Source organism: Camellia sinensis, chromosome 4 (assembly GCF_055761805.1).
Source record: "Camellia sinensis isolate YWXY chromosome 4, ASM5576180v1, whole genome shotgun sequence".
Taxonomy (NCBI): Eukaryota; Viridiplantae; Streptophyta; class Magnoliopsida; order Ericales; family Theaceae; genus Camellia; species Camellia sinensis.
The window spans coordinates 171,428,275-171,497,677 of NC_138964.1; the positions used below are offsets into that span (position 1 = coordinate 171,428,275).

The window sequence follows — 69,403 nt, forward strand, 5'->3', positions numbered from 1 at the left end:
GAGACTCACTGTCACATCATTAGTGATAACTTTAATTAGAGCTCCCACTCATTTTCCTTTTTCCACTGCACAGGATACGTTTCATAGAATTTCTCGTAACTTAGAGAAGGCCCACCCATGTCTGTATTATGTGCAGGTGCATTTTTCCATTATGAATTTTCCGTCGTCGCCTCCCATATCCCCAACTCAGTTCTCTCTGAAATAAACAAAAAATGAGTGGGAAAGGAGAGTTGGTGGTGGTGGAGGTGAGGAAGACAGAAGTGGTGGCGGCAGCGTTGCCGATGCATGTGCATTTGCTACCACTTTCCAACCATGACTTGCTCTTGCCTCCTGTCGACGTCGCTGTATTCTTTTGTTATAAGAATCCAACCACCACCACCACAAGACTCATTGGAAAAGAAGGGGGCTTAATGTTGTTCACATTTGCCTCCATGATCGGTGTTTTGAAGAAGGCCATGTCTCAAGCTTTAGTTTCTTACTATCCATTTGCTGGGGAGGTTGTACACAACACTGTGGGTGAACCTCAGCTTCTCTGCAACAACCGTGGAGTGGACTTCATTGAAGCTTTTGCCCACGTAGAGCTTCAAGGTCTCAATTTCTACAACCCTGATTACAGCATTGAAGGTAAGTTGGTGCCTAAGAAGAAGCAAGGGGTGCTCTCGGTTCAGGTATTGTATTACATAAGTATAATAGTTTTTAAAATTTAAAATAATTATAAATTTATATTTTTAATGAAAATCGTTCATTACGTATGTAGAACGGAAAGAATCTCTTTCCTTCTGCTTTCATCTTGTGGGCCCCAATCCATTCTTCTTTTGCAACATATTGACCAAAAGGCACACTTAACCCGTTACCTATATGGCCTACTATCTATTTTAAGTAGCATTAGATTTTTTTTTTATCTATAATTTTGCATAGAAAATCAATCTATAATTTAAATTTATTTTATAGGGAAATTTAGCTATAAACCCCCTTTACCTTCCTTTCATTGTTAAAAGGACTGAGAAAAAAATTATATTTTCTAAACCCCCTCATAATTATAAAATTTTGCATAAAGGACAAAATTTATTATTTAAATATTTTATTAGACTATTATACCCTCAACTAAATTTCCTCACCTTCTCCACTCTTTTTTCCTTCTCTCTTCCATTCCTAGGGTTTGAATTGGATTCGTTTGAAGCTCTCGTGATTTCAACCAAAACTGTGAATATACCTAAATCACTCTCAGTTGCAGAGAATTTTCTTTGAATGGCGCATAGGTTTCGCAATGGAAGAGATCGTCGGAGATGATCAGAGAAAGCTTCGATGACGTCGATGTATCGCCTTCCAATTCTCATGAAGTTCATGTTCTTGCCGTTGATGATAGCCTCGTCGATAAAAAATTCAAATTGTGAAAGAGTATAGAGACGAATCGTGCGACTGTTCAAAATTTTCATATTTGAACACAGCTCTTCAGATTTTTCATATATATATATATATGTGTGTGTGTGTGTGTGTGTGTGAGGGAGGGAGAGATTTTTCATTTGGATAGTGTTGTTAAGTTCTTAAATTGATCTATTGATGAGTTGTTACTATGTTCTCTCAACTTTTTGTTGTAAAATTGTTTTTGATTTTGATAAATTTTTGTGTCGTGAGTGAGCAATATGGATTGTGTATATGTAATAGATAACAGAGAAGCCAAAGAGGTGATACGAAAGAGGCAAGTAACTGTGAAGAAACAGAAGAACGGTGGCTGTGAATGATCTAATTTCATTTGATAGAACCAGAGTAAAATTTTACTCTGGTTCTATTGCTCTGTTTTTTTCATTTGACAGAACCAGAGTAAAATTTTACTTTTATACAGAGTAAAATTTTACTTTTAGTTTCAGAGTGTAAAATTTTACTCTTATTCAGAGTAAAATTTTACTTTTATATAGAGTAAAATTTTACTTTTAGTTTCAGAGTGTAAAATTTTACTCTTATTCAGAGTAAAATTTTACTTTAGTTTCAGAGTATAAAATTTTACTTTTATACAGAGTAAAATTTTACTCTGAAATACATAGTGAAGATGGCTTAATAGGAGAGCTGATAGATATGAGGGTAATTGTAGACGTCCCCGAACGCCCCGAGAGGGATGAGTCCCGTTCTGTTCATTTGGGGTTCACTACAGTTCAGACTCTCAAATTGTCACGGTTCTAAATCTGAACCAAAGAGTCCAAATCTGGCAAATCGTTTTGAGAAAACAGATTTTGAAAGAAGTGCCAAACATGGACTGCTTTGCCAGATACAGAGTCACCACCTAAATATTTTATTTTGGGAAAATTTAGGAAACCCTGACTCGTTTGCCTAAGGCCACGTGTCCGTCATCACCAAAGTTGCCTCGGCTCGGGAACTTGGGTACGATTGGGGAAGGTCACTTCGTGAGCACCCCCGCTCGCCCGATCAAAGATCGGCCTCTACTAACCAGGATATCTATTTTTGAAAACATTATGCGTTCTTATTCCGGTTATTAGCCTAGACTTACTATGTGATGCGCACAGCATACAAGTATAGACTGGATCGTCTGAATTGGAACAAAACGTTTCATGTTTATTTTTTTAGGTGGTTTGATGGTGCTACCCGCAAGTAGGCTAAGACGTGGATTTGCCACCCTCGGGTGGGCTTAGAAAAAACATGATTTTGCCACTATCTAGTGGGCTTAAAACACACATTTGATGAATTGTTCCAATTCAAATAACCCAACCTTCACCCACAGGCATTCAGGTAGTTATATCACATAAGCATATAGCCTCATGGTAAGCATGCTATTCATGGCAGTCACTCACACGCATGCAAGTATGCTAAAGCATAAAACTTATCGAGTACTCCAAGCCAAAACAGAAGCTAATTAGAAATCCATGCATGATCCTAATTATACAGAAATGCCTAATGCAACACATGCGAAAATGCAACTATAGCAGGCTCGGCTATTCTAAACATGGCATATGAAATGCTACAGCTAACATGTATTCAACTTGGAATTAAAAATACAATGCAGTTAGTATGATGCGCCGAGCCCGGTGCATGCAAAATAGATGAATGAATGCAAACATGCTATCATATTGTATGTTAATCAAAACATGCCCTAATCTAACCATCATAAGCGGGTAAATAAAAGGGAGAAAGACGTGGGGTTGGAAGACATCCATCACACACACGCACACTTATTACAATATTACCCTCGCGTAGAGGGTCCGAATAAATAATATACAGTCCCAAATAATTACAGTCCAAATATATACAAAACCCTAATTAATTAACAAATTAAATTAGGAAAGCAATAAATTGGCATGCAAGCCAGGGACTGTCTCAAATCTGCTCCGCATGATGAATGATGCATGCTCGGGATGCCTTGTGCGGAGAATCCCTCGCGATGCCTCGGTTTGCCTCTGTTTGCAATTGTTCTTGGAATGCGTGCCAAGCTCTGGAAGGCTGTCGATTTCTGATTTACTGCAACAGAGAGCAACAAAGGGGCATGGCAAAGTATTTTCACATATGTATGCATGACTACTCTTCAGGGAGTGTAGTCCTCGATCCTCGTGCCACCAATCACGCATATCGATGCATGATGGCCGAGGAGTCGAATTGCACAACTCAATATGAAATGAATGCACATATAAACACAACAAGACCTAAACTCCATCATGGATAATCCGGAGTGTCGGTGACTGGGAATTGAGACACGTTCCGTCACTCGAAGTACGAAACGTCCCTCGTTTCCCGTGCTCAGGCTAACTCCTATCCCAAGCACAATGCAATATGCATGACATGCATGAATGCAACTAATATACAACCTAGCATGCACAATGCTATGAGATGGCATACACAATGCGTGATGTAGCAAGGCATACGCAATGCTCTAACATACAACCTAGCATACGCAATGTTAAAAAATGAAATGGCATACTCAATGCACAATGGACTTACACCAACATGAGTGGACCTCAGCCACACTCACATTAGTATCCATGAGATGAAAAATGAGACACTCAAAATGCGTGCACATATGCACGCAAACCGAGAACCGAACCCAAGGCATAGCATGCAACACTAACAAGGCATGGCAAGGCATGAAACATGGTATGAAAACATGCAAATTTTAGTGCTGAAATATGATGCAAAACAGCCCCGAAACATGGAAACATGGCACCCGATGCATGGAATGAACCCGAAACACAAAACTAGGCACATGCATTGGCCTATAGCTATGCAAAAAATGCATTATTTGATCATGAAGTATGAAGACAGAAGTAAGAAAGTCCCAAAATATGCATATTTCCAGTTTATAACAAGTCCCAAAAATGAATGAAAATAGGGCTAATCTATCATGCAAGAAAAGGCCTAAAATAGAGATTAAACACAAAGGGATAGAAGTTGGCCCCCAAAAAAATAAGAGCCTTTCAAAAAAGTTTAAGAGGGGCTGAAAATAATGCACTTTACAGTTTATGACCGAGCCCAAAACAGTGCACAAGTAAGCTTAAAACACTATGCAAGAAATAGGCCTAAAAGAATGTTTAAACACAAAGAGTAAAAAGGGAGCCTCAAACAGAAAAAGACCCTTGATCAAACATGAAGAGGAGGTAAAAATATGACTATTTTCAGTTTGGGTCGGAGCCCAAAAATACAACCACAAGGGGCTAACAAAACATGCAAAAAAAAGGCCAAAAGAGGGATAAAGAGGCTAGTGACAAAAGGAAGCCTCAAACAGTGAAGAGCCCTTCAACAATTTTGAAGAAGGGATCAAAATAAGCCACTTTATAGTTTATAACCAAGCTCGAAAAAATTTAAAAATGAGCCTAAAATACTATGCAAGAAAGAGGCATACAAGAGAGGTAAAGAAGTAAGTGTAAAAAGGAAGCCTCAAACAGGGAGAGGCTCTTAAACAAACATGAAAAGGAGCTCAAAATAATGCTATTTCCAGTTAGGGTCGGAGCCCAAATATGCAAGCAAGAGGAGCTAATATATTGAGCAAAAATAGGGCCAAAGAGAGGGATAGAAAACTTACCCTTGAAGATCAATGCTTCAACAACTCTTGGCTTGAGAAAAGGTGCTCCTTGCCTCTAAAAAACAGCTCCAAGTTGTTGGAATGGATGGTGGTGGGGTGTATACCAAAAACCGGGGCAAACAGAGGTGGTTAAGCAGTCCCGAACCGAGGCACACGGCCGTCGGCTCCGAAAAAAAACCGGAAACCGGGCTCCAAGCGGGAAAAATGGCCTACGACCACAAAACGTAACCTACGGCCACTGAGAGATGATCTACGAGACCTCTCCCTCCCTTCGGGAAGAGAAAACAGAGAAAACGGAGCTTGGTTCGCAAACCGAGGCAAGACACGAAAAAGCCCGGAAGTCCGGAGGCAAGGCTCGCAGCCGAGACTCTGAAACTTCTGAACGAGCACAATATGCACCATCACCGAGCACTCAATCGGTGACGTTTGAGTCTTAAGGTCGGTCAAAAATGGGGTGTCTACAGTTGCCCCTCTTTGACAGAACTCGAAAGTCACACGTGACGGGAGTGAATGTCAAAGCCCAGAGACGACCCATTTTTGACAAGGCCGAAGACTTAGACAAACAGGCAAGATAACAAAGATGTGCCCGCAGGCATGCCCGCAGGCAGGGGGCAAGATGCAAAATGATATGCAGGAAGATTTTGATAATTGGACTTATACGCTACGCGAAGCTGGTTTGAAAATTGGACTTATACGCTACGCGAAGCCGGTTTGATAATTGGACTTATACGCTACGCGAAGCCGGTTTGAAAATTGAGAATTCATGCAATGCACTGTAATGTAGTGGCTAAAATGCAATGTAATAGCTAAGAGGTAAAGGTACCTTACAGGGGCAATTGGCAATGACTTACCTCATGCTGTTGGGGATCTTTCGCTTCTCCTTGGTTGAACCGCAGGTACTACTTTTCTCCCTGACTATGGTCGCAGTTTTCCCTATTCTCCAACAGGGTGACAGACTAGGTTGGTTCAGTATCCAGAATTGAGGCGCATACACATGCTATCTCAATCTATGGGGCTGCCATACAGATTTCAAGCCGAGGATATACCCCTGGGTATTTAAACCAGACTTTAGTCTCGAAAATCCCGAACCTTTGCGTTCTAGGCATGAGCCATTCGAACTCTAGTTTCCATTGTCTCAGTTGGTCTCCTAGGAACTCACTACTAACACAGGCAGGTGGCTATACCAGACCATCAAAAGTCGTTCGGGCATGACAAACACCAAAGGAATTGCACCTTTAGAGGATTTAAGGTCTCCTAGACCGGGGAGTGCACAAGACAGTGCGAATAAAGATGCAGGATTTAAGGTCTCTTTAGACCGGAGGATTTAAGGTCTTCTGGACCAGGTGAGTGCACAAGACAGTGCGAGCTAAAGGTGCACAAAACAGTGCGAGTAGAGTGAATGCACAAAACAGTGCGATGCTGAAGGTGAGGTGCGCAAGATAGCGCGATAAAATGCATGCACAATGCAAGTAATGGTCACGGCGCAAGATAGCATGATGCAATACACTAACAAGTGCAGGTGAGGTGCGCAAGATAGCACGAATGGTACAACGCACAAAATAGTGTGATACGCTAAGCAGCGCGAGTGATTAGAAATGCACAAAACAGTGCGATACGCTAAACAACGCGAGTGATTTGAAATGCACAAGACAGTGCGATACGCTAAACAGCGCGAGTGATTTGAAATGCACAAAACCGTGCGATACGCTAAACAGCATGAGTGATTTGAAATGCACAAGACAGTGCGATACGCTAAACTGCGCGAGTGATTTGAAATGCGCAAAATAGTGTGATACGCTAAACAGTGCGAGTGATTTGAAATGCACAAGACAGTGTGATACGCTAAACCGCGCGAGTGATTTGAAATGCACAAAACAGTGCGATACACTAAACAGCGCGAGTGATTTGAAATGCACAAAACAGTGCGATACGCTAAACAGCGCGAGTGATTTGAAATGTACAAAACAGTGCAATACGCTAAACAGCGCGAGTGATTTGAAATGCACAAAACAGTGCGATTGAGATACAACCACAAGATGCACAAGACAATGCAAGTGAGACACAAAGTGTAAGTGCACAAGACAGTGCGAGTGAGATAAAATGCACAAGAAAGTGCGATAAAATGCATCTTCTATGCAAGTACGGGGGCATTTTCCATGCAAAAGATACAGGCATTTTCTATGCAAGTGTGGAAGCATATTCTATGCAATATTGAAAGCAAGCATATTCTATGCATGAAACAAGCAAAGCATATTCTATGCGGAATCGAAAACAAGCATATTCTATGCATGAATCATAACGATGCGCGGCATGCATGCACCAATAGTGTATATGAAAGTTCACATTCTATGCAGTAGAGGAGCATCAAATATGTACTCTGGTGCCTCTGATTTACCTCTTAGAGGACTTTGCAACACACTCAGCTCAAAAAGGGCACACCCTGTTTATATTGGCGAGAGATAACATCTGCTGCTGCTTTAATTGCCATTCTGACTTGAAGCATGCTTAAGCTTGGAGTAGAGGCACACTCATTCTTCGGAGCCCTGACAAGGCCTGAAGAGGTACATATGGAATGCAATCTTAGAATTTTCTGAAGGTGAAACACACTCAGATGCTCAAAATTTTCCCTCTTTTCTTTTGCTTTGTAGTCCGGAACTTATATAGCTTCAGATAGGTCCTTGTTTTACCGTTCACACTTATCGGGGGTGGACCCTGCAGTTTTATGAAAGAACAAATCTTGTTTTGCATAAATGTGGAGAATGGCACAGCACTCTGAGCACAAGATGATTTTTTTGAAATTGAGAAATGAGTTCTCGACCGAGTATTGAGCCTACAACTGAACACAGCGAAAAAGACTCAATAATGGAAAACAAAAGGTAAACAACCTAAACACATCGAGACACACTCGGACTGACTCAAAGCAAGAATCGAGACAAAACAAAAGACACAACACTCAGACGTGTTACAAAGACGAGAGACCTCTTGGTGCATGAGGAGCCAGTTTCTCCGGGTATTATTTCCCACCCTTTTCTTATTTGTGATTCTCAAATCGTTTTGAGAAAACAGATTTTGAAAGAAGTGCCAAACATGGACTGCTTTGCCAGATACAGAGTCGCCACCTAAATGTTTTATTTTGGGAAAATTTAGGAAACCCTGACTCGTTTGCCTAAGGCCACGTGTCCATCATCACCAAAGTTGCCTCGGCTCGGGAACTTGGGTACGATTGGAGAAGGTCACTTCGTGAGCACCCCCGCTCGCCCGATCAAAGATCGGACTCTACTAACCATGATATCTATTTTTGAAAACATTATGCGTTCTTATTCCGGTTATTATCCTAGACTTACTATGAGATGCGCACAACATACAAGTATAGACTGGATCGTCTGAATTGGAGCAAAACATTTCATGTTTATTTTTTTTAGTGGTTTGATGGTGCTACCCCCAAGTAGGCTAAGACGTGGATTTACCACCCTCGGGTGGGCTTAGAAAAAACATGATTTTGCCACTATCTAGTGGGCTTAAAACACACATTTGATGAATTGTTCCAATTCAAATAACCCAACCTTCACCCACAGGCATTCAGGCAGTTATATTACATAAGCATATAGCCTCATGGTAAGCATGCTATTCATGGCAGTCACTCACACGCATGCAAGGATGCTAAAGCATAAAACTTATCGAGTACTCCAAGCCAAAATAGAAGCTAATTAGAAATCCATGCATGATCCTAATTATACAGAAATGCCTAATGCAACACATGCGAAAATGCAACTATAGCAGGCTCGGCTATTCTAAACATGGCATATGAAATGCTACAGCTAACATGTATTCAACTTGGAATTAAAAATACAATGCAGTTAGTATGATGCGCCGAGCCCAGTGCATGCAAAACAGATGAATGAATGCAAACATGCTATCATACTGTATGCTAATTAAAACATGCCCTAATCTAACCATCATAAGTGGGTAAATAAAAGGGAGAAAGACGTAGGGTTGGAAGACATACATCACACACACGCACACTTATTATAATATTGCCCTCGCGCAGAGGGTCCGAATAAATAATATACAGTCCCAAATAATTACAGTCTAAATATATACAAAACCCTAATTAATTAACAAATTAAATTAGGAAAGCAATAAATTGGCATGCAAGCCAAGGACTGTCTCAAATCTGCTCCGGATGATGAATGATGCATGCTCGGGTTGCCTTGTGTGGAGAATCCCTCGCAATGCCCCGGTTTGCCTTTGTTTGCAATTGTTCTTGGAATGCGTGCCAAGCTCCGGAAGGCTGCCGATTTCTGATTTACTGCAACAGAGAGCAACAAAGGGGCATGGCAAAGTATTTTCACATATGTATGCATGACTACTCTTCGGGGAGTGTAGTCCTCGATCCTCGTGCCACCAATCACGCATATCGATGCATGATGGCCGAGGAGTCGAATTGCACAACTCAATATGAAATGAATGCACATATAAACACAACAAGACCTAAACACCATCATGGATAATCCAGAGTGTCGGTGACTGGGAATTAAGACACGTTCCGTCACTCGAAGTACGAAACGTCCCTCATTTCCTGTGCTCGGGCTAACTCCTATCCCAAGCACAATGCAATATGCATGACATGCATGAATGCAACTAATATACAACCTAGCATGCACAATGCTATGAGATGGCATACACAATGCACGATGTAGCAAGGCATACGCAATGCTCTAACATACAACCTAGCATACGCAATGCTAAAAAATGAAATGGCATACTCAATGCACAATGGACTTACACCAACATGAGTGGACCTCAGCCACACTCACATTAGTAGCCATGAGATGAAAAATGAGACACTCGAAATGCGTGCACACATGCACGCAAACCGAGGACCGAACCCAAGGCATAGCATGCAACACAAACAAGGCATGGCAAGGCATGAAACATGGTATGCAAACATGCAAATTTCAGTGCTGAAATATGATGCAAAACAGCCCCGAAACATGGAAACATGGCACCCGATGCGTGGAATGAACCCGAAACACAAAACTAGGCATATGCATTGGCCTATAGCTATACAAAAAATGAATTATTTGATCATTAAGTATGAAGAAAGAAGCAAGACAGTCCCAAAACATGCATATTTCCAGTTTATAGCAAGTCCCAAAAACGAATGCAAATAGGGCTAATCTATCATATAAGAAAAGGCCTAAAATAGAGATTAAACACAAAGGGACAGAAGCTGGCCCCAAACAAAGAAGAGCCCTTTAACAAAGTTGAAGAGGGTCTCAAAATAATGCACTTTATAGTTTATGACCGAGCCCAAAACAGTGCACAAGTAAGCTTAAAAGACTATGCAAGAAATAGGCCTAAAAGAAGGTTTAAACACAAAGTGTAAAAATGGAGCCTCAAACAGCAAAAGACCCTTGATCAAACATGAAGAGGGGTCAAAATATGACTATTTTCAGTTCGGTTCGGAGCCCAAAAATACAAGCACAAGGGGCTAACAAAACATGCAAAAATAAGGCCAAAAGAGGGATAAAGAGGCAAGTGACAAACAAAAGTCTCAAACAGTGAAGAGCCCTTCAACAATGTTGAAGAAGGGCTCAAAATAAGCCACTTTTCAGTTTATAACCAAGCTCAAAACAATTTAAAAATGAGCCTAAAATACTATGCAAGAAAGAGGCATACAAGAGAGGTAAAGAAGCAAGTGTAAAAAGGAAGCCTCAAACAGGGAGAGGCCCTTAAACAAACATGAAAAGGAGCTCAAAATAATGCTATTTTTAGTTAGGGTCAGAGCCCAAATATGCAAGCAAGAGGAGCTAATATATTGAGCAAAAATAGGGCCAAAGAGAGGGATAGAAGACTTACCCTTGAAGACCAATGCTTCAACAACTCTTGGCTTGAGAAAAGGTGCTCCTTGCCTCTGGAAAATCAGCTCCAAGTTTTGGAAAGGATGGTGGGGAGGTGGTGCTATGTGGTGGTGTAGAAAGGGGCCAAAAAAAACAAAAGGGTTTTGATGCTTGGAATATAGAGAGAGAGAAATTAAATGTAGGAGGCTTAAACAAAAATTTTTTCTAACCCAAAATGCAGCTGAAGCTGCTGGTTTTATAGAGGGAGGAATGGAGGAAAAGGGGGGAAAAATGGGGGGGAAAATCAATTCAAATTTACCTCCAAAAATAGGTCTAAAAGAGAGATAAAGAGGCAAGTGATAGCTGCTGGCCTCAAACCGAAGAGAGCCTTTCAACAAAGTTGAAGAGGGGCTCAAAACAAGACACTTTACATTTTACATCAAGCCACGAAACAGCTCACAAATAAGACTCAAATACCATGCAAAAATAGGCCTAAAAGAGAATTAAAGAGGCAAGTGATAGTAGGAAACCTCAAACAGCAAAAGGTCCTTAATCAAACATGAAAAGGAGCTCAAAATATGACTATTTACAGTTTGGGTCGGAGCCCAAAAATGCTTGCAAGCAAGGCTTAGATATAAAGCAAGATAGGAACAAAAAAGAGGGAAAAGAAGCTTACCCTTGAAGACCAATGGACCAGCAGCTCTTGGTCTGAGAAATGGTGCTCCTAAGCTCTAAAAAATAGCTCCAAGTTGTTGGAATGGATGGTGGTGGGGTGTATACCAAAAACTGGGGCAAACAGAGGTGGTTAAGCGGTCCCGAACCGGGGCACACGGCCGTCGGCTCCGAAAAAAAACAGGAAACCGGGCTCCAAACGGGAAAAATGGCCTACGACCACGAAATGTAGCCTACGGCCACTGAGAGATGATCTACGAGACCTCTCCCTCCTTTCGGGAAGAGAAAACAGAGAAAACAGAGCCTGGTTCGCAAACCGAGGCAAGACACGAAAGAGCCCGGAAGTCTGGAGGCAAGGCTCACAGCCGAAACTCTGAAACTTCTGAACGAGCACAATATGCACCATCACCGAGCACTCAATCAGTGACGTCTAAGTCTTAAGGTCGGTCAAAAATGGGGTGTCTACAGTAATATAATAAAAGAAACAAGTTTTAAAATATCAGGGGGTTTTGAAAGTACTTATATAATTCTTGTCCTTTTGAAAGACAAATTGGATAGTGAAGGGGCTATCACCAAATCCCCCTATTTTATATGTGGAACTTACATTATATCAATTCAATTTTTACTACACAATTCAATTTTGAATAAAATTAATTTTTTGTAAATTAGTAAAATTATTAATTTTTAAATTTAAACCAAGATTCATCCCTTTATATATTCCGTGGAAATCAAACTATACATAACTAAACTATGTAACCAACATATGAAAACTCATGACTAGTGAATTTAAACTACAAAACAAAGCATAGAATAGAAAGCAAATCAAAGTTTAAGGCCTCGTTTGGCAAGTAGTTGTTTTAACTTAAAAGTTAAAAAGTTACTGAAAAAATTAAAAAACCTATAACATATATCAAAAAATCAAAGATTCTCTTTTCTCTTTACTTTTTGCACATTTTTTCGTAAAAAGTCAAAAAATACCCCAAACGTACTAGTTTTTTACCTCATATTTTAGCCAAAAAACTAAAAAAATTACTAAAATAACATGTTCCTAAACGAGGCCTAAATATCCTATAAGATTTCCTCACCTTATCCATACAATTTAGTAAATCAGCTTCACTGTTTCTGAATCAAGAGTCAATGTTGTTGGAATAAACTGCAAGGAAATTAACATGTATTCCTCAATCTCTTTCTATATCATCATGGAGACACATTAATAAACTGACCCAACCTAGTGCCATTTAAACAAAAGAGCATAAATTTGCTTCCTTATCTCAATTTCATCTTTTCTTTTTCGTCTCTTTTTCCATCTGAAATGAATTCTTCTAAATAAGTGAAGCATTCGTGCCACACAAGTGACATTTGGATAAAGGTATATATTGAATGTGTGTTCGTCATGTATTTGGATATTCACCCAACAAGCTTGTTGTACAATTCGAGATTTTCGTAGAGTTATGCATAAAATTCCCATATTATACATGAAATGTTTAATGTGATCTTGTAAACCCCATTTTATCTTGTAAAATTAAAGAATAATAATAAGAAATATAAATCACCTTTGTTTGGCTCTAATTTCTAAATTCAATGTTTTGAAAATTGAATTTTTTTTTCTTTTGTTTTTAGTGAATTTTTTTTAATATTTTAAGTAACACTTTTTTTAATACCTTTTAGATATACCTAACCTAGATCAACCTAAAAGGTAAAACATTATAAAAAAAATCAATAAATACACAACAATACGAAAATATATTAAATTGTCATTTTTTTAAATATATTTTTGGTATTTAGTGAATTCTTAAATTTTTTTTACAAATATTATACTTTTTAATAGTATTTATATTAAATGTATCTAAAAAATTAAAAAAAAAATTGTTTAAAATATTTAAAAAATTAACTAAAAATTAAATAACACAAAAAATAAAAATAAAAAATTCAATTTTAAAAAAATTGAATTAAGAAAATTTAAACCAAACAAGGTGAATATTTTTATTTATTTATTATTTTCTTAGAATTGGTAAAAATAAGGTGTCAACACACACTTTGATATCATAAATTGAATTTTAAAATTTTTTAATTTTAATAGTCTGTACTAATACTGTGTTTATAAAGAAAATCTATATCTAGTTTACTATCAAATGGATCCGAATTTGAGTAAAATTTGTATTACAAATATATTTCAATACTACGCACATATTAGTGAGTTTAAAGTTAAAATTCTATTTTCTTAATATTTTTAATAAAATTAGAGCTGTCGAACTTGGATTTTCACTTTTAGTAGTTATTTGGGAAAAATCTAAATTTTTAATAGCGAAGATTGAAATATTATTTAATTTTATTGCTTTTCTCAGACTCTTGAAAGATTTGCTCAAAGAAAAAAATGCCCTTCAAGAAGAGTACACATCAGTGGAATATTTTCCCAAAGTATATATAATAAAAATTATAAAGATATTTCCTAACATGTTCAATAAAAGTACACATTACAAATTTTTAATTAAACTATAAAATGGCATTAAAAATGTTAATGTCAATATAATGAAGCTAACTCTTTGACAAAACACTAATCTAATATATGAATGGATTTTTTTATTAGATTTTTTTATCAGTAAATAAAATATAATAGATTCACATTAATAAATATGTGGGACTTATACATTTATCTCTACTGAAAAACAATTTAACAAAAATAATGAAAAAAAAATTGTTGAGTTAAATCAACGTTTGTGTCAAATTTTCTTATTTTCGTATCCCAATTTATTTTTAATTATTAAATTATATGTAAATTCAACAATGATTCATCCCACTAAAAACATCACCACTAATATCACTAATGCATTAAAAAAGTAAAAAAAAAAAAATACAACTCCAAGACCAAAACATCACATCATTAATGGCGGGACCCACTGCCACCTAATTAGTGGGAGCACTAATTAGTGCTCCCAAGCATTTTTCATGTAAATTTTGATACATGATGAATGATTATGAGTATACTTGAAAAAGAAAATAGAAAATTTTGAAACGTACAATCCCGTAGCTATATGGAGGGTCCTATCTTAACTTTCTATTTTTATATTGACCTGCTCAAATAAGTGAGGCAGATTATGCTGTTTGGCTCCGTGGGTCTGTTACGGATAGATCATGATGATTAGAATTATTTATTTTGTTGAGCGTTTTCTTTATTTCATTCAATAAAAAAATTAAATCGATCTAATAATCATAACTTATTCAATTTATAGCGTTTATCGGCAAAAAAATGAATGGTTTATTTTTAACGCGATAAATTGAATAAATTATGATCACTGAATCGAGTTAATTTTTTTGTGTGGATGAAATATACGAAATGTCCAACAAAATGAATAATTTATATTATCAAAACGGGACCTGTGCTGAGCTGCATAGGCCTCTTCCTCCATAAATAAAAGGGAAATTTTCAATGCAAGGTAAGTTTTAAAAAATAATTACAAATAAGTGGTAAACTTTATGGATATTAATAATTAAAATTATAAATTTTTTTAGGAATTTGTAATAATTCTCTGAAATTAACATTGAATAAATAAAAAGCCAAATTTTACTTTACCCCTGTATGATTTAACCCATGTGTGAATTACCCGCTTCACATTTGGAAATAACCACATAGCACCGTTGTGGTTTGTGAATTGAAATGCATTGTTAAACATTTCATCTAATTTAACAGAAGTATGAAATACATCAAGGGGTTAGATGGTCATTTTCAAATTTCAAGTGATAAATCACATTGAATAAAGAACAACGGTTATAGTACATTTTGTCTCCCAAACAAAAGATGAAAATATTCGTAATTCACAAACTCATGTTATTTATATACAGAGGTATTTTAATTTTTTTTATTAAATGATTATGGGCTTAACTGTGCATTTCAATTCACAAGCCACAAGAGGCCATGTAGTTTCCAAATAAAAAGGGTGTAATCCGCACATGAGCCAAACCATAAGAGATAAAGTAAAATTTGTCCTAAATAAAATCTAAAGAAAATAACAGATCAGGAGAAAAAAAGTTTCAAAAATAAATTATAAATTAATGAAAATTTTCATCGGTATCAATAATAAAAATCTTAATTTTGTCATGTATTTGTAATATTTTTTTTATTGAAAAAAAAAACAAAAATCAAAAATTAAGAATTCAAAATTGAATATTGAATATTGAATTTTGTAAATCAACAATTAGTTTAATAAATTATTTAATATGTACACACACACACACAAAATTAAATAAATAAAAATTTATTAGCTTCCAATTTTTCTCATTCCCGTAGTATATGCTCCAGTAATAATGCTAAAAAAGTTCCGAAAAATTATAAATCAGTTGAAAGACAAAAAAAAAATTTGCAAAATCATAAAAAAAATTATCACTTCAATTCCAATTTCCCCAAAAAATACACACAACAATCAGTTACAAAACATTCATAAGAGATGAATCCCATCATGAGACCAATACACTCAGAATGTTTTGTCATTGGTTTTCTGCCCAAACTGTAGGACAATCTTCACTGTATTTAAAAGGATTTAATTCTGTTGTGTACAAAACAACAACAAGAATAAAAGAAATAGAGAAAAGGAGAGAATTTGTTTGATTACAAAAATCAAACTCGAAATAAAAATAAATAAATAAAAACAGATTTTATTTTATTACAAAAATAAAATTAAAATCTGATTTAAATAAATAAAAACAACACTGAAAATAAATTAAATAACTTACTTGATTTAATTTCTTTGAATTATTTTCTGATCAAGTCCAGTGTTTGACACTGTGTCCTTAATACAGATTCGTCCTCTCCACGGTGCTTTCAGAATTCAGACGTCTATCTCCCAGGATGAAATGATCTACCACAAACAATAGCAGCACTACTAATTGTTTGCCTTACGAACACACTAAGTGTTTACACTCTTTCTTTCGGAAATAAAATGCAGCAAGATGAAGAATAGAATTAACAGAGGTGAAATACGAAATTTCTGAATATATAAACATCAAATGAGGGTGGTCCTATTTATAGATGTGAAGGTGGCTCTTGGATTTGAATTAAACAGGTATGTGGCTCTTGGTTTTGAATTGAACAGGTATGATACCTGTTGGGTTTTGAATTCAAACAGATTCAACAATTCAAACAGATAGCAATTATGGGAAGGGCCCTGTTTGGGTGTGCATTAATTCCAAAACAGTTTATTTCTGTTTGAAACTGGGAAGGGCCCTGCGCGTGTGGTGATTTTTGGGTCCAATGGGTCTAGCCCATTTTACCCATAACCTCTCCCTTTAAAACACTTGGGTACCCCTTGGGGCACACCCCAAGTATCTCACCCTAAGCCTTATAAACCCTTTCAAAACCTCCCACCAAAACAATGTGGGACAAGCCAATTTACAACCTTAAGGAATTTCCACCAAAACTCCATTTCCATGGAGCACACTTTGGCTTCAATTTCCCATTCACTCGGTAATGGTTTTGAGCAACCAAATATACCACGTGAATCACAACGCGGCATAGAACGCGTTACCACTTTGACCCGAGTAAATCGACACTCGGGGCCCACCTAAAAAATAGACCGACCTTAGGAAAAAATTCTGGTTTTATCCATAATTTTATAACCATTTCCAATAATCCCCCACATGAATGGAATTTGATGACAACGGAAATGCAACAATATGCAGACTTTAACGAAAGAGTATAAGTCGAAAATATCTTGCATCAAGATAGGTAGTTTTCGGCCTTGAACCTTCCCTAGTGATAACCTATCGGACTTACTGGCTAACCAATGGACGCGATGCCTTGAATTGTTCAGCCGTTTGTGTAAGCCAAGACAACAGATTTCACACAAAATATCTTCTAACACATCGTGGTTCTCACTGTTGTGTTCATTTTGGCCTTGAACGCACCTGGTTTTCATAAGTGTTTCTAGAGAATTTAGCCTCTTCATTCTCATAGAACCGGCCCCAGTTCAACACTCATATAGGTGATTCTTATTGTGAGTATCTCTTTATACTCGTCTTGATTTTATGCCTTAATCAAGATATAAGTAATCATTAAAAGCAAAGCTTATCCTTATACCCCTGCAGACAACATATGTTGTAGATATCACTCTCACCATAGGAATGGGTAGGAATTTTAATCCCTTGGTGATTTCTGGTGAGCCATACATAACTTAGTTGTCCCTTTGAACTTAGTTCTTGGGATCTCCAGTCATATAAGTAGGGTTACCATTATGACGACTCTTTATGTAATAGGCTTTAATCCCATCCCCTTCGATGAACTATACACTAGCTCTTTTGTCAAACCTTTTGTTAACGGATCCGCAATATTCTCTTTAGATTTTATATAATCTATTGAGATTATTCCGTTTGACAACAATTGCCTTACGGTATTATGTCGACGACGAATATGTCGTGACTTACCATTATACATATGATTCTGTGCCCTGCCTATTGCAGATTGACTATCACAATGAATGCAAATAGCTGGCACAGGTTTTGGCCACATTGGAATGTCTTCTAAGAAGTGACGAAGCCATTCTGCTTCTTCACTTGCTTTGTCTAAAGCAATGAACTCGGATTCCATTGTGGATCGTGCGATGCACGTTTGTTTCGTGGACTTCCAAGAAACAGCAGCGCCTCCTAGAGTAAAGACATATCCACTAGTGGATTTTGAATCTTTAGTATCTGATATCCAATTGGCATCACAATAACCTTCGAGTACTGCTGGATATCGAGTAAAGTTCAAACCATGATCACGAGTAAATCTTAGATATCTAAGAACTCGAATGATCGCTTTCCAATGGTCTTCTCCAGGGTTACTAGTGTACCTACTCAATTTACTTATAGCATAAGCTATATCAGGACGAGTACAATTCATTAGGTACATTAGGCTTCCAATGATTTGGGAGTATTTTAACTGAGACACTGCATCACCTTTATTTTTCGATAAATAAAGACTGATGTCTACAGGTGTTCTAGCTAAATTCAAATCATCCTTGATAAATTTATCAAGAATTTTCTCAATATAATGAGATTGAGATAATGCATATCCGTCAGATGTTTTAGTAATTTTCATTCCTAATATAACATCTGCGACCCCCATATCTTTCATATCAAATCTTTTGTTAAGCATCTGCTTAGTTGATTTGATCATGTTTTAACTGCTTCCAATGATAAGCATGTCATCCACATAAAGACAAACTATGACATATCCTTGGTCAGTGTTTTTAACATAGACGCATTTGTCACATTCGTTTATCTTAAACCCATTAGTAAGCATTGCATGATCAAATTTTTCATGCCATTGCTTAGGTGCTTGTTTTAATCCATAAAGGGATTTTACAAGTCGACAAACTTTCTTTTCTTGCCCTGATACTACAAACCCTTCGGGTTGTTCCATATAGATCTCTTCATTTAGATCACCGTTTAAGAAAGCTGTTTTAACATCCATTTGATGTATTTCTAATTTAAACAACGCTGCTATAGAAATAAGCATGCGAATGGATGTTATTCTTGTCACAGGGGAATATGTGTCAAAATAGTCCAGACCTTCCTTTTGTCTGTAACCTTTAACAACAAGTCTTGCTTTATACTTGTCAATTGAACCATCTGCTTTCATTTTTCTCTTGAATATCCATTTATATCCAAGAGGTTTAGAACCTGGTGGAAGATCCACCAATTCCCAAGTATGATTTTGCATAATGGATTCAATTTCATTATTAACAGCCTCTTTCCACAAAGGTGCTTCAGGACCTGTCATTGCTGCCTTAAAGTTTTGAGGTTCATTTTCTAACAAGTATGTCAGAAAATCTGGACCAAAGGATTTTGATGTTCTCGCTCTCTTACCTCGTCTTGGTTCAACATTAGTTAAATCCTGTTGGTCGAGACTATTACTAGTCTCTTGTGTTTGATTGTCATTAGTCTCTTGACTTTGTGTACAATCATAAGTTCTTTTCTGTAAACTTAATTCCTGTCCTTTCTTGTAAGGAAAGACATGTTCAAAAAACACAGCATTCCTTGACTCTATAATAGTGTTCACATTTATATCAGGTATATCTGATTTATAAGTCAGAAACCGATATGCACTACTATTCTGAGCATAACCAATAAACACACAATCTACTGTTTTTGGTCCTATCTTAGTCTTTTTAGGAACAGGTACTTCAACTTTTGCCAAACACCCCCACACTTTTAAGTATTTGTAGGAAGGTGGTCGACCTTTCCACAATTCATAAGAAATGCTTTTGGTTTTCTTGTGGGGTATTCTATTAAGAACATAATTAGCAGACAATATTGCTTCCCCCCACAAGTTCTATGGTAAGCCTGAACTTAGTAACATGGCATTCATCATTTCTTTTAGGGTTCTATTCTTCCTTTCAGCAATTCCATTTTGCTGTGGAGAATAAGGGGCTGTAGTTTGGTGAATAATGCCATGTTGTGCACAAAATTCATTTAATGGTGCATCATATTCACCACCCCTATCACTTCTAACCATTTTAATGGTTTTACCAAGTTGAATTTCAACTTCTGTTTTGTAGAGTTTAAACATTTCTAAGGCTTCATCTTTACTTCTAAGTAAATAAACATAACAATATCTTGTGCAATCATCGATAAATGTTATGAAATACTTTTTGCCTCCTCTAGTTTGAATAAATTTTAAATCACATACATCAGTATGAATTAATTCTAGAGGTTCGGTTTTTCTTTCTACCGATTTAAATGGAGCCTTAGTTAGTTTCGCTTCTACACAAATTTCACATTTATGATTAGGATTAATTTCAAACTTTGGTATATAATCTAAACCAATTAATCTACGCAAAGCATCAAAATTCACATGTCCTAATCTACCATGCCATAAATTTGACTCAAGAATATAAACAAAAGATGTGTTATTCTTATTCATAGCAACTTTCGGTACAACTGTCATTACATTCAACTTAAAGAGACCATCACTCATGTATCCCTTACCAACATACATACCACTCTTTGTTAATACAAATTTATCAGACTCAAATACAAGCCTAAAACCATTTTTACTTAACAAAGACCCAGAAACTAAATTCTTCCGGATGTCAGGTACATGCAGTACGTTGTTGAGGGTCAGCTCTTTCCCTGATGTCATCTTCAAGATTACTTTCCCTTGTCCAGCCACAGTAGAAGTAGAAGAATTTCCCATGAAAAGTTGTTCACCATTTGCAGCCTCATTGGAGGTAGTGAACATCTTCTTGTCCGCACATATGTGACGAGTTGCTCCAGTGTCAACCCACCACTCGTTGGGATTTCCAACCAAGTTAGCCTCAGACACCACAGCAGAAAGGTTGATGTCATTCACTCCGTCAGAGATGTAATCCAATTCTGTTACATTGGCCTGATTGGTGGTCTTCTTACTTGTACTTCCATGATTCTTTTTAGGGCGGCGGCAGTCAGAAGCTCGATGTCCAGTTTTGCCACAGTTATAGCATTTTCCTTTGAACTTCTTGCTACTATCGCCTTGTTTAGGACCATCTCCAGTAAACTTCCTCTTTTTGTTATGTGGTTTATGAACTTGTTCAACCACATTTGCCTTGGACTCAATGGGATTTTTCCCATTCCTCTTTTCAGCCTTTCGGTTATCTTCTTCAATTCTTAATCTTACAATCAATTCATCCATAGTCATCTCTTTGCGTTTATGTTTTAAATAATTTTTGAAATCTTTCCAAGCCGGTGGTAACTTTTCCACTAAAGCTGCGACTTGGAATGACTCGCTAAGAGACATACCTTCTGAATGAATATCATGCAAAATTATTTGAAAACTTTGAACTTGAGATATCACCGTTTGGGAGTCTACCATAACAAAGTCCAGAAATTTACCGACGACAAATTTCTTCGTGCCGGCATCTTCTGTCTTGTATTTCTTCTCCAAAGAATCCCACAATTCTTTTGCTGTTTTCAGAGGACTGTATACATTATACAGCATATTGTCAAGGCCATTTAGGATGTAGTTTCTGCACAGGAAATTTGAATGTTTCCAAGCATCTACAGCGGCAACAACTTGCCGATCACTTTCACCCTCTTTAAGTGCTGGAGCCTCTTCATGGAGAAACCGGGCCAAATTAAGAGTTGTAAGATAGAACAGCATCTTCTGCTGCCATCTCTTAAACTCGGTACCATTAAATTTTTCCAGTTTTTCTCCATGATTGATTGGTACATGAACATGGTTCTGGATAGGGACCGATGTAGGTGTAACAATAGGAGTACCACTGCCAGATGCAGTTTCAGTTGTAGTAGCCATAATCTCTGATTACAAAAATCAGAAAATATTAAAACACAAATTAATTTTCTAGTTACTAAAACCAGAAAATAATTATAACAACAAAATAATTTTATTTTCCTTGTTACTAAAACTAGAAAAATAAAATATCACAAGAATTTTCTGTAATACCAAATAATATTCTGAATTGTTAATGACACCAGTATCGTACTACTAGTAGTTGTCAAAGAAAAGAGACAGTATATTACTACTATCTGTCAAATAGCATAAATCACTATTTGTTTTTCCAACCAGAATATTAATTTGAAAACACAGAAAATTAAATACAGTGAAGATACCCAAAAAGGAATCTGTCTTAAGATTGTAGGACAATCTTCACTGTATTTAAAAGGATTTAATTCTGTTGTGTACAAAACAACAACAAGAATAAAAGAAATAGAGAAAAGGAGAGAATTTGTTTGATTACAAAAATCAAACTCGAAATAAAAATAAATAAATAAAAAAAGATTTTATTTTGTTACAAAAACAAAATTAAAATCTGATTTAAATAAATAAAAACAACACTGAAAATAAATTAAATAACTTACTTGATTTAATTTCTTTGAATTATTTTCTGATCAAGTCCAGTGTTTGACACTGTGTCCTTAAGACAGATTCGTCCTCTCCACGGTGCTTTCAGAATTCGGACGTCTATCTCCCAGGATGAAATGATCTACCACAAACAATAGCAGCACTACTAATTGTTTGCCTTATGAACACACTAAGTGTTTACACTCTTTCTTTCGGAAATAAAATGCAGCAAGATGAAGAATAGAATTAACAGAGGTGAAATACGAAATTTCTGAATATATAAACATCAAATGAGGGTGGTCCTATTTATAGATGTGAAGGTGGCTCTTGGATTTGAATTAAATAGGTATGTGGCTCTTGGTTTTGAATTGAACAGGTATGATACCTGTTGGGTTTTGAATTCAAACAGATTCAACAATTCAAACAGATAGCAATTATGGGAAGGGCCCTGTTTGGGTGTGCATTAATTCCAAAACAGTTTATTTCTGTTTGAAACCGGGAAGGGCCCTGTTTGGATGAACAAAAAATCCAAACTAATTTAATTTGAATTCTGGATTTTATTTTAATAAAAAATAAAATTAAATTCAAATGTTTTTGGCCCAAAAAGATTAGAAGCCCATCCCAACCACACACCACGCACCCGCGCCCAAGCCCGCCCGACCGACCGGACGGACGGCGGCGGCGCGCGCGCGCGTGTGTGTGGTGATTTTTGGGTCCAATGGGTCTAGCCCATTTTGCCCATAACCTCTCCCTTTAAAACACTTGGGTACCCCTTGGGGCACACCCCAAGTATCTCACCCTAAGCCTTATAAACCCTTTCAAAACCTCCCACCAAAACAATGTGGGACAAGCCAATTTACAACCTTAAGGAATTTCCACCAAAACTCCATTTCCATGGAGCACACTTTGGCTTCAATTTCCCATTCACTCGGTAATGGTTTTGAGCAACCAAATATACCACGTGAATCACAACGCGGCATAGAACGCGTTACCACTTTGACCCGAGTAAATCGACACTTGGGGCCCACCTAAAAAATAGACCGAACTTAGGAAAAAATTCTGGTTTTATCCAGAATTTTATAACCATTTCCAACACAAACAACTGTCTTTGCTGCCATCAATCGGAGGATCAGTACTCAGCCCTCGACAGCCCGGAAGGTATAATCCTTTCTTGGATGACATGTATGTGCCTGTCTCTGCCCTACCACCACTACCCAAAAATCCGAAGCCCAATGTCGATGATTTGATAAGTCGCATCTATTATATTGAGGCTGATCAACTCAGTCGTCTCCAGTCATTAGCCAATCATGGTACTAGCGGACAAGGGAGGACCAAGCTTGAGGCATTTAGTGCCTTCTTGTGGAAACTAGTTGCTGCTAGGGAAGCTGAAAGGGACAAGATTTGCAGGATGGGTATTGTAGTAGATGGACGAATGAGATTGAGAGAAGCAGATGCAGATATCAAAAAGGCAACCCTGATGGATGCTTACTTTGGGAACGTTTTGTCCATTCCGTTTTGCAAGGAAAGAGCGGGCGACCTCAAGGAGAAGCCGTTGAGTTGTGTGGCGGAGGCAGTTCATGACTGCTTGGCAAATGCAGCGACGAAGGAGCATTTCTTGGACCTAATAGATTGGGTAGAGGCTCACCGTCCTGAACCAGCTCTGGCAAAGATATATGCCGGTAGTAGTGGAAAAGAGGGCGATGGACCGGCTTTTGTGGTGTCATCTGGCCGACAATTTCCAGTCTCAAAGGTGGATTTCGGTTGGGGAAGGCCGACGTTTGGGTCTTACCACTTCCCATGGGGTGGGGAGGCTGGCTATGTCATGCCCATGCCAAGTCCTCTGCAAAATGGTGACTGGATTGTCTACATTCACATGCTGAAAGAGCAATTGAAGTTCATAGAGACCAAAGCTGCTCATGTGTTTAAGCCCTTAACCTTTGATTATCTGAATCTTCACTAGCAAAAGAATGAGAAAAAAATTGTGTACAAGTCGGTGGTTTTTATGAATTAAAAACATAAGCACTCTTTGTTCAAAAAAACCTAAGCACTCTGCTCCTTCCTCCCCAATGAATTTGATCCTTTGCCATGCAAGTTTCTATCGAGATCTTGTTTTGCTATTCAGTAAAAAAACATGCCACAGCCCTCTCTTTTTTGATGTTTTTCTGTGTACTGCTTGTACTCTTTTTTCATCAATAAATATAGCGATCCCGGGTTTACCCTTGTTGTACAGTGATCCGGACATGTGTCCGTGGATGTTGGTAGTGGTTTATTATCTTGTTTGCATCCTCTTTATTGGTATATTGAGTTATAAGATGTGTTGGGCAGGTTTGTTACAGGTTGGTTGTGTTTGGGAGCCTAGTGTTGCTGCCCAGATTTTTGGACCTTCGCTCGAGCGAGGAGTTGTTCGCTCGAGCGAGAGTTGAGTTCGTGTCTGATGGGTCGAGCCAGAGTGGCTTCGCTCGAGCGAGCGCTTGCTCCTAGTTCTGGACCTGAGAGTTGTGTTTCTTGGCTCGAGCGAGCTTTTCTTGGCTCGAGCGGTCTGGTTTGTTCTTCGCTCGAGCGAGAGGTCTGTCGCTCGAGCGTGCTTCAGGTTGCAGACCTGAGGGTTTGAGTTGTTGGCTCGAGCGAGCATTCTTTCGCTCGAGCGCACTTTTGAGTTTTTGGCTCGAGCGAGGACTTCTTGGCTCGAGCGAGAGTTTTCTGTGTCTGGTCGCTCGAGAGACAAAGGCTTCGCTCGAGCGAGCGTGTTTTATATCAGCGGACAGTAGCGTTTTGAACATCACTTTTTCACTTTCTTTTTTTGATCAAACCCTAGATCCGAGACCCTCTCTCTCTACACTTATATTCTCTCTAAGAATTGATCTCCCTAGAGTGTGAATCTAGCCTAGGGCTTTTGTTAAAAAGATAGAGGGCGTTGAGAGCTTTGTTTTAATCTGAAAAAGTTGGGATTTGGAACACGTTGATCTTCGAGTCTTCATCTCCTTTTTGGCTTAAACTTCGAGGTAGGGATATCCTACTCCTCTCTATGGATTTTGTCTTTAAATTTTGGTATTTTGAGATGTTGGGGTTGGTTTGGTAATTTTGTGAAAGTTTGAGGCTTTTGTGTAATTTTACAAAAGTTGGGGTTTTATTCATAATAAACCTAGATGCATGTTTGGAATAGAGAAATGGAATAAATGTTAAATCATTGATGAAAATGAGACCTAAGGGTTGAAATGTTAATTATGGGAATTGACCTAATTACATTGTTTAATTAATTGGGATAATTAATTGTGAGGAATGAGGAAATGAAATGTTGATTGAATATCCATTGTGCATTTATTTTTCTGTTTAGAAATAACTGCTTTGGGCTATCGGTGGAGGATAGTCGTGATTGTTGTAGACAATGCATGAAGATTAGGCAGACTGAAACTAATCTATGAAGTGTGTCATGGAACATGACGGTTGATAGAATACATTAATTATATGTATTGAGTGATTGTATATAGAACCATTGTGTTTGTATACGTTATGTGTAGAGGAGGAGATGGGGGATGTACTCCGCGGTTTAGGGGAAGATAGGGGATGTACCTCTAAACCGGATAGTATTGGGAGAAGATAGGGGATGAACTCCGTAGATACAGCTCATATGCTTGTCTAAAGAAGTGAAGATAGAGCTTATATGCTTATCTTTGTGATGTGTGGATATAGCTTTTATGCTTATCTGTGGATATTGTGGTTATACATATCTGTTGTAGAATGTGGATATAGCTTATATGCTTATCTGTGGATATTGTTGTTATACATATCTGTTGAGAATGTGGGTAGTGCTTATATGTCTATCCGTTGAAAAAGGGAAAATGAAAGGAAACTTGGACTCATAAGTCGTATGACATAAATATGTGATTTATGTGATTGTATCAGTGTTGGCCACCTATCAATTTCTAATATTTTAGTCATTGTTCATGGTTGGTTTAGTGTATTTCTACTGGGCTGTGGCTCACCCTATATGGGAACATCATTTTCAGGTGCAGGAAGCATGCCACCTCCAAGGACATAGCTTGAGAGGCTAGAGGCGGACATAATGTAGTCGTTTTACTTTTGATGTATTACATGTAAATACAAGCCAAGGGCTTAATGTGTATGAGTTAGTACTCTTTGTTGTAACCAAGTGTTAACTTGGAAAGCTGTAAACCCGTAGGGCATTTGCTTTTGTTGTCAACATGTAATACTTTTTGTAATGAAACTCTGAGAAATGAAAGAATGTGGAACTTTGAATATCAATGCATGTCTTATTTGTCGGGTTTAATGTTATTATTTCGAGGGCGTTACAACTTGGTATCAGAGCGTACCGGGTTCGAATACTTTGGGTACGTGGGAAGTGATTAGTATCACAATGGGTTTGTCTCGCTTGATAGAGACTTAGATGTAGTATCATATGCTATGTGTTTACTTGATAACATGCTTATATGACTATGTGGGTATGGGATTTAATTTCTAGGATGTTGATTGGATCCTTGGGTTTTTGGGAGTCTTGTTGGAAAATCACTTGATCAATGCTGTTTCTAACCGGAACTCTAGTAACGCCTCGGGACTATCATTATCCGGAAATGAAATTCATAAGTGCTTATGTGTTTATGTGCTTACGTGGAGTGAATTACTGTTGTCCATGCATTAGGACGTGAGTGTTTAGTTTCGGCACATTTGTGAATGTGCTAACGTTCTGTGTTACCTTTATTAGGATGTCAGGACGAGGAAGAGGTGCTAGGCGTGGTAGACCTGCAAGGCAGGAAGTACCATTACCGGGTGAGATTCCGGCAGTGCAGGAGGGAGTTGGTCAGGCCAATGTGGCCGAGCCAGCGGGTCAGCAGGCTATGGGTGCCTTGGCCAGAGAGATAGCAGGAGCTTTGGGTATTTTTAGAGCTGGGAATCAGGCAACTGAGGCAGGGCCTTCTTTCTTGAAGAGGGAGTTCTTCCGGTCTAATCCGGATGAGTTTATCGGGGATCCGAAAGAGCCACTGAAGGCTGATGAGTGGCTAGAGCAAATGAGTAAGACGTTCGAGATGCTTGGCATCGAGGACGGAGCACTAAAAGTGACCTTGGCATCCTTCCAACTGAAGGGAGATGCGGGTCAATGGTGGAAGTACGAGAAGGCTCGTGTTGGTGGTACTTGGGAGGCGTTTATAAATGCTTTTCAGGAGAGGTTTTTGTCTGCAGCAGCTAGGGAGAAGCTGAGGGATCAGTTTAGCCGGCTTAATCAGCAGGGCTTGTCAGTGGCCGAGTTTGAGGCTACTTTTACCAGTCTGTCCAGGTTCGCACCTGAACTGGTGGCGTCCGAGGAACGCCGTTGCTATGAGTTTGAGCGGAAGTTGAGGCGGGGCCTCAAGTTGAGGGTTGGTGGGTCTTACATCCGAGAGTATAGACACCTAGTGGATGCTGCAGCTCATATGGAGCTCATGATGCAGGAGGAGGATGAGGGGCAGAGAGGCTCCAAGAGGAGCCAGGATGGTCAGGGCGATGGCAGGAGGCAGAGGGGTTCTAACCCTCAGCAGTTGCAGGGTGGTGTTGTTAGATCGACCTTCCCAGTGCCGAGTGCAGGCTCCGGGAGAGGTGGTCAGGGGGATTTCACCTGTTACAAGTGTGGCTAGTTGGGTCACAAGGTTTCTGTTTGCCTGCAGAAGGGTGGGGGTTAGAGAGCTGCTTCTTCTTCAGCTAGACCGCAGAGTCAGAGTTTGGGCAGGGGGCAGCCCTTGTCTTGTTATCAGTGTGGACAGCCTGGGCACCTGAAAAGGTTTTGCCCACAGTTGAGTGCCACTTCGGGAGCGTCTGGTTCTAGGCAGACGCAGGGTTTTCAGCCAGCTCAGTCTGTACAGGCCTCGAGGGCCAATCCGGGAGCTTCGTCATCCCAGTCTGTGCAGCAGTCTTTTGCTCCGAGAGGTGAGCAGGTAGACCAGGGGCCTACGGGGCGCGTGTATTCTGTTACCGCGCAGGATTTAGTACCGGCTCCATCGGTAGTGAGAGGTACTTTTCTGTTTTGCAACTCGGTTGCTAGTGTGTTGATAGACACGGGTGCATCTCATTCTTTTGTATCTGCTGCATTTGCATCTGTTTTGGAATTGGAGTTAGCACAGTTGGCATCTCCTATTTGTGTGGTATCGCCTTTGGGTGGTGAGTTGATCCTGAAACAGGGTGTTAGAGGATGTGATATTGAGGTCGCCGATTATAGGCTTCCTTTTCCGTTTGTTGTCATGCCCATGAAGGGTTTTGATGTTATTTTGGGTATGGACTGGCTATCGTCATACCGGGCTGTTATTGATTGCTACCGCCAGAGGGTCACGTTATGTACCTTGAGCGGGGAGTGGTTCCATTTCTTGGGAGACCGGGTTGGTAGTGTTTTGCCACCGGGGTATGATTCGCGAGGGCGAAGTGAGCTTAGTGGTCTACTTGCTAGCGTTGAGAGTAGTGAGTGTGATGAGACCCAGATTGTGTTACCGAGGGTGGTTTGTGAGTATTCGGATGTTTTTCCCGAAGATCTTGTTAGTTTGCCACCTCACCGAGAGATAGAGTTCTCTATTGATTTAGTGCCTGGTACGGCGCCGATTTCTATGGCGCCTTACCGTTTTGCTCCAGCAGAGTTGGTTGAGTTGAAAGTCCAGCTCCAGGAATTGCTAGATAAGGGCTTTGTTCACCCTAGTGTTTCGCCGTGGGGAGCACCGGCCCTCTTTGTTAAAAAGAAAGATGGTGCTTTGAGATTGTGTATTGACTATCGGAAGTTGAATCGGGCTACGGTTAAGAATAAGTATCCTATGCCCCGTATAGATGATTTGTTTGACCAGTTGAAGGGTTCCCGTTGTTTCTCTAAGATAGACTTGAGATCGGGTTACCACCAGTTGAGGGTCAGGGAAGAGGATATTCTGAAAACGGCATTCCGTACGCGGTATGGCCATTATGAGTTTCTGGTGATGCCATTTGGGCTTACCAATGCACCGGCAGTCTTTATGGACTTGATGAACTGGATTTTCCGGGAGTTCTTAGACCGATTTGTGGTCGTCTTCGTGGACGACATCCTTATTTATTTGCCTTCAGAGGAGGAGCACGAGGAACACTTGAGAGTGGTGCTTGAGTTGCTTAGAGCCCATAGGCTGTATGCCAAGTTTGGGAAGTGTGAGTTCTGGCTGAGGGAAGTCAAATTCTTAGGCCACGTGGTATCCGGGGAAGGGGTGTCTGTTGATACATCCAAGGTTGAGGCAGTGCAGGATTGGGCACAGCCTAAGAGTGTGTTTGAGATCCGCAGTTTTCTGGGATTGGCTGGGTATTACCGTCGGTTTGTGAAGGATTTCTCCAGGTTAGCGTCACTGTTGACTAGACTGACTCGGAAGGGAGTCAAGTTTGTATGGAGTGAGACTTGTGAAAAGTCGTTCCAAGAGTTGAAAGTTAGATTGACCACCGCTCCGGTGTTGGTTATTCCAGAGAGAGGGTTGGGTTATGCGGTTTATTGTGATGCCTCACAAGAGGGTTTGGGTTGTGTGTTGATGCAAGAGGGGAAAGTGGTAGCTTATGGCTCACGTCAGTTGAAAATACACGAGAAGAATTACCCCACACACGACCTAGAGTTAGCGGCTGTGATTTTTGCCTTGAAAATCTGGAGGCACTACCTTTATGGTGAGAGGTTCGAGGTGTTCTCGGACCACAAGAGTTTGAAGTATCTGTTTACAGAGAGAGACTTGAATTTGAGGTAGAGGAGGTGGATGGAGTTCATCGAGGATTATGATTTTGAGTTGCACTATCATCCGGGAAAGGCCAATATTGTGGCCGATACCCTTAGTAGGAAGACCATTAGTGATGTAGCTTGTATAGCCATCCGAGAATGGGAGATGTTGGGAGCACTTGGCGAGTTTGATTTGCTACTGGGCGAATCTGTTGAGGCTGTGGCCTTGTTTTCTGTTGTTGCGCAGCCTACACTTGTGACTAGAGTGTTAGAGGCACAGAGAGGTGACCTTGAGGTAGAATCCCTCCGAGAGAAGATCTCCAGTGGGACAGTTGAGAAGGGTTTGACGGTGTATCCCGACTTGAGTGTGAGATACCGGGACCGTTTGTTTGTACCGGAGGCTTGCCGAGAGGAAGTACTCCGAGAGTTTCACCATTCGCGCCTTGCGGTGCATCCGGGAGGTACTAAGATGTATCAGGATTTGGGTCGCCACTTTTGGTGGCGGGGTGTGAAGAGAGATGTGGCTGTTTTCGTATCGAAGTGCCTTACTTGCCAGCAAGTGAAGGCCGAACATCAGAGGCCAGCGGGTTTGTTGCAACCCTTGCCTATTGCCGAGTGGAAGTGGGAGCATGTCACTATGGACTTCGTTGTAGGTCTTCCGAGGACTCAGCGGGGTAGTGATGCTATTTGGGTGGTAGTAGACCGGTTGACTAAGTCGGCGCACTTTATTCCTATGCGCGTGAGAGATTCGGTGGATCATCTTGCCGATTTGCATATTCGGGATGTAGTAAGATTGCACGGGGTCCCAGTGACGATCATCTCAGATAGAGATCCTCGTTTTACTGCTAGGTTGTGGCAGAGTTTGCAGAGTGCCTTGGGTACTAAGTTGACCTTTAGTACAGCTTATCATCCTCAGACTGACGGGCAGTCCGAGCGTACTATTCAGATCCTTGAGGATATGCTTCGGGGTTGTGTCCTTGACTTTAGCGGGACGTGGGAAAGGCACTTGCCCTTGGTAGAGTTTGCCTACAACAACAGTTTTCAGTCTAGCATCGGTATGGCACCGTTTGAGGCCTTGTATGGCCGACCGTGTAGGTCTCCAGTTTGTTGGGCCAAGGTGGGTGATGCACCTTTGTTGGGTCCGGAGTTGGTTAGGGAGACGACGGAGAAAGTTGAGCTTATCCGTAGGAGGCTTGTTACAGCCCAGAGTCGACAAAAGAGTTATGCCGACCGTAGGAGGAGGCCTTTAGCGTTTGAGGTAGGTGATCATGTCTTTCTGAAGATATCACCTAGGCGAGGTTTGATGAGGTTTGGGAAGAGTGGGAAGTTATCCCCTCGGTTTATTGGTCCTTTTGAGATCCTTGAGAGGATTGGTGAGGTTGCTTATCGGTTAGCCTTACCACCGCAGTTGTCCGGAGTGCATGACGTGTTTCATGTGAGTATGCTTCGGAAGTATGAGCCAGATCCATCACATGTGTTGGATTGGACCGATTTTGAAGTAGATGAGGATGCCTCGTATGAGGAGAGACCGGTTCGGGTCTTGGATAGGCGGGATCAGGTCCTGCGTGGCAAGACCATTCCTTTGGTGAAAGTCTTGTGGAAACATCACGGAGTGGAGGAAGCCACTTGGGAACGTGAGTTGGAAGTCCGTGAGAAATATCCGGACTTGTTTGTTGATATGTGATCTTGTATTTAAATTTTGCATTTTGTTGAACTTAAGAGCCTTTATATATGTCTTAAGTTGTGAAACATTGAAAATGTTTGGCTTATTGGAAGTATGTTTTAGAACTTGCCTCATATGGAAGTTGAATGTGACATTATATATGTTGATTGTATTGTTGAAATTGGAAAGATAATGTGTTATGTTAATGCATGTTGAAAGTACATATGTGATTTACATATTGTGAGATGCCTCTTGTTAAATGGAGGGGGTGACCGGTAATGGGTCGAAATGTTGAATGTTCAAGTGTAACATTGTTTAAAATGGAGAAAAACTTATTTTGAAAACTTATGCTTAATTTCGGGGACGAAATTCTTTAAGGGGGGGAGGTTATAGCGATCCCGGGTTTACCCTTGTTGTACAGTGATCCGGACATGTGTCCGTGGATGTTGGTAGTGGTTTATTATCTTGTTTGCATCCTCTTTATTGGTATATTGAGTTATAAGATGTGTTGGGCAGGTTTGTTACAGGTTGGTTGTGTTTGGGAGCCTAGTGTTGCTGCCCAAATTTTTGGACCTTCGCTCGAGCGAGGAGTTGTTCGCTCGAGCGAGAGTTGAGTTCGTGTCTGATGGGTCGAGCCAGAGTGGCTTCGCTCGAGCGAGCGCTTGCTCCTGGTTCTGGACCTGAGAGTTGTGTTTCTTGGCTCGAGCGAGCTTTTCTTGGCTCGAGCGGTCTGGTTTGTTCTTCGCTCGAGCGAGAGGTCTGTCGCTCGAGCGTGCTTCAGGTTGCAGACTTGAGGGTTTGAGTTGTTGGCTCGAGCGAGCATTCTTTCGCTCGAGCGCACTTTTGAGTTTTTGGCTCGAGCGAGGACTTCTTGGCTCGAGCGAGAGTTTTCTGTGCCTGGTCGCTCGAGAGACAAAGGCTTCGCTCGAGCGAGCGTGTTTTATATCAGTGGACAGTAGCGTTTTGAACATCACTTTTTCACTTTCTTTTTTTGATCAAACCCTAGATCCGAGACCCTCTCTCTCTACACTTATATTCTCTCTAAGAATTGATCTCCCTAGAGTGTGAATCTAGCCTAGGGCTTTTGTTAAAAAGATAGAGGGCGTTGAGAGCTTTGTTTTAATCTGAAAAAGTTGGGATTTGGAACACGTTGATCTTCGAGTCTTCATCTCCTTTTTGGCTTAAACTTCGAAGTAGGGATATCCTACTCCTCTCTATGGATTTTGTCTTTAAATTTTGGTATTTTGAGATGTTGGGGTTGGTTTGGTAATTTTGTGAAAGTTTGGGGCTTTTGTGTAATTTTACAAAAGTTGGGGTTTTATTCATAATAAACCTAGATGCATGTTTGGAATAGAGAAATGGAATAAATGTTAAATCATTGATGAAAATGGGACCTAAGGGTTGAAATGTTAATTGTGGGAATTGACCTAATTACATTGTTTAATTAATTGGGATAATTAATTGTGAGGAATGAGGAAATGAAATATTGATTGAATATCCATTGTGCATTTATTTTTCTGTTTAGAAATAACTGCTTTGGGCTATCGGTGTAGGATAGTCGTGATTGTTGTAGACAATGCATGAAGATTAGGCAGACTGAAACTAATCTATGAAGTGTGTCATGGAACATGACGGTTGATAGAATACATTAATTATATGTATTGAGTGATTGTATATAGAACCATTGTGTTTGTATACGTTATGTGTAGAGGAGGAGATGGGGGATGTACTCCGCGGTTTAGGGGAAGATAGGGGATGTACCTCTAAACCGGATAGTATTGGGAGAAGATAGGGGATGAACTCCGTAGATACAACTCATATGCTTGTCTAAAGAAGTGAAGATAGAGCTTATATGCTTATCTTTGTGATGTGTGGATATAGCTTTTATGCTTATCTGTGGATATTGTGGTTATACATATCTGTTGTAGAATGTGGATATAGCTTATATGCTTATCTGTGGATATTGTTGTTATACATATCTGTTGAGAATGTGGGTAGTGCTTATATGTCTATCCGTTGAAAAAGGGAAAATGAAAGGAAACTTGGACTCATAAGTCGTATGACATAAATATGTGATTTATGTGATTGTATCAGTGTTGACCATCTATCAATTTCTAATATTTTAGTCATTGTTCATGGTTGGTTTAGTGTATTTCTACTGGGCTGTGGCTCACCCTATATGGGAACATCATTTTCAGGTGCAGGAAGCATGCCACCTCCAAGGACATAGCTTGAGAGGCTAGAGGCGGACATAATGTAGTCGTTTTACTTTTGATGTATTACATGTAAATACAAGCCAAGGGCTTAATATGTATGAGTTAGTACTCTTTGTTGTAACCAAGTGTTAACTTGGAAAGCTGTAAACCCGTAGGGCATTTGCTTTTGTTGTCAACATGTAATACTTTTTGTAATGAAACTCTGAGAAATGAAAGAATGTGGAACTTTGAATATCAATGCATGTCTTATTTGTCGGGTTTAATGTTATTATTTCGAGGGCGTTACAATAAAACCATTCAGTTCTGAACTATCATGAGTGCCACCTCCTCCCTCCTACAACATAATCAAAATCCAATTTTAGGTATCATCTAGTTCATATATAAACCCCCAATATAAATTATACTGAAAAATACAGAATGATTTGTAACAAACAAAAACAAGAAGAGCAAGTTATTTGAAAATTAAATTGTCACAGAAGAAATAAATTATTTGATCGCTTACAAAAAAACTGATAATAAAAAGTAAATTATTAATATCTTTGGACGTGTGAGGATAGTATTCTCTAATTAAGCGAAAATTATACAATAGTTTTGGAGTATTACGTGATCATATCCCTCACCAATAACCATTTATTATATCTTCTAATGTTCCTCAATCACCTAACACAAATAATTAATACTTTACCTTTTTCACCAATCATGTTATCATAGAACACCATCTGACCATATTCCCAAAAGAATAAAGATTGAGACCCCCTTTCCCCCACCCCCTTTTGACCCCCTTTCTTTTTTGATTGGTCACTTTTTCTTTTTCTTTTTCTTTTTTTTCTTCTCCTCCAATCACCACCCGCCACGTGTGTGTGGGGGTGGTGGGGATTAAAGTTTGAGGGGGTCTAAATCACTGCTGATTCCCAAAATACTAAATAATTATCCCCGAGTAAGAATGCATCTTTGGTTGTTTCAATAAACTTGCAGCCATTGCAACTCCCAAAAATAAAATAAAATAAAATGTCGTTTTGAGCCAACAACCGCCATGTTAAGAAAATGGTCCCAAAAAGTTTATAATTTATAGGGAAAACTATTTTCCAAAAAATTTCAAGATTTGAGCCTTTTTACAAAATAAATTTTTAATTTTATAAATTTAAACACTCGTTGGAAAATAATATTTTAGGCATTTTATATATGAGATATTCTATTTACACACCACACATCATCTCAGTGCACACCAAACACAATTTTGACATTATTATTTTTGCTCAATGCACACCATCCATTTTCTACCTAAAATATCCTCATCTTCTTCAACCACCCCACCAACCCTAACCCTAACCCTAGTCGCCGCCACTCGCCATCGGCCGTCACCTCCTCCTCATTTTTCTCTAGCGAATTTCTTCCTCACTTCTCCATTCATCACTCCTCCTCCCTTACCATCGCCAGCCTCACTCCCAAACCCTTTTCCACCTCCCTTCTTCTCTCCACTAGTGGCTCCACACCTCCCGACTATCGTCGCCGCAACCTCTCATCCCATCACATCTTCTTCTTCTTCTTCTTCTTCTTCTCTCTCTAAAAACTACCAAACCCACCCTCACCACTGTGTTACTACCCAAATCCGCCCCTATAGATTTAGCGCCGTAACCAGCAAGTAATCGTAAGATTACCAAAGGCTTCTGAGACAAATTAGCAAAATAAGGGGCTAGCAGAAGCAAATATCAAACATATAATGTCCATAGAGTTGTGCAAACTTATATAGGACAGAAAATTTAAACTTATATTCACATATATTTTGATGTCATACTAGTGTCAACACATCGTCACAAGTACAGATAGAACAAAAGGGACTTAGCCCTATGTACAAAATAAACAAAAGACAATAAGAGCTTAAGACTTGATCACAAAACATTGATTACGGAACTCATCCACAAAAGATGTAACACTCCATAAATTTTCCCTTTGCTTAAACGCAAGAATTAACGCTCTAGCGGTCTTGTGAGGCTCCCAGTACTTTTGCAGTCTGTCCGAGATTCTAAGAGTTATGAGTTTCTGTTCGAGCGCGGGAGTGGTCGCTCAAGCGTCGGCTTTGTTGGTATGTTCGCTCAAGCGCAAGATTGGACCAAAAACTTTGACTCGGATAATTTTCCTCTGAATAACCATCATTCTTTTACTCTTTTCTTTTTCTACCCTTTGAATTTGGGTGTGCGGCTAGAACCATTGGAAAGCTTGTTTCCGGGGTTTCGGTTTGGACACAAAAACGACCTAAATTGGAGTCCGAATGAGAGAGTTATGCCCGTTTGAAGTTTGAATATCTATGCTGAAAGCTCAAGTGCAGGAAGTGGAGCTCTAGCGGATTGCACGAATTCAGCAAAGTGCCTTTCTAGATCATTCTCTCCACTTTTCTTTTCTCTCTTCCTTCCTCTCATCCTAAGACTGAAAACCCTTGATTTCTTGACCCAAATACCTTCTATTTCTCAAAGATTTGGCCAAGATCTCTTACCAAAAGTGAAGAATACATGAAGATCTTATTTTCCTACTGATTGGATTTTTGGTTTTATGAAGGAATCTCTTGGAGCCTTGCTTTCTTGCTTGATCATTGAGGTAGGGGTTTTTAGTTCTCCTTCAATACTCTCATTTATAGATAGATTTGTACTATTTTCTTACATAAATACAAAAATTATATTTTTAAGCACATTGTGAAAAAACTTGAGATTGGGGGTTTAGGGTTTGAAGGATTGGGGTTTACTTGTTGGGTTATTATTTTGAGTTATGAATTTGGGTGTATAAGCAATAGAAGAGTTGGAATAAAAAATGTTTTGTGAAAAATTTTAATTTCTCTTAAAAACCCTAGTTTGGTTCATGAAGATAGATGATAGTTTTGCTTAAATTAAAAGTAGTATCATGAAATTGAGGTGCTAAATTACACATATACAAGTTTAATTGAAATTTTAAAGATTTTGAAAATTTATGTAAAAGTTGTGATTGAACTCTTAATGTTGATATTTTAAATTATATTATGGGCCGTGATTGAGACCCCCTCAATCACCAACCCCCACCAACCCCCCCCCCCCCCACGTGTGGCGGGTGGTGATTGGAGGAGAATGAAAAAAAAAAAGAAAAAAAAAATTGGCCAATCAGGAAAGAGAGGGGGTGGTCAAAGGGGGTGGGGGGGAAGGGGGTCTTGATCATTTTTGTTATATTATAATATGAAACCAAACTTGGGGGGAAGAAATTACTAATGGTATGGACGATATGAGCGTTGTGATGAAATGATGATGTGGAGGTTTAAGAGTTTCTATTGAATTATGTCGAATTGTATTAAATGGTGTTGAATTGTATTGAGTTAAGTTGAAATGTGTTGAATTTTGTTGTGTTATATTAAGTTGGGTTGAGTTGAGTTGAGTTGTGTTGGGTTGTGTTATGGTTTGTACCCGCGCGGGGAGTCAAAAATATTTTTGAGTGCCCACATCCTTCCGTATGATAGTCGGCAAAAGTGACAAAAACAATGATTTTAAAAATGTTTTTTGGTGCCCACGTCCTACCGTATAATAGTCGGCAAATGTAAAAAATGATTTTAAAGTTGGAAATGGTTTTTGGGTGTCTACGTCCTGCCGTATGACAGTCGGTAAATGTAGAAAAACATGATTTTTGGAAAAATATGATTTTTGAGAAAATGGTTATTGGGAGTTCACTTCCTGTCGTATAATAGTCGGTAAAAGGTGGAGGGTGTAATGAATTGGCTGCCCACTATCACGCCGTATAATAGTCGACAAAAGGTGGAAGGTGTTATGAATTGGCTGCCTACTATCATGTCGTATAATAGTTGGCAAAAGGTGGAGGGTGTTATGAATTGGGTGTCCGTTATCTCGTTGTATCAACATGCGTTGAATCGGTGATGATATGCGTGACTTGTGATGAACTTATAAAATTACAATTTGATGTGTAATTTAGTATGGAAGGGTAATACATATAGAAATTATTTGAAAAGAATGGATAAGGAAATAGTAATTAGATAAGGGATTGGTGATAATGAACTCACTAGGTTATATGTAATTATAAGGAGAGATAAGAGTTTTGTTTCATAATTAATTGAGAAATTGAATTAAGTGGGTTTATTATTCTTGTGTTATGTTGAATTATAATTGATATTGCAAATGTGGATGTGAGGTAGTTGTTAGACAAATAGGAGTTGAGTGTAGGAGAATTGTTATTGAAAATAAAGGAGATTTGGATTTTTACGTTATGGAGTTATAATAATGGGAATTAGTAAAAGCGAAAAATGAAAATAAAAAGAGGATTATTAAAATGGAAATTAAATGAAGAATATTTTGGAATTGGTTAACAAATTCAAAATGATGTTGTTCCTTAAACATATTTGTTTACGAAAATGATTTATGGTTTTTCTGATAATGAAGGATAATTTTTATAGCTGAAAGTTTTCCTTAAATGTTCAAAGAAATTTTGAGAAAAAGATACTCTACAAATAATATTTTGAACTTACAAAATGTCACCTTACTATATGGTATCACTCTACATGCATGATCATTTCTATCTGTGTGTTAGTTATTATTGTAAAACTATAAGATTCCTACTGGGCAATTGTGCTCATCCCTTATTGTTTTATTTTTTTTTCAAGGTATTTTGATCCAATAGTTGAAGAGTTAAGAAGTCCATGAGTCTCTTTTGTGTAATTTCGTTGTGGATGTGAAGGAAATAAATATTGTATATTGATATTTGTAATTATTTATTTGTAGCTCCATAGCGGAAGCTTGGCCTGTATCATTGTTATTGTTGTATTCATTGAGAGAGAGAATATGTATTATTATGTTTCTATTACTCAAGGGTAATATATATATATATATATATTTTTAAAAAAAGGAAGAGAGATAGCTAAATTAAAGGCTTTTGGTAATGTTTCTGAGTAGTTAAAAATTGGGGCATGACAAAAGACTTTCAGAAACTGACGTAGGCCAAAAGGTACCACATTGAGGTCGCTTAAGTTACATTTATAGTCTTTAAATTTTGTTTATTTGGTGGAGATGATGTGTTTAGTGCACTTGTACAAATTTGGCAAGACATATTCAAATTCAATCAAAAAAAGCACGACAGCAGATTATTCGTGCGAAAAGCGAAATATCCAAGCCAGCCACCTCATCGCACGTACGACCAAGATTCACCACACGTGCAGCCCACCACCACTCGAGCGGCCCATATGGGCACTCGAGCGGCCTACCTAAGGTTGCGTGCGTGAAATTTTCAGTCTATTCTGCTGGGAATAAAAGGAAGAAAAATAGGCTGGAATAGGGTTCGAAAATTATTCTAAGGAAAGGGAGGCTAGGGTTTTGAAAAGGATTTTCTTCAAGCTTCAAGGGGAACTTTCATGCGAGCTTCCATCTCTTCCACCTCTTCCCACTTCTCCATGAGTGGCTAGGCTATTCTTTTCTAGGGTTTTGATGAAACCCTAGCCATGTAAAGGGATTGTTCTTAAGCTTTGATTGTGAAACGGTTTGAACAAATGTATGGATGTTTTAGAAGTTTATAATAATTGTTATTTTCATCTCTTCAACTATTTTACTCTCTGTAATTATTTAATGCTTTCCATACATTAGTTTTCTTTGCGTTTGTGTTCAAAGTACGAGATGAATCATGCTACGAGAGACGGGTCGTGTTGCTACCATAGTTTAGAGCAAACGCCTCATGCTACTTGGGATGATTCATGCCATTATGTTGAATGCAACAACCCTCTTGATCAATATTTCAAACTTGTAGTTGTGAAATATTGGGTATTTCAAACCAGATTGCAATTAATGGCCGACGTTAAATCTCATTTATGCGGTTAGTGGTGAATTCTTTGCCCTAGGATTTTTTAAAAAATTAATATCTCAAACCCTAATTTTAATTTTCAATTTAATTATTCAATTTCATTTAATTCTTGTTTAGTTATAATATCCATTAATCTTTTTAATCAAAATTAATTTAGGAATCTAGCAATTAAATTAGTTTAATTTCTCATTTATCCCTTTGGATCGATACCTAGACTTGCCATTATTCTAAAAGAATCTGGTATAGTTTAGTATTTATATTTGGTGTGTGTAACAACCCATCAAATTTTGAAATTGATAGGCATCTTTAAAAATGGTGTGCTAATAAAATCCGCTTTGTAAAATCTTGGCTGCCATTTTATGCCCACTAAAATGACCGCCACAGGCAGAAGAATAACAAAATGTAAGAATGCTATGCACCTCACTCTCCGGCACACACTGTCAGATCATTTGGTCAAAGCAATATTTAAACAACTCTGGATCCTCCCAAAAATAATACCTGACCTGCAAAAAGAATTGGTCTTTGTCTTGCTTAGACCAATTTTTAGGAATTTTCCCAATGGCCAAGTAATTCACAATATGTGCCAACCACGGGGGGCTCGCTCATGACATCGTAAGAAGTTGTTTATCCGGAAACGAATCATGCAAAATTAAAGGGTCACTAGTATACTCAACAAGGACTTGGGAGAAGTGATTGGCCGCCATATTCTAAGATCATTTCTTATCTCGAATCTCTAAGTCAAATTCTTAAAGCAACAATATCCATCTAATCAGCCTAGGGTTGGTCTTTTTCTTTGATAATAAATACTGCAAAGCGGCATGATCAGTGAAGACTATGACCTTGGAACCTAAAAGATAGGACCAGAATTTATCTAAGGCAAAGACCACAACTAGCAACTCTTTTCTTGGCGGTAGTGTAATTCAATTGTGCATTCGAGAGAGTACGACTAACACAGTATATAGCATAGGGTGCCCTATTGACCCTTTGGCCCAACACAACCCCAACTGCATAATCTGAGGCATCACACATGATTTCAAAGGGAAGCGACCAATCCGGTGATTTCATGATTAGGGCGGTAGTAAGGGCCACTCTCAGTGTTTCAAAGACTTTCAAGCATACCTCATCAAAGATAAAAAGTGCGTCCTTAGCAAGTCAACTACACAAAGGACGGAATATTTTATTAAAGTCTTTGATGACCTTACAGTAAAAACCTGCATACCCTAGGAAAGACCTAATTTGACGCACAAAATTGAGTAGAGGAAGGCCTGCAATGATGTTAACCTCTATGCCTCGAGGGGACACAATGTGTCACAACCTCCATGTGAGACACGGTAGTTGGATTGACAGAACAGATCTAGACTCGAAGTCTCAAGCCTGGTCACATGCCTGATCACCTACATATATAATATAAATAGTGAGCTAAAGCCTAGTGAATAACAATAGAATAAATGTTTTATGAATGATGTCCATAACAGATTTAGAATTCAGATCAGAAACAGATTTTTATGCATATTCAAATTTGTAAACAGTTATGTATGGCACATCCAATAGCTAACAGATTAGATTGGTCATAAAAACCCACGTGCAGAGTAATTGGTCATAAAGACGCATATTCACTTGAGATGGTCATTAAGACCCACGCGCAAAGTAGTTGGTCATAAAGACCCATATTCACTTGAGATGGTCATTAAGGCCTACGTCCAGAATAGATAGTTGATTATGCATAATCAATTCCATGAATGGAATCCACGTAAAACCTTGGTACCAGGTAACAGATAACACATGACAAATTCACATGATGCTAAGGATGCCACGAGTATATTTCAAAAACTTGGACATCCATTCATGAATCACAAAATGACATTTCAGAAACAAATCATATCTTATCAGTCAGAAAATATTTATAGTCAAAATAGTTTTATAGAGTTGTTACTCACAGATAGCTCCAGAAGCAGAAAAATAGCTTGGACAAATAAGATGGATACTAGCATGTGGCCTACACAAACACGTGACAGATACATATTGAAACACACGCTCTGTAAACGTTCTAACTTATTGGTTTCTTTCTAGGTGTGTTTCTAATTCTTATCCTCATTATTATAGCTTAATCATGGCTTAAAAATGCCTAGGATACAATGAGGATGCAATTTTACACTTTGAAACACTTAGCAAAATTTTGAAAAACAAGACAGTTCGCTCGAGCAGACCCCTTAGTTTGCAAAATTTCTAGGAGCTCTCATTTTAGGCTCGAGCCAACTTTTTGGTCGCTCGAGCCATGAGCCTAACAAAGGTGAGTTCACTCAAGTGAAGCTTTGGTCGCTTGAGCCAACTACACTGTCTGTAAAACTTCAGAGAGCTCACAAAGTACGCTTGAGTGAAGAGTTCATCGCTCGAGCGAACCCTGCGAACTCTAAAATTTCAAGATTGTTCTTGAAGCTGCAAACCTCAACTTCAAAGTATCAAAACTCATTCTTTTGGGACAAAACTCAAGAAAACACTTAGAAAATTGTATAACATCATGATAAGGCCCAAAAACATGCCAATTCTTCAAAACTAAGCTTGAACTTGTATATATATAACATGCATGCAATGTTTGAGTTCAAACTCCTTAAATCATGAGCTGACGAAGTATTAAAATTTGAAATCATGGCAAGCTCTCATGATATAACAAAATATGATCTCGCATGTAAGAAGTTATTGGAAATTAAACTCAAAATGGATGAATTATGTGTGCATGCATGAATTGATTCCCAATTCTACATTCAAAGCTCAATTCTCTTGTTTAATCTCTTAAACTTTCTGAATTACATTCTTGATGACTCATACACTTAATTCATGGGTTGAATTCTTAACTCTACTCCTCAATTGGGTTCTAGATTGTTAATTCTTTAAGTTACCAATTTTCGCAATTCACTTACAATTCCTTCTTTCTTATTCTTTGATCACACTATTATCCTCACACATACTCTCTCTCTCTCTCTCTCTCTCTCTCTCTCTCTCTCTCTCTTATGGTTTGAGGCTCAAAATGATGAAGAAAGATGAGTTCTAGAACTTATGTCACATATTTATAGATTGGATTAAGTTAACTTAAGTTTAATTAAGCTTGCTTATATCTAATTGAATCTAATTAGTTTATTCTAATTATTTGTTTCCGAATCAAAATCTAATTAAACTTACCATAATACTCTAAAAATTCTAACTACCGCGTACATCTAGTCGATTTTGGGTTTGGATGCCGACAAGGCCTTCAGTTTTCATACCAAAGTAGAAATTCAGACAGATATTCCTACAAGAAACAGATATAAACACAAATAACTCATAAGATGCATAATTACCTCATAATTACTTATTAAACACGTATTAGACATTCCTAATTAAGGGTTAGTAGCTAATCATAGAGTGGGGTTGTTACACACTGCGACCCCCCCTCCACAGTAATCTTCCCTCACCCATTTGAAAGGAGCTTCTCATCAAAGACAGTTGCAACAGTGAAGTTTCGAATCGGAGATTGAAATCCTAGATCGGAGCTTTGAAACTGGTTTGCACGATCGAACTCCTACAAACTCTAGATCTAGATCTGAAAACCCTTAGGATTTCTCTTTCTCTCTCTTTATCCACGATGGAGAAAAGCAGGTTTGCCGAAGGGAAAAGGGTCGCCAGCGAGGTAGAGAAGTTATGGAGGTTACTATAGTGGCTGGGTTTCAGTGACATTGGCCGGAAGTGGAAGCAGGCGACAAAGACTAATGGTAGGTGGTGGTGCCCAAAAGAGTCTAGAGTTTAGAATTATGTCCAAAACGGTAATTTGATAAAGGGCTGTAAGTGTAATACAAAAAATTATGGAAATGGTGTGTATTGAGAGATTTTGTAGTATGTAAATAGAATTACTCTTTATTTATACTTACATTGAGTTTAATAACTAAACTACTATTTTTTCGTCAATTTTATTTAACGAAAATACATTAATGATTTAGATTGAAAGCAAATTACAATATTAAGGTTTAAATTGATAAATTAAAAACACATAGTTTATTTTGTTACAAACTCAAATTCTGATATATTTTTTTCATAATTATCCCTAATTTAAATTTATAGCCCAAGTATCTAACATAGGAAGAAAAAATATTAAAAATAAAATAAAATTTTACTTTATTTAGAAACTTTTCCAAAAATTAATCAATTTAACCCCACTGATAATAGAGCATTGCTAGGAACACAGATGTGTTCCATTGCATGAAATACAAATGAAAGATTAATGAGGCATTGCTAGCAATACAGATGTGTTCCATTGAATGAAATACAGATGAAAGATTAATGATAAGTTCCACATGATATAGGGTCTACATATGAGACCTATTATTTGTTTCACATCTGCTACATTTCTTGGAATACATCTGTCTTTATAGATTATTGCTGATAAAATCATAAGACATATCTCTCCCTGATGGACTTTACATGTAGTTCAAGGCTAGGCATGGGCCTAAGCCGACGCAGTAAAAGCCCAATTTGAGTCGATATCCGATCATTTTAATTTTTTATATGAATATTCTATTCAATAATGTCTAAAAATTGAATGATTTAGATCACTGAATTGGCCCTACAATGGGCCCACTAAGCCCAAATGTTCTATCAAATTGAGTGGCCAACTTGAGAGAATCTAAATCCAATTTTTATGTCTTAAAATATAGAATATTTAATCAAAAAATAATACTAATGTTTTAAAAAATAAACTGGTTTAAATGCCTTTCTATTTATTTGGTGTTGGATTTGAAGAAGATTTTTTTTTTTGTGAATATTCCAAAAAATTAAATTATTTATGTAAGTAGTCAACTTTTTAAATTATTTACTAAATTAACTCATTTTTTAAAATCGCAAGTTTAAAATACGATTTCATGGCGAAATCATATATTGAATATGCAATTTCATATTAACACGATCCACATTTACACACCAATAAATCAAGTCAATATAAAATCGCATTTGAAAAATCGCATTTCATGAGGAAGTTTGGTGGCTTTGTGGCCAGTGGCTCATGGCAAGACCCTTTCTTCATTTAGTTGGTTTATCTGTTGAATGTTAGTTTTGGAAAGTATTAGCGTAATTTGATTAGTTATAATTATATAATTTTATGTGCTTTTTTACCCACAAATCCCATATTGAGAATGTCTCTCTCCATTAGAGGAAAACACCAAATACAACCCATTCAAACCGTATCACCTGTTTTGGAAGTGTAATTAAAAACCAATCTGCTGCATGATTTTAGAAGGAAAGCATGTTACATTTCATTTCGTCTTGTTGAATAGAATTTGAAACTTTTAAATTTTATTAAAAAAATTTTAAAAAAAAATTATTAAAAATAAGCCAACACAAAAGTCACAAAGAAAGCAAACCTTGAACACCAAACATCAACATTATGTTTCAAACATCGGATTCAATGTAGATGTAGGGCATCCAGATTTAATGTTGATATTTACATTCAAAAACCACAAAATATTTTAAGATCCAAATCGAAGGTGTACATGATATCTATTATGAATGTTTACATGGTACATCGTTCCAATTATTCGAATCAACATCCAATTCAATGTAGATATACAAATTTTATGATTTACAGCAAATCAAACCCATAAAATGATTCACTTTTCATTGTCGTGAAAGAATAATTCAGTGCAGACATTCAAGTGCAAAATCTAATGTGTGAAATCGTCTCACATTGATAAATGTGTATATACCATAAATAATATACATTATAAATATCGGTATATATAGGATGTTAGGTGATTGTTATTTTTTAGTACAACAGTCACGGTTGTGTTTTCAATGATCCTATCTCGATAATTCGAACGTTCAATTTTTAGAGTCCGTCAAATGCAATATTTTTGTAAAAAATTAAGGCTTTGTTTGGGAAGCAAAAGTTAGGGCTTTTTTGGCTATTTTAGCCACAAAAAACAAAATAGACTTTTTAACTCAATAAGACAAAACATTACATGCAACCCATAATCATTACATTATTTCTCTTACAAAAAACCAAAAAAGCCTAAAGTCATTCCCAAACCAGACTTTTTAGCCCCGGGCTAAAATAGCTAAAAAAACCAAAAAGCGAAAAAGCCAACCCACTCCCCAAACGAACCTTAAGTTAATCGGATATTAGTAACCTTTTGATCAGAGAACATTTGTATCTAATAAAATGGAAGGTAGATGTGAATTTTAATGTTAACTTGAATAAAAACGGTAGTGCTACATACACCAATTAATGTACGCACTAGTGTACCAATAATATTATGCCATTATTACTGATCCCACCAATTATATAAATTATAAATACCCAAAACTTCTAAAATTATACCACATCATCTATTAGTATACTAATGAATATATTAATTAGTACATATGACATTATTCGAATAAAAATATGATTTGATCAAATATTATCAATTTTTGTGCAATTTAATTTTTTACATAACACTCTTAAAAATAACAATTCATGTTATCAAAATAGAACCTAGAGTTGGTCCCACCGAAAGAACAAGAGTGACTGATATACAATAGTCTCCCCATTTTCATGTACATTTTTTTTTCTGTTACATCGGAAATTAAAAAACCAGAACAACAAAAACACAGACAAGAGAGGTAGCTAAGCTAGAGCCTCCAAAACGTTGTGCCCACCATATCTGCTATAATCAAGCTTCTAACTTCTAGAGGAGGTTCTTTCATAACCAGCAAGTACTCCACTTGATCTGCACCCATGTTGGCGAGCTTGTCCGCACATTGGTTGGCCTCTCACAATGTACTGGATGGAACAATTGCACCACTGGAGCAGGTGACGAGCATCTTCCATAATGGCTCTATACGGGCAGTTTGGGGGAGGCCCGTTTGTGATCATTTCTTGGGCTATGATGGAGTCAGTCTCAATGACAACTTCGGCGAGACCTTTCTCGAGCACTATGGTAAGACCTCTGTAGATGCCCCACATTTCTGCTTCCAAGCTAAAGCATGTCTCTAACTTCCCAAAAAACTGCACAGCCAAATGCCATATTCATCGCGAAAGAGGCCTCCAAACCCCCCTGCTCCTGGATCGCCCCGAGCACAACCACCTGTGTTTAATTTGATTTTCCTTGCAAGAGAAGGGTATCAAATAATCTCATCAGCAGGTTTATGAGCATAGACAATAGAAGATAAGAAAGCATGATTTATCTCTGCAACATAATTAAGAATACAGGTGCAAGCATTCAAAACAGTAGTTTCAATATTATCAAAAACTTTCTTGTTCCTATCTTTCCATATCTGCCAAAGTGTCACAAAAAAAACACAGCACCAATGGGGATCACTCCTCTTATGAGACTTCAAGTCCTTCCTAATCCAGTCAACCAGATTAAGGTGGTTGATGGTTGACACCCACTACAGACCAGCAATATTGGTCCATATGTTTTTTGAAACAATGCAACCACGTAGAAGGTGATCCATGTCCTCATTATGCCAATTACATCTGGGACAATTAGCATTCAAAGCCATGCCTCTATTCTTTCTCATAGCATTGGTTAAGAGTCTCCCATGGCAAATCAACCATAGGAAACCTTTCAGTTTGTGAGGTATTTTAAGTTTCCACACCCACACAATCTCCTAATTACACTCAAGCTGCCCAGAAGCAGCTTTATACGCAGCAGTCGTAGAAAACCCTCCTAAACCACCCTTCCAGTGAGGGCTATCAGGAAAGGTAACAAATTGGGGAAGAGGAATTTTTAAAACACTTGCAATAGCGTTACTAGGAATATGAGACCGGATGTGGTTCACATCACATTTGCCCTCCTCATTCATAAGGACATCCACCGTACCGTTATTGGTAAGCTGGTGGTTTGGAAATTTAGTAGCAAGAGTTTCCTTTCCACACCACCAGTCAAACCCGATGGAAATAGTAGCACTATCACCCATTCCCCATTGAGTACCTTTCCTCAAGATATCTGTTGTTTTGAGGATGCCTCTCCAAGTGTGAGAAGACCTTTTCTTAGAAGAATAGCTCATAAAAGACTCATGTCGGAGATATTTCTCCTTCAGGACTTGCACCCAAAGGCTAGTATCATTGCATAACAATCTCCACCCGAACTTTGATAGGAGGGCCAGGTTCTACAAGTAAGCTTTTTTCATACCAAGCCCTCCCATCTTCTTGCTATTACAGACCATATCCCAATTCATGAGATGTACTTTTTGCCATTTTCATAATCTCCCCAAAGAAAATTACGATTGAGTTTGTCAATATCTCTGCATATACTCATAGGGAGATCAAGAGTTTGCATAGTGTAAAAAGGAAGGGCAGAAGTGACAGATTGAATTAAGGTGGCCCTTCCAGCCAAAGAAAGCATATTAGCTTTCCACCCAGACAACTTGTTTTGAATCCTTTCAGTTATATGACTGAAATGAGCACGATTACATCTGCCATGTAACATGGGAATGGCCAAGTACTTACCTAAATCTTGGGTGAGGGAAATTCCACAACAATTACTCAAAACTCTTGCTTTCTGGATCCCCACATTGGGCGAGACAAAAAACTTAGATTTATGGAGGCTCACCTTAAGGCCCGAGAGCTCACTAAACTCCTTCAACACCCCCATAACAAAGTTACACATCTTTTTATCAGCTCTCCCAAACAAAAATAGATCATCAGCAAAGAAAAGGTGAGAAAACATAGGGCCTCTGTTAGATGCTTTTACCCCTATCCATACTTTGTTATGGACTTTCTCAAGGATCATATTAGAGAGTCTTTCCATGCATAACACAAAGAGGTAAGGGGATAAGGGATCCCCTATCTCAACCCCTTCTCAAAACAAAATTCCTTAAGTTTTTCCCCATTCCACAAAATGGAGGCAGAAACATTTGTGACACAATTCATGATGAGATCCACCCAATGATCATTAAGACCAAGATTATTTAAAGTTTGATATAAAAATTCCCAAGACACGTTATCATAGGCTTTTTCTAGATCAATTTTAAGAATCATATCACCTTTATTGCCTTTCTTACCTTTAAGAGTGTAGAGGATCTCCTGGGCAATGATAACATTATCACTAGTGGTGTGTCCAGGAATAAAGCTACTTTGGAAAGGTCCAACAATATCGGTCAAAAAGGGGTCTGGTGAGGGTTTTGTAGAGAACATTGCAAAGGCTAATGGGGTGGAAGTGGGATATAGATTCAGGGTTAGCAACTTTAGGAATAAGGGTGAGGAGAGTTTTATTCATGCTATCAGGAATGTGTTTGTTGGCAAAGCAATTTTGTATAAACTTACAAACAGAAGATCCAACAATGTCCCAGTGCTTGTGATAGAAGAGGGATGGAATACCATCACTACCAGGTGCTTTAAAAGCTTTAACACTCTTAATGGCATCCCACACCTCCTTACCAGAAATAGGCTTACAAAGGGACCTGTTATCATCCAAACTAATTTTAGCCTGCAGAGGGTTAGGGCCAACACTCAGAGTGTCACTAGTACCTTTCTTAAAAAGGTTACAAAAATAGTTGTGTACATGGTTTTTGAGGTCAATGGGGTCAGTGATCCACCCATTCTCAGAATTTTTCAGAGTTACCACTCTCATCCTCCTCCTTTTAGCAATAGTAGAGACGTGGAAATATCTCATATTCCTCTCACCCATGGTGATCCAGTTAGCCCTAGACTTTTGAAACCACAATAGCTCTTCTTGGTACAAAATATTGTTATAGTCCCTAACAAGTTCTTTTTCAAGTAAGAATAGATTATGGGAATAAACAAAGGATTGGGCTTTTTGGATGCCCTCAATACGTCCAAGAAGACACATTTTTTTTCAAAAAATATTGCCAAAATGATTTTTGTTCCAAGCAGAAATATTTCTAGTGAACAAATTCAGAGTATCAATAATAGATTCGTTATTAGTAGCCCAGGAGTTTTCAACAATAGATTTAAATGTAATATCAGTAAGCCAAGCGGCCTCCAATCTGAAAGGTCTAGCTAAGGGGTTAGGAGAGTCCATACCTTGTGTGAGCACAATCAAAGGAGAGTGGTTAGAGTAGGTTCTTGGTAAATTACGAATTGCACCTTCAGTGAAAGCTATACACCATTCAAAATTGCAAACAGCACGGTCTAGTCTCTCCAATGTGTTAGCCAGTCCTTGCCTTCCATTGGACCAAGTGAGTTGGGGCCCAGAGCACCCAAAATCCATCAGATTACACCTATTCATTCTGGCATTGAACTTACGAGTTTGAGCATGAGAGAGGGTTGGGCTGAGACTACGTTTTTCCCCTGAGAAGCTATGTCATTGAAATCTCCAGCCACAAGCCAGGGCAGATTCATGTTGTCGGCAACAGATTCAAGATTATCCCATAACAGTTCACAATTTCTGGAAATGGGGATGGCATAAACCACTGACAGGACCCAATTTGCATGGTTATCACGTTGAATTTTTGCATGAATAACTTGGGCATTAACCTCAAGGGCTTTTACAGTAGCTTTAAAAGGATCCCAAAGGACCCAGATGCCCCCACACCTACCAACAAGGTCTACATGGGAAGAAGCAGTGAACCCCAATTTGTTAAAAAAAGAACCCATTGAACTAAGCTCAATTTTTGTTTTCATCAGAACAATAATAGAAGGTCTGTGATTTTTCTCAAGTTCCTTCATGGTTCTTCTAAAAACTTTGTTGCCGGCATCACGACAGTTCCATATGAGCAACTTCATTGAGACAGAATTTGGGAAATTAGGAAAAGAGGCAAATTCAGGAATGCCTAGAGTCTTCCTGATTTTCATCCGATCAAAGACACCCGAGTTCAGGGAACTCACTCTGACTATGGTGTTTTGGATGCCATAGTGGTTCATCTCCTCTTTCTTGATTATGAGGCGAGCTTCGCCAATCCACCAGTTTGTGCTTACTAGGTGAGTGGCTTCTTTCTCTTGATCGAATGCAAGATAGATCATGCAAGCCTAACTCTGTGATGGTTCTCCAATGGAGTCTCCATAGCTGGGTAAACTCACTGGGTTTGATAAATGGATAGTCACAGGCAAAGACGGGTGGGGTCAAGGGGTTTTTTTGTGGTGGCCATATGTGGCTGTGCTTTTTGGACCAAAGGTGTAAAGGGTGAGGGTGGTGCAGCTGGACATGGAGCTACTGGTAGAGCTAAACTTTCTGAGGCTAGACCTTCCATCATAACATATGTGTCTGCCAAGGCTGTGAAAGGGTTATGCACATCAGTGCTTTTTGCAGGGACTGAACTGACATCAGCTAGAAGATCTGGAGTGATCTGGTTTGTCTTGGAAGACTTAGTTCCATTCATAGCCCCTTGGTTATAATGAAACTGCTTACCTGGCCCCTTTCCATGGGCTTTGTCTTTAGATTTTGATCTGGGCACTTTCTTGTTGGCATAGTTCTATTCTGGGCTCCTCTGACTAACCAACATCCATGGGCCAAAGCCCTCTGTAGGTTGATCCGAAATTGGGTCTGATGAGTGGGCCTTACCACTCTCACTACAGCTGGGCCTACTCTTCTTCTCATTCTCAACGGTCAATTTTTTTGCAGGCACCTCCACCGGAGCAATGGCGCCGGACGGATTCACCGAAACAGCGCTGCAACGATCCCTCCGATGACCCACTCTGCCACAATTAAAACAAAAGGAGTGAAAGTGTTCATATTCAATCCCATAAGAATATTTCCCAATAGCAAAATAGGCTGTTAAAGGTTGACTTAAATCAACTTCTATGCAAACCCGAGCAAACCTACCTCTTGTTCACGTTACTGTGTTGATGCCAATTTTCAGGGGCTTGCCAATGGATTTGGCAATGTGGTAAAGCACCCTCTCATTATAATATTCTATGGGTAGTTGTGGAAATCTGACCCAAATAGCAGTGGTGACTTCTCTTGCTTGAGATGGCTTGAAATCATAGCACCATTTACGTACAGTGAGGTAGTGATCCAAAATTATCCATAGTCCCCCTGATAAGACTTTCATGTAATCATCTTTCATTTGGAATTTGAAAAGAAAGAACCCTAATCCCAAATCAATTGCCTCAAAGTCACCTTGGAGGTCCCAAATTTTCCTAACTTTTAGAGTTAAAAGTTTGTAGCCAATATTTCTCCCAAGCGGTTTAACAATGAAGCTGTCTTTCCACGGCCTTCTTATCTTATTCAGCAAATTTCTGGGAAGTTTGATTCGAGGGAAGCCCAGATCTGGCTCATCCAGACATAATTCCTCTTCCATGCTCTCTGGTTCAGATTCATCTTCATCCGTGGATAATCGATCAAGATCATCGTCAAAAGCTCGCTCATCGTAGCATCTGTTTGTTAGTGCCTCCTTGAAGGACTTCGAAGTATGAGGCTTCGATAAGCTTCGAGCCTCTGTGTTGGCCTCGAGAGTATTCAAGGCATCCAATGGACCCTCAGAAGCTGGAGGAGGCTCTGCCATGTTATCATCATCATTGCCCCCATGGGCTTTCAGTTTCTTAGTACTCCGAGAAAGATGATCTTTCTCCTCTGAGGATTGCTATTCTCGTTGATCACCGATTGTGCCGTTGGAAACAGTTGGAGACATTTTTTCAACATTCGTCTTTAGTTTTCATGTACATATACCATAACAATGTTGTAAAAAAACCGATGCCATAGATGTCATAGACACGCAAAATTCACGTTACATACAAAATTCTCACACGACTTTTCTCCATGAAACGTAATTTTTAACTAAATTTAAAGTGTGATTTTATTTACACACTTTTAATTTTCTCAGTATATATCATCATTTAGTTCACATAAATAATGTTTTGAATTTTTGATTTTTCTCTCAACATACACACTATAATATTACTCTTTTAGCTCAACTCACACAACACAATACACACCCTAACACAAGATGATATACATACCATCAAAATTGAAAAGACAAAATGGTCTAAAATATAATTCACGGTAATTTTAGATTTATGTGTCTCTCTCTTTCCTGATATGTGTTGAATATATGAAAGCAACGTGAGAGCAAAGGCGAGAATCAAACGGCAGGTCAAAATTTTACGATGACGAAGCAATTAGAGTGGTATTTTGTAAAAATTTAAACAAAGAAATAGTTTTAGTATTGTTCATAAATACAATGTTGAAAAAACTTAATATGTTCACAAATTTACTAAACCAAAATGTCCAATTTTTTATGTATGAACATTTAACATTTGATCAACTTTAATAATATGAACAAAATGATTCTTTTCAAATATAAATAATTGAAAATTTTGTAAATGTTTAACTTCTATGTGCACACGAAACGAATAAGTTATTGTTGTAAAGATAAACAGCGGTCTTTTGTTCCAAATCAGTATGAACAAGATAAATAGCAAAGTAAATTGATATTTTCATTACTGTTTTATTCCAAATGAATGTCATCCATAATATGTAAAATTTTAAAATCAATTGATTTCAATGTTTTAAAATCCTAATTTTTCAAAACAATAATATTTTAAGTTTGAAAAATAATAAAAAAAAATATTTGTTCTAGGTAATGGTGCGTATAGAGATATTTGTGTTTTCATATGTAAATTGTTGAAATGAGTATATACACACCCATATTATCATTAATAGTCATTTTATTTGAAGATATTATTATCCTATAAATTTATTAGTTAAATGGTGTGTACTGAGAGAATTGATAGTGTGTAAATAGAATTATATACCCAAATTTAAATTAGTGTTATGTTCCCCATATCAACTTATTGAATTCGATTTAAAAAAAAGAAAAAGAAAAAAAATCTTCATGAATTTGAAGGCTACAAAGTTCAAGTTTAAGAAGAGAGTCTAGAATGAAGAAGAAATTTCATGAATTCTCTAGAAGCTTCTAGCTTCTTCTTCTTCTTTTCTTCAAATTCAAATTGAATTCCTCTTTTTCAATTTGGAACTCTTGGGAACCTTTTTGTCCAAACTCAAATTGAGTTTGATTTCCGACATATAGCACGGGTTTTCACTAGTACTCATAATGATAATACCAATTTAATGAGATTCACATGAGACCTGTTGAAAAGTTTTGAAATTTGAGCTCAGAAAAACCGCACTGACTTTCACTTTAATAGATAATTTAGTTGGCATATACAAAAAAATAATTAACTTATAATTTCTCTTTTATTTATATGTTTAAGTTGAATATTTATGACTTTGCTTTTGATCATGTTAAGACAATATATTTTTTATATGTATTATTTTAGTATCAGATCTTAGTTATTTCTCATTCTTGAATCGAAATATAACTAAAGTACATAACAATTGATATATAAAGGAAAAAAATTATATGTATTATTTTAGTATCAGATCTTAGTTATTTCTCATTCTTGAATCGAAATATAACAAAAGTACATAATAATTGATATATAAATTTATTTAGATCTTGGCCCCTCCGTAATAAAAATTTTGGTTCTGCCTCTGTCCATGGTTGATAAGCCGGATTAAACTTTCGGCGTTGTTTTCGCCGACGACCAACAAGGACCAATGCAGCAGTAATAGATCCAGCTCGTATTTTAAAATCAGCCGCCGAAATTGGCCTAGATCTCCGCGATCCATTTGCAAAATAATTCAAACTCCCCCAATTATTTTGGCTTATATAATTTCCCGTCTGCGCTTGCCTTTTTAGATTTTTAATCCTGGCCGCAGATCGGGGAGCGGCGCATGCCTTTTTAGATTTTTAATCCTGGCCGCAGATCTGGGCGTGGAGCGGAAGCCCTAGACGACAACACGCCACGAATTGCAGAAGGGAGCACCAATCGGGGGACAACACGTGGCGCGGGGGGGAGCGTCCCGGGTAATATTAGTGGGACGCTCCTAGGCACCTATATAACTCACTCCCTAACTCTCTTCCACCAGTAAAGTTTTTCAGAGAGTGACTTACGTCATCTGAGAGAGTAAGTGACGTCATTGAGAGTGAGTTATGGCATCAATGCGACGTCGTTTTAGAGTCCAAAACAAGAACATCTTCCTCATATATGCCCAATGTTCTATACCTAAAGAGAGATTATTAGAAAAAATTAGAGCGCTCTTCACAACTAGGCCACCAAATTATGTAAGGGTTGCACGTGAATTACATGAGAACGGGCAACCACATCTCCATGCCCTTGTTCAATTTCCATACCGTTTTCAGACGCAGAATGAACGGTTCTTCGACGTTACTCACGACCGAACTAGTCGCCATTTCCATCCGAATGTACAAGGGGCCTACAACCAACAGAATGTACTGGAATACATCTCCAAACACGAGGATTACACGGACTGGGGTGAATTCTGTGAGAGGAGCCGCTGCACTAACTAGAGTAACAAAGAAAATATATATCGCGATGCACTTGCTGCCGGCACCAAGGACGAAGCACTAGCAGTGGTACGAAACGGCGATCCAAAATGTTTCTAGTTAAATTATGACAAATTGTCATCAAATTATGACCGGATTTCATTTAATCCACCATTGCCGTATGTTCATCCATTTACAGACACAGTATGGATCGTTCCAACAGCCATGCAGCAATGGGTTGCAGACAATATTAAAGACGAAGCCCAAAGACCGCACAGGCCCAAGAGCATTATAATTGAAGGCCCATCTAGAATTGGGAAAACATGTTGGGCCCAGTCTTTGGGACCACATAATTATTATTCTGGCCACATCGACCTGAGGGACCACAAGGACGACGCTTTCTACAACATAATCGATGATGTGGCCCCACAATTTTTGAAACATTGGCGCGAGTTTATTGGAGTGCAACGGGATTTTTTTTCAAATTGTAAATATGCCCGCCCAAAGAAAATAACGGGCGGAATTCCAAGTATTATATTATGCAACCCCGGAGCCGACTCCAGTTACAAAGAGTTTTTGGAAAAACATGAACACGCCGGGCTCAAAGTGTGGACGATCCGAAACGCAGAATTCTATATAGTCGACGAGCCCCTGTTCGCCAGAACCAATCAAGAAGAGGCATCTTAATGCCAAGAAGAAGGCCCAACACAGGAAGATATTCCACTTCCAATGCGGCTGTTCAATATTCCATACGAACGGCTGCGTCGAACCACATACATTGGAGAGAGATGACGCTGTCAGGGGTCTTTTACGATACTTTGAAGAACCCGATGTGGTTCAAAGCAGTGGACATGTCCAGACCGGCCAATCAGGGGGTGTACAAGATAGAATGCCTCTTCAACTACAACCTCTGGAAAGCATTGAGAATCCGGACATTTACCGCGACAATGTTGCTAGTTGATATTAGATCTAATTCAATTCACTCTTGATTGGATTACATCTATCATTGATTGTTTGAGGATTGTTATTCATTGTCAATATTGAATCATAACTACAAATCACAATCTCAAGAATTTTAGGTTTTTTTATCTTTTTTTTTTTTAAGAGCATTGCTAATCAGGCTAAAAAATTAGACTCAATTTTTAGACCTAGTGATGTGTCAAGAAGATGATTGGTTGATAATTAAAGATTCTCTAATTATCAACCAATCAGTTTCATGACATATCGTTGAGTTTAGAAAATATGTATAAATAGCATATTTGTATATGATTTTTCTTTTTTTTTAATTATTGGAAAAATAATTTACAATTGCTTAAATCTAGTGAGACTTGTACATTATTTTGAGAAGTTCAATAATATCATCGTAGTCATAATAATTTCTGAAGTCACAAATGATAAACTATTTTTAGGTAATGTTAGGAATACCAAATTTTCTATCAAATAAATGACCAAACGTCTCACATGGGTGTAGGGTCCGCAATTTTGTGGAATCCACACCCATGTGAGACATTTAGTTATTTATTTGGTAGAAAATTTGGGACCTATAACATTTTTCATTATTTTTTCTAATTAGATAATAACGTAAATTAACGATAAATGCATGAGATTATTCTTGAGTTAAAATGGATATTTTGAAAAATAAAATTACTAAATCATCAAAATTTGTTACTTAACCCAATATAAAATACTTGTTACTACGGGAGGCTAAAAGAAGCTGTGATTGAGGAGGACCAAAAGTTATGGTCAGGATAACTTCCTGACAAGCATGAAGACATGTCATTCGGAAATTTAGAAATTTAGGTCATGGTGGACTGATCTAGCGTGAAGGTTCAAAACTAGAAGTCTGGAACCAGAATTAAGGTTTTAGGTCCAGACATTTAGGTTCAAGATTAGAGGAGCATAAAGCATGCGTTAGGGGAATAGACTTAATCAAGACGTGTTCTTAAACTTTAGGGCCCAACAAACTCCTAAACATTCGCGCTTAGTGGAACACAATTCCTAGAGAAAACGGGTTGATGTGAGGAGGGAAAAGAGGGCTAACATCCCACAATGGCTAGTATGAGCATGCTATAAATAAAATAATTTCCAAGTTTAAGGCACACAATCACTTCCACCTGAACCTATACTCATATATTCTACACCTTTGTCTACTGTTTTAGTAACTTAGGCATCGGAGTGTCCCCGTGCTATTCCCCAACTAGACCCTTCATCATTTGTGAGTGATTTTAAGTCCAAAGTGATACAACACTGTTGTAGCGTCGCAGTCAAGTGGTACAATTTTTACCCACCACAATTACGTTATTTAAGATCTCAAGGGGTGGCACATGTTTTTTTTGGAACTTTAGGCATTCAAATGTATTTCTTGAAAATCTCTAAGGGTAATTGTAATTTACAATTTATTTTGTTGTTATCATGATGTGATGCCTTCACTACAACATATAATAGTTTGAGAAGGAGTTTGGATTGTCTTTAGTCCTCCATCAGACTAGACGGTCCAGTCTGGCCCAGTAGGCTGATTTTTGGACCCTACTTCGATGATCCGAACTATTCACATTTTAGGTTTCGTCTAGTGCAACATCCCTGCAAAAAATAAGTCCATCAAATAATGAAAATTACATTTTTGAATTAATTTTGTATGAACCGTTTATTTCTTCACCGTCCATTTTTTCATACAAAACTTATTCGAACACGTGATTGTTATTATTTGATCGACTTAATTTTTTGTACTCGACGAATCCTAAAATATTAACGGTTCGAATTATCGATACGGGGCCTAAAATTGAGCCCATTGAGCCCAACGGTACCCCTCTAGTCAGATGGAGGACTAGAGAGAAGCCATAGCCTTTAAGAAACTAATTCTTTTCATTCCAAGTGAAATTTTTTGCACTATACACTAAAAAATGCATTTTTAGGGATTGTAGTAAGTACATTAATAAACAAATACACTTTTAGTGACAAAATAATTTCATATAAAAAAGGTTTACTTTTTGAAATGAAAATTTTGATTAAAAAAATATAATAATTCATTACTAAACGTATAATTTTGTCGCTAAAAATATAATAAGAATGCCTAGCTTCAATAGACTTCAGCTCAGTGCTTATCTTGGACTCTCCAATAGATAAAGATAAACTCCATAAGAGCTTTATCCTTATCCAGGCTAAGGTCCTTCCTCATTCTAGGACTCTTATCCCTTATTCGTTTATCCCGAACTCTGATTTCTTTGGAGATAGCCTCGGCCTAGCCAAGATCACCCCGACGTCACGACCAAGACATGTGGCACCTCGGCTGACACTTCAGTGTCACCTTGGCCACGTGTTGGCACTCAGGAATTATGTCCCCACAACTGCCCCTTAGGTTCTATTACCTCGGCATCCTGAGGTGATGGAACCTATATCGTCATATCGTATAGCATGTCGGCTATCTTGCTCTATCATCCATTTACTGAGGTTATCATACGTCGGCTTCACACGACCAGGTCCTATAGTCTGTCTCATCAAGGCTTTTAGAACCAATAACCTAGTTTATTCAAGTTATTTAGCCGAGATCTTCCTACCAGCCGAGGTCATTGCTTCATTAAACCAAGAACTCCAAGAGTTTTATCACGCGTATGAGCTGTCACGCACAATATTTCAACCGTTTCTACCACGCGTCTGTCCCCCACTGGACCGTGTCCGATACGCACTATTAAGTCACCTTGCGCCTGCGTGCGCTGTCTAACAAATACATCGTTCTAGGCTCATCAATTTCATTTTGTCACCTTTTTGCGTTTTTGACAAAACTAGCACCCTCTCTTTTCGTCTTTTCATTTTACATCATTGTCTTCGTGCAAAAACTCTCTCTCTCTTTACTCTCCAAAATCCTCCATTGCTGCTTTCGCAAAGCTTTCTGCCACTAGTCTCACTCTCTCCTCCGGCGAGGCTTCTGCTGCACTTCCTTGCTTCCGACTACCGTTTGATCCCGACAAACTTTACTTCGGCTTCATTTTTCTTGGGTGAGTCACTGTTCCTTTGTATTTTAATTCCTTGTTTCTCTTCAAAAAGTTTTGCTTTATTATTCGTTGCCATTGCTGTTTTGCTCAAGTTCTTGATTTATGAATCACGTATCTGAGCACATTTATTTTAGGATTTTGCGTTTGCCCAATTCATGTCTTGAATACACACACACTGCTCACAAATTTATTCACTTTTGCCACTGTTCTTGGCCTCGCACCCTTGTGCACACTTTGTCATAGTGTTCTTGATAGTTCATCATTGTTCTTTATTCTGAAACACGTTCTTGTTTTCTGTTTTCTATGTCTTTTCCAGATCCGTGCCTTCAATCTTCATTTCCATAGATCTAGGTTTGGGATTTGCTTGTAGAACCCACAAATTTTAGGAAAAATTGGAACGAATTCCCCTTAAAATCCCCACAAATTCTTACCCCAGCTCACATTTAGGTTTTAGTCGAGGTCCTTCAAAAACCGTCATAAAACACTTCCTTCTGAAATCCTATACCTTCTCCTTAAGCCAACATCATGAGTATGTGGAAGCATAGGGTAGACACCCGACCAAGTTAGAATACTTTAGGCGGGGGTTTTCCATTCCAGCCGACGTTCACCTTAGGTTGGTTGGGGAGGACGACTCCATTATGCCTACAGTCAACTCCATGTCCTTCCCAGTCGTCGCCTTCATTGAGTGTGGACTCAGGCTTCCACTAGACATCCTTTTCCGAGAAGTCCACCATTATTACAAGCTTAACCCAATGCAGTTAACCATTAACTCATACAGAGTCATTAATGGTATCATAGCCTTAGCACGTCGAGAAAATGTTAGGGTGACCTTAGCTGACATCCAATACTGCTACACCATGTGTGGCCTCAAATTAGAAAAAGGCTATGTCTACTACCTCAAACCGAGGTCTACTGAATACAAACTTGTTGCCAACCTCCCAGACTCCAACAAGGGAGCCGGGGATGATTACTTCATTGTCTCGGGCAACTGGGAGTTTGTTCCAGATGACGACCTTCACCTCTACCCTCTCAGCCGAACAGTATTCGTAGAGGGTAATGGTAAGAGCCAAGTGCTACATTTTTTCAAGCCTTTAATACTTCGTTCTTTCCATATGTTCTAACATCTATTTTTCTTGCAGTTCTTCCATAACCACCAAAAGACTTCCACAAGTCCTTATTCCCCAGCAAGGATCTTAAGAAGTTGCTGGACCTGCCAGTCCACAAGCAAAGAGCTCTTTTATTGCTTAACTTCATCCTGACCTACAAGTCGGTACTTCCCGACGTCTCAAGGAAGCAGAAAAGCAAGTCTTCTCCTTTCGCCACAACTCCACCAACAACTTCATCATCTCGGCTAGATTAGGGGTCAACCTCAGATCCAACAGAACAACCATCTACCTTGGCTCCACAACTGATCCCACCACGTCGACGCCAACGCCGACGCAGAACTGCAATTCTTGGCGAGATGGGTCGCAAGAAGGCAGTCGCAGAAGATCTTCTAGCCAACATCCCCGACACCGTCAACGCTCAACCAACACCAAAGCCCAAAAGAATGAAGAAGGTCCAGCCTAAGGCAACGGTGACCCAGATTGACACTGAGGACACCTTGCCAATTTCAAAATTGGCTGAGAGCGAGAAGACCCCTCCATCCCCGAAAAGAGGCTCGCCGAGGCCGAACCATCCCAATCAACTCGGTCGAAGAGGCCAAGGTCCGAATCGGCAACAGCTTCGTGCTCCATGAAGTCTGACTCCCCTGGGCCCCCCCAATCACACTGGAGGATAGGCCGGCCAGAGCTGCCGATAGTGTTGATGACGTTAACGTCAGCGTTGCCTTTACTACAGCTTTGCTCCTTCCGGGAGATCTTGATCGCAATGCCAAGATGAGCCAATATGAAAACTTCACCTTGATGCTGCAACACTCCGTTCAAGTAAGTCCCTTCACTTTGTAATTTTCTTTCTCTATTTTTCCATACTTACAGAATTTCTACTAACTTTTGTTCTATCCATTTTCTTCCAGGTGATCCAGAACGCCCACTCCTTCTCTATGCAATCTTTTGAAATAAGGAAGGAGTTGGCCGACAAGATCATGGAGGTTGGTGGTTTACAGAAGGCTATCAAAAGGGTCGAGGCAAAAATGAAGACCTTGTCAGATCAGGCTGCGACAGCCATTAAAGCCAAAGACATGGCCGAGGAAAAAGCAGATACTGCAGAGGCCATTAAGAAGGTTCTTGAGGCCGAAGAAAAGATGGCCGAGGCCCAAAAAGAACTCCAAGATGCCTTAGCCACAAAGGAGGCCGAGATCAAGGCCGCCGATGAGAAGGTATACGCAGAGGGAGCGACTGACGTCAAGGAGGACTACAAAAAACAAGTGAAGCAAGCATGCAACAAGGGTTTCACCCTTGGTTGGATGGTTGCTCTCAAGAAGTTGGACATCCCCGAGGACTCCCTCCTCAAGAATGCCGACGAGCTCCCCCTGTCATTCCCGCCTACTCCAAGCCAATCTGAAGACGGTTCTGAGTCTGAAGAGGAAGCTTTGGTTAGAAAGACGAAGGACATTGCTGGGGGCCAAGCCCCCTATTCTGAATGAGCAAGTCTTGGACTTGACTCAGGATGAGGAAGTTAAGGTCTCCAAAGATGCTCCTCCTGAGAAGGCAAAATCGGACGCGCCTATTGCCAACAAGAGCCTCGGCCAAACTCTTCAAGAAATTAATGCCGAGCTCGCGGCCGAGAGGGCCGTTGAGATGTCTTCTCAGCTATCTTATGAACTCCATACCTAACCAGTCATAGACGCCGAAGAGTCTTAGTTTGACGTTCTTCTCTCTTCTCTTTGGTTTTTTTCCCTGTACCATGTACTTTTTTCTTTCTTTTTAAAACAGTGTAAGTTTTAATTTGGCCGACATGCCATCTTTTGAATGTTAATACAACTTCCTCTCCTAAATGCTTGTATCTTTGTCTTCCTTTTACTATCTTGTATGATTCTATACTTAGAATAATTTGGATGTCTTCAAAATACACCTTATCTGTGCGATCTTCTCGGGGTGAAATACCTCGGTTATACCCACCAACGGTTTATCTCGGCCTGGACTTACCATTTTAAACCAACATCCTTCAACATGACCTCGGTTTAACTTCAACTTGTAAATTTTTCTTAAAATTTCAACAAGTGTTAAACATGATCTCGGTCTAACTTCAACTTGTAAATTTTTCTCAAATTTCAACAAGTGTTAAACATGACATCGGTTTAACTTCAACTTGTAAATTTTTCTCAAATTTCAACAAGTGTCAAACATGATCTCGGTTTAACTTCAACTTGTAAATTTTTCTCAAATTTCAACAAGTGTCAAACATGATCTCGGCTTAACTTCAACTTGTAATTTTTTTTCAAATTTCAACAAGTGTTAAACATGGCCTCGGTTTAATTTCAACTTATAAATTTTTCTCAAATTTCAAGAAGTGTTAAACATGGCTTCGGTTAAACTTCAACTTGTAAATTTTTCTCAAATTTCAACAAGTGTTAAACATGACCTCGGTTTAACTTCAATTGTAAATCTAAATTTCAACAAGCATTAGACATGACCTTAGTTTAACTTCAACTTGTAAACTCAAGTTTCAACAAGTGTTAAACATGACCTCAGTTTAACTTCAACTTGTAAACTTAAATTTCAACATGTGTTAAACTAATTTTAGCTTGTAAATTCTACCTTTCCAGGAACCATTTTCCAACTCTCTGCCCCCTAATGTGAACTTAAGTTCCACTTGGGTTCTCATTATGCATGTATTCCAGAAACATCGTCAATTATCTTATCAATCACAAGTGTAAAAAATCAAGCTAAAACTTTATTTATTACTTCGGCTAATAACAAAGAACAAGAAAGTCTAATGATAAAAAAATTTCAGATTGCAAGTATTCCAGGGCCTTGGCAACTCTTTGCCTTCATTATCTTCAAGCCGATATGGCCCCATTGCCCAATACCGAGATGATTCTATAGGATCCCTCCCAATTCGGGCCAAGCTTGCCCTCTCTGGGATCCTTCTTGCTGCCGACGACCTTTCTCAAGACGAGGTCACCGACTTGAAACTCCCTTAGGTTGACCTTCTTATTATAAGCCCTGGCAAGCTGCTGCTAGTATGCCGCTAGCTAAATTGCAGTTCTCTCCCTTCTTTCTTCTAGCAGATCCATATCTCGAGCTAATAATACATCATTAGTCTCATTCTCTACTCCCTGAGTTCTGATTCCTGGGATGTCGACCTCTAGTGGAATTACTGCTTCTGTGCCATAAGCCATGGCAAATGGGGATTCCCCCGTTGATCTTCTCGGCGTAGTCCGATATGCCCAGAGTACACTGGGCAACTCATCCACTCATTTTCCCTTTACTGCTTGTAGCCTCTTCTTGATCCCATCTAAGATAACTTTGTTGGACGCTTCTGCTTGTCCATTGCTTTGAAGAAAACTTGGGGTCGAAAAATAATTCTTGATTTTGAATTTTACACAGAAGCTCTTGATTAGCTTATTGTCAAATTGTGTTCCATTGTCTGCAACTATTGCTCTTGGGATCCCAAACCTGGTGATAATGTTCTTCCATATGAAGCTCTTCACATCCACGTCTCGAATCTTGGCAAGGGGTTCAACTTCTATCCACTTGGTGAAGTAATCTGTTGCTACCAGCAGGTACTTCTTTTGCCCAGTTACTTAGGGCATTTTTCCAACAAGATCCATGCCCCATTGGGCAAAAGGCCATGGACTGGATACTGGGTTCAGGTCTGCTACTGGTTGGTGTATTATTGGTGCAAACCTTTGGCACTTTTCACACTTCTTGACATAGGTTTCTGCATCTTTCTGGATGTAGGGCCGCCAATACCCCTGGGTAATGGTCCTATGAGCAAGTGGTTTGTCCCCAACATGGCTTCCACATACTCCTTCATTTATTTCGTACAAAAAATCTTCAACTTGTGATGGATATACACACCTCAAAAGGGGTCCAGTGAAGGATCTTCTGTAAAGATGTCCCTTTGTTGGAAGACTGAATCTTGCTGACTTCAATCTGATCTTGTGCGCCTCTTTGTGATCATCTGGCAGTTTTCCTTCTTTCAGGAATGCTATTATTGCATCCATCCAGCTTGGTCCCATGTCCACACACATTGCTTCACCCTCTGTGGTCAGTGGTTCGATGCTCGGGCCAGACAAGTAGTCAACCATTATTCTCCTTGCCTTTCCAGGTTGTATTGCACTAGCCAGGTTGGCCAGGGCATCAGCGTGACTGTTATCATCTCGACTAATCTGCTGTAGTTGTCAATTCTAAAACAGGGCCACCAATCTGCCGACCTCCTTTACATAGGCCGACATCCTTTCGTCTCAAGCTGCGAACTCGCCTGTTGTCTGGTTGGCTATAAGCTGAGAGTCACAGAAGACTATCACCTCATCTTTTTCTACTGCTACTGCCAGTTTCAGTCCTGTAATTAGTGTTTCATACTCTGCTTCATTGTTTGAGACCTTGAATCCCAAACGAATGGATTGTTCTAGTATCTGTCCACCTAGAGATACTAGTACTACTCCTGCCCCCGCTCCTTGTCGGTTTGAACTCCCATCAACAAACAGTCGAAAGGAGTCGCTGATGTAAATACTGCAGGGCCTGAGTTTTTCTTTCTTCCTTTGTTCTGTTGCCTTCAACTGGGCTCCTCTTTGCTCGCTTGGACATCATTCACCTCGGCTCAACGGAGCCCGATGTATGATGGATCCTAGCGTGAACTCAGCCAAAACTTGGCCTTTGATTGCTGTTCTGGGTTTGTATTCCAGGTCATACTAGCCCAAGGCCACTGCCCACCTGGCTATTCTGCCTGTCAAATCTCCTTGCTGCAGCAAGGACTTCAAAGGATGTTCAGTTAGCACCACAATTTTGTGGGCTTGAATGTAATGGTTCAATTTCTTTGAAGCCATTACTAAAGCTAGCGCCAACTTCTCTAAGGGTAAATACCTAGTTTCTACATCAGCCAGGGTTTTGCTTACATAGTAAACAGTCTTTTGTTCCCCTTTTTCTTCTCGGATTACCACTGCACTCACCGCATGTTCCGAAACTTCTAAGTACAGGAACAGCTCCTCTCCAAGTTCTGGATTTGAGAGAACTGGAGTCATGGTCAAATATTTCTACAAGTCGGCCAAGGTGACTTTGCATTCTTCTGTCCATAAGAAGTCTGTGGCTTTCTTCACTAAACTGAAGAAGGGTTTGCATTTGTCTGAGCTTCTGCTTATGAACCTATTCAGGGTTGCGGCCCTTCCAGTCAACATCTGTACTTGTTTCGCCAATGTTGGGCTTTTCGGTTCTAGGATGGCCTTGATCTGATCTGGGCTGGCCTCAATGCCCTTTCTGGTCACCAAGTATCCCAAGAACTTACTAGATCCAACTCCAAATGCACACTTCGATGCATTGAGCCAGAGCGAATATGTTTTTAGGATGTCAAAGACTGCCTTTAAGTCTTCCAGATGGTCCTTAGATTCCCTGATCTTCACGACCATGTCATCGATGTATACCCCCACTATTCGGTTAATTAGGTGTCTGAACATCTTGGTTACCAATCTCTGGTAAGTTGCTCCTGCATTTTTCAACCCAAAAGGCATCACTCTGTAGCAATACAGCCCCTTTGGGGTGATAAATGCAGTCTTCTCCTCGTCTGAGGGGTACATGGCTATCTGATGGTACCCCCTATAGGCATCTAGGAAGCTCATTCTTCCATGCCCTGAAATGGCATCCACCAGTTGGTCAATCTTAGGTAAAGGAAAACTGTCTTTGGCACAGGCCTTGTTTAGGCTGGTAAAGTCCACGTAGACCCTCCATTTACCATTCTTTTTCTTCACCATCACTGTATTCGATAGCCATGTCGGGTAATTTACCTCTCGAATGGCTCTGGCCTCCAGAAATTTGTCTACTTCCTCTTCCACTACCTTAACATGCATCAACATCGGTCTTCTTACCCGTTGGATTACAGGTTTGGCCGATTTGTCTACGTTCAGTTTATGGCAAGTGACCTCGGGGTCAATGCCTGGCATTTCATAAGGCGTCCAGGCAAACACTTTAATGTTTGCTCTCAAGAAAGCCTCCAGTTCTTTTTTCTCTTCTTCGGCTAAGCCCGAGCCGAGAAGGAAGAAGTGTTTTTCATCCCCCTGCTGGACGAGGATTTTCTTTAGGGCTTTTTCACTCTTCTCGGCTGGCTTCTTGCTGGCGTCCTCTAGGACTTCCATATCCTCGTCTTCGATCTCTGCCCTTTTTGGTTCTCGTATGCTGCAAGTGGATTTCATTGCTGCCATAGAGCAGTTCTTTGCCTGTAGCTGGTCCCCTCTGACCTCCTCTATCCTATGCTCTGTTGGGAACCGCAATAGCTGATGCAATGTTGAGGAAACAACCCCCATTGCATGCAACTATGGCCTTCCCAAGATAGCATTGTAAGGGGAGGGTGTGTCGATTATGGTGAACTCTGTCTTTATCTTCTTGGTGCCAGCCTACACCTCCAAGCTTGCTGCTCCTAGTGGCCACGTCAGCATTTCATTGAACCCGACCATTGGGCCATTGGATTGCTCCATATCGTCTGGGTGAAGGCTAAGCTCCTTGTAACATGACATACATGATGTTACAAGAGCTGCCTTGGTCAATTAAGATGCGCTTCACTTGGCACTCCCCAACCTGAAGGGATACTACCAAGGCATCGTTGTGCAAATATTGTACCATCTCCAGGTCAGCTTCAGTAAAGGACACTACTGGTCCCTGGCACTCCTCGGCCCGAGGTCTTTTCTGCCGGACTCGGTACACATGCTGCAAGTGCTTTACCTTCTGGGTCTCCCCTTGTATTTTGTTTTTGTTGACCTTCGAGTGAATTACATTAATTACTCGAGGTCCGCCTGCCTGCGGTTGCTGTGCTGGGGGAGGTGGAGCCGCTGGTGCCTGAGGTAGTCTTGCCTGCTCTTCCCTTGTCCTGGCCTCATCTACAAGTTCCCTTAAATGGCCTTGCCTTACCAGGTCTTCCAGGTGTGCCTTCAGGGCTCTGCAACCTTGAGTCAGATGCCAATCTTCATTGTGGTAAGCACAATGCTTACCAAGGCTTCTTCCCATAAACTCTCATGGTACCCTTGCTGGTGCTCTGAAATAGGGCTGGGTTCGGATTTTATCGAGGACTTTGTGAATTGGGATTCAGAATACAGTTGTGACTGCCTGTGTAGCCCTTAGTCTTGTCTCTAATTTATTGTGTCCACCATCACCTCGGCCTCGCTTCGGCGAGCCATTTTTCTTCTCTAGTTTTGACGCCTTTGTCCTTGGCGTGTCTTCCTCGGCTCTGGCATATTTCTCAATTTTGGCCATGAGCTCTTCCATGCTTTTTGACAATGTCTTTGCCAATGACTTTCATAGTGGACAATCATCTTTTAGGCCGTTCTTGAAAGACACAACCGCCACATCTTGGTTGCACTCGAGTATTCGGTTGAACACCTCATAATACCTTTTAGCGTAGGCCCTAAGGCCTTCATCCTCACTGATTCTCAAAGCATCAAGGCATCTACCCTTAATGGTTGTAGTTTGTTTGTCACGAACCTGGCCACAAACATCTCGACCAGGCCTTCCCAAGTCTTCACAGTTCCTTTAGGCAATTTATGAAACCAATCCAATGCAATTTCCCCGAAAGATGAGGGGAACACCTTGCAAAGCAACGGTGCGTTCCCAGTGCACAATGCCATCGAGTTCAGGTATAAACTGACGTGAAAGTTGGGGTCTGACTTACCATCGTATATCTGGAACCTCGGCATACTGAATCTTTTCGGGGCCTCAAATTTGTCCAACTCCACCAAGAATGGTGTTCTTGGCTTAACAAGGGAAGTTACCTCAAATTTGTTGCTTCCTCTTGAGGTAATCTCTCAAGTCCTCTTTGGTCCGCCCAGGAGCTCGACTATCTCCTGATTTCAGTCTTTTCAGTGCACTACTGTCTGTGTCATTGTGAGTCCTCTTGGTCCTCTCTCCATTGGTTGCGTCGAAGCACAACTCCCGCCCTTGGACATGTCGATGCTGTTTGGGGACGGCTTCCTTGGTGCTATGCGTCCTCCTTGATTCTTCCCTTCTTGATTCCCCTCGCCCAACCTCCCTTGAAGGCCTGTGAGAGTGTTTCTCAGCCTTGGTGTGCTAGGGGACTGTAGGGACTATTTTCTGCCCCTCTTGTTGGGTATCTTTCTTTGCCGCTGGAATCGGCGTATCTTGCAGTGGGTATGGTAGCTGCATGACGTTATTCTGCATCATGAAATTGACCACTGTTTGTAGGTCCGCCAATTTGTTTGCCATGGCCTTTACCTCATCGTTCCTCTACAGGCATCTTTCTTTCCATACTTGGAGGTCGTCCTCGTTGTAGTACCCACTTCGGTCCATTTTTTTTGGTGCGTTGCCTTCCTGGCCGACGTCATTTCCTTCGTGATTCTTATCGTGAGTCTCTCTATTGTAGTTGTCTCTTTCGACGTCAAGGTCTACAGGTTTCCCACTCCCAATAGGGGTGTCGTTCCCAACCTTCTCTTTCTGTCCGTCGCTGGCCATCTATTCTTCTTTCTTTCCCACAGACAGTGCCAAATTATGTGTGTCAATTTCCGACCACACTGCCAATCAAGCACTCAGCTGGAGAGCACCGACAGAATAGATTAAACCTGAACGACTTGCAACAGAAAGAAGAGATTCCGGCGGTGGTTCGTCCATCTGAGGGCACTCCGACGATCAAGTCAGTTATCTCTCAAAGATAAAAATGCTTAACTCACTATTCAGAATACAAATTCCGTACCTTAGACCCATGGGGGTGCCTCTCTATTATAGCCAACTCAATCCTAGTCCCAATTGAAGCCTAGCTTCAATGGACTTCAGCTCAGTGCTTATCTTGGACTCTCCAATAGATAAAGATAAACTCCCTAAGAGCTTTATCCTTATCCAGGCCGAGGTCCTTCCTCATTCTAAGACTCTTGTCCCTTATCCGCTTATCCCGAACTCCGATTTCTTCGGAGATAACCACGGCCTAGCCAAGATCACATCGGCGTCACGACCAGGACACGTGGCACCTCGGCTGACACTTCGGCGTCACCTTGGCCACGTGTTGGCACTCAAGAAATATGTCCCCATATTTATCAATTAAAATATTTCATTCATAAAAAATAGTTCTTTTCTAAATTTTTTTTCTATAAAATATTAATTTTGAGAAATATCCAATATTTAGTAAGGATAAATGAAATGACTAACCTGGTCATCTGCGATATTTTAGTCCTATTCGTTGAAAATTTCACTCATCTCCACTTTGTCCATTGTATGTGAAGGATAAGGAACAATTCACGTTGGCCACAAATGGAAGAACAAATAAGATATTTTCATCATATTGTCTATAGTATACTATTTTCATAACTACGGGATTATTTGGAAAGTAAAA

General features: G+C 39.2%; 1 protein-coding gene, 1 long non-coding RNA gene and 1 pseudogene across 2 annotated transcripts; 2 read left to right on the forward strand and 1 right to left on the reverse strand.

The window, feature by feature from the left end:
- Nucleotides 1–212: 212 nt before the first annotated feature.
- On the forward strand, nt 213–1,394 carry LOC114305781 (coniferyl alcohol acyltransferase pseudogene; annotated as a pseudogene).
- Nucleotides 1,395–23,531: 22,137 nt separating this feature from the next.
- Nucleotides 23,532–24,311, forward strand: LOC114268934 (coniferyl alcohol acyltransferase). Its single transcript, XM_028210165.2, has one exon. It carries the CDS (start codon nt 23,532–23,534, stop codon nt 24,309–24,311), a length of 780 nt encoding a protein of 259 aa, XP_028065966.2.
- A 21,813-nt stretch (nt 24,312–46,124) lies between these two features.
- On the reverse strand, nt 46,125–52,225 carry LOC114281684 (uncharacterized). Its single transcript, XR_003635985.2, has 2 exons — nt 49,726–52,225; nt 46,125–46,842 (listed from the first exon to the last, which is right to left on the reverse strand). It is a non-coding gene; the product is annotated as an uncharacterized LOC114281684 (long non-coding RNA).
- Between the last annotated feature and the right edge of the window lie 17,178 nt (nt 52,226–69,403).

What these genes read in the sequence shown, in the direction of transcription:
- LOC114268934 (XM_028210165.2), top strand. Translation starts at nt 23,532, where the DNA reads ATGTATGTGCCTGTCTCTGCCCTACCACCACTACCCAAAAATCCGAAG.